The sequence below is a fragment of the Plecotus auritus genome (assembly GCF_963455305.1).
Source record: "Plecotus auritus genome assembly, chromosome: 7".
NCBI classification, from domain to species: Eukaryota; Metazoa; Chordata; class Mammalia; order Chiroptera; family Vespertilionidae; genus Plecotus; species Plecotus auritus.
Window position 1 is genome coordinate 174,543,335 of NC_137774.1, and position 52,245 is coordinate 174,595,579.

Sequence of the window (52,245 nt, forward strand, 5' to 3'; positions counted from 1 at the left end):
AAACAGGCTGGCAGGAGAGCAGTTAGGCATCAATCAGGCTGGCAAGGGAGTGGTTAGGGGGTGATCAGGCTGGCAGGCAGAAGCGGTTAGGGGCAGTCAGGCGAGCAGTTGGGAGCCAGCAGTCAAGGGGTCTCAGATTGGAGAGAGTGCAGGCTGGGCTGAGGGACCATCCCCCCACCCCGTGCACGAATTTCGTGCATCAGGCCTCTAGTTATATTATATAGTACATATTATATAACTCCTCCTCCTCCTACTCCACCTCTTCCTTTCCTCCTCCTCCCCACCTGCACCTCATTCAGTTCCTCCTCCTCCTCCTTCTCCTCCCCATCTGCACCTCATCTTATCCCTCTTCCTCCTCCTCCTCCCCTCACCTGCACCTCATCCAGTTCCCCTTCTCCTCCTCCCTCACCTGCACCTCATCCAGTTCCCCTTCTCCTCCTCCTCCCCACCTGCACTTCATCCAGTTCCTCCTCCTCCTCCCCCACCTGCACCTCATCTTATCCCTCATCCTCCTCCTCCTCCCCCACCTGCACCTCATCTTATCCCTCATCCTCCTCCTCCTCCCCCACCTGCACCTCATCTTATCCCTCCTCCTCCCTCACCTGCACCTCATCCAATTCCCCTTCTCCTCCTCCTCCCCCACCTGCACCTCATTTTATCCCTCCTTCTCCTCCTCCTCCCCCACCTGCACCTCATTTTATCCCTCCTCCGTGAGAGTGCTGGCATGAAGAGGAGGGGGTCTCCACAAGGAGACACTAGATGGGGTGTCAGGAAGCGTGAGAATGATCCCTCTGTGGAAAGGCAGCACAGCAAACAGGGACAGCACCCAAGGAGTAAGGACACGGGCAGCGGGGAGGGATGGCAGCGGAGGTGGTAGACTAGTTGCATACCAGGGGGGTGATCAAAGTAGTAAATAAGTAAAGATAATGGAGCCCGATTTCTCAGGCAGATGAGAAGACTGGAGAACTGGTGCACGGTGATGCGCAGAGGAAAGACTGTGCGAAGTGCCAGGTGACTAGAAAAGAATGGGCAGGAGTGTTGTGTTAAATTCCCAAATGGCAGTTACTCTTGAACTTGCCTGGAACATCTATAAGGCAGAAGGCTGGATCTGATGAGGTTGATTCTCATTATTTTGATACTCATTATTATTATAGTGAAGATAATTCTGTATTCATTATAAAAGCTTTATCTGGCATGTGTTTTCATCTAGTTCCAATGTCTGTGGCATAAGTTCCTGGGGGAGAAAAATTCTAGAACATGGATTGTACCCCACGAGTTCATGTTGAAATCATCCAACCAGAGAGAGTTGAAGTAAGAATTAGTGTTGGTGCAAACCCTCCTTCTCCCCTTTTCAAGTGGCATTTGTATGAAAGGAGAACAAGAGAATAAATTCTCACTGGCCATGCTGTTTAAAAAGACAAGGAGGCAAATTACTAATTACATGATAATTGAAGAGCTTGACGTTGGTGTGCTAAATCAATTTTTAGTTGGGGTGCGGTGTTGAAAAACTGTAACTCATTCATTGGCTCAATATGTAGTTTGATTTTGTAATGGGACTCTTTCTTTCTTTCTTTCTTTCTTTCTTTCTTTCTTTCTTTCTTTATTATTATTGATTTTTGGAGAGAGAGAGAAAGAGGGAAAAGCTGCCACCTACATACCGGCTACTAGGGATTGAGCCTGCAGGGCCGGGCAGTTGTCCCTACCTGGAATGGAACCAGCGACCTTTCAGTGCATGACATGACACTCAACCAACTGAGTAACACCAGCCAGGGACCTAATGGAACTATTTCAAATTTCTTTTTAACATGAAATTATAGAAAACAATTGCTTTTTAAAATCATCTAAATAACTACACTATGTCTTATGCTTAGATTTTTAAATTAATTACTGCTTTATTATTAAAATAGAGGCCTGGTGCATGAATTCGTGCACCAGTGGGGGTCCCTTGGCCTGGCTGCGGGATTGGGCCGAAACCAGCTCTCTGACACCCCCCCGAGGGGTCCCAGTTTGCAAAAGGTGCAGGCCAGGCCGAGGGAACCCCACCGGTGCACGATCGGGGCCAGGGAGGGGCTATGGGAGGGCTCCCGGACATGTCTGGCCCATCTAGCTCAGTCTCGATCAGCCGGCCCCAGCAGCAAGCTAAACTACCAGTCAGAGCATCTGCCCCCTGGTGGTCAGTGCATGTCAGAGCAAGCAGTTGAGTGGCCTTAGCATATCATTGGCATATTATGCTTTGATTGGTTGAACGGCCGACGACTCAACTGGACACTTAGCATATTAGGCTTTTATTATATAAGATATTTCAAAATATACATGGCTCCTACCATTTAGCTATAACAAATATTTCCATTTTCCCAAATCCACTTACATCTTTTTGTTGTTGTAAAAGTGAAATTCACCAATGTGCCTTCTGTCCTCTATGTGACCTTGTCCAGTGCTATCCCCATCCCTCTGGTCCAGAGGCTACTGTTCTGAGGCTGGAGCATCCCTCCCCAGCATATTCTTACACTTTTACATCCTATGTATATAAACAACATAAGTCTATTGTTTTCCCTTCATATTACAGTTTTAATATTTTTCCTTACTGATATGCATACTTCTAATTCATTCCTGGTGATTTCTGTAGGGTCTATCAGTAGTTTACCTATCCATTCTGCTCCGGAAGGAAATTTTAGTTGTTAGCAATTTTGCACCATTACAAACAAGACTGTGATGAATGTTCTGCATTTTTCCTGGAGCACAAGGGATGCAAGATTTTCCAGAGAGACCTATCCATCCCATTTGCCTTTCCATAGTCTGCCTTGGAGGGAATGTATATGGCTGTAGCGAGGGCCCCGAGGTGGCTGCGTAATTCTTCCCCTCAAGGAGGAGAACGTAAAGGTTGGCAGGGCTCTCTGGATGACTCAGGCCTCCGGTCCGTGCCACAGCTCTTACAGAAGCCGCCTCGCTGGGGGAACAGCATGTACCTCCCAGCCCATCCTCCACAATGAGAGCTAATACATCCGGGGCACGCCGCTGGAGGTCCCCAGGCAGGTGCTTACAAAATCTGGAACCGACCAATGCAAGCAATGATGTGTGCATGGGACACACAGCCAAAGCTGTTGGGAGGTTCAAAGGTGAACATGACAGTAACGGGGGGCTGATAAACAGTCCCCCAAAGGTCCCACATCTAATCCTCGTGCATGTGTTTCCTCACGTGGCAGCAGGGGCTTGGCAGGTGGGACCAAGTCCAGGACCTGAGAAGAGGAGAGTGTCCTGGATGATCTGGAAGGGCAGTGGGGTCCAAGCTAATCACAAGGGCCCTTATCAAACAAAACGCAGGAGGAGGGTTGGGGAGGTGCTGTGAGATGCTGGGCTGCCCCCTGGGAGAGGAGAAATGCAGGTGGCTCCAGAAGCTGAGAAGGGGAAGGAGAGGGGTCCTCCCTTAGGCCTCCAGAAAGATTGCAGCCTCCCCAACACCTTGATTTGGGCCCAGTGAGACCTGTTTTTTTAATGTTTTTATTGACTTTTTAGAGAAAGGAAGGGAGAGGGAGAGAGAGATAGAAACATCAATGAGAGAGAAACATCATTGATCGGCTGCTTCCTGCACACCCCCTACTAGGATCGAGCCTACCACCCAGGCATGTGCCCTGACTGGGAATCAAACTGGTGGCCTCTTGGTTCTGGGTCAACGCTCAACCGTTGAGCTACACTGGCCAGGCCTGAGACCCATTTTTCACTTCTGACCTCCAGAACTGTGGGAGAATACATCCGTGTCCTAAGCCACGGAGTCTCTGGTAATTATTATAGTAGCAATGTGGAATTAACAACAGCAAAGGTGGTGAGGGCCCCCCTGGTGCCATCACAAAAGAGGAGGCTCACCACGCATGTGGTCCTGAGAGCAAGGCTGGCGGACGTGCGGACTGACCCGAAGGAGCCGCAGTCAGGACGGGAGCCGTTGGCATGCCAGGGCCCCACAGCACGCCACTGCTTGGGATGTGACCACCAGTCCCTGCAAATAGCCAGACATCGGCCTTTAGAATCTGTGGGTCGAGTTGGTTGAAGGAAGTCCGTGTGTTGTTCTGTTGACTTTCCTGTCTAGGAATTGGAGGAAGTTCTCTCTGACATCACTTGGCTCCGGGGCCAACCCCTGGATTTGGAATCCGAGGCGTTGTTTCCTGTCTCCCTGTTCTGTGTCTGAGGGCTGCTCCCTGACCTCACCCCACAGGGAGCCTGCGCTCCAGCCCCAGGGGTCCGTCCAGACCTCGCCGCGGCTGCACCTGCGGCCTGCTTGGACCTCTGCCTCTGCCCTCTCACTCAGATGGGACCTCGATGCTGGCTCCCGGCCTGGTCTATCTGAGCAGGTCTGCGCTTTCTGACGATGCTGGATTTTACTGTTCATTCCCTGGGCTTCTGACCTGGTTGGACTTGTCCTGACCGCGGAGACCTAGACCTTGCCTGCCGGTCACGTCTTGTTCTCGCTCTGTGGTTTTTACAGAAGGCTCGCTTCCTGGCTAGTTCTCCCACCGGCTTAGTGTCGCACTGCTGTCAAAAGGAAGGTCTTTCTCTGCTGCAACCTGAATAAGAGAGTAGCCACGATGAATCCACTACCTACTCGGGTGTCAGGAGCCGTGCTCCTCCCTCCACACACATCCCACCCAATCCTAGAGGACCCAGGGCGTGCGGGGTTTGGAATCTCAGCGTCAAGGCCTCTTCTGGGGAACACACCTTCTTTCTTTCCCAGAACCGCTCCCATGAGCCCTGGAAGACCATGTTGACTCAGTGGGTGCAGCTAATCCTCATTCTCTACTCTCCTGGCCACGTAGTGCCATGTGAGCAGAGCTGATTCGAATGCCCCGCACACCTGCCCACCACGACTGGGCACATGCCCTCAAGTCAGGGCCGAAGCACTGGCTTCCTCCACACACTCTAACAGAGCCTTCCGGAGGAGGGGCCGGTCCTGGGAAGGAGGTGAGGGGGCAAACGCTGAGGCGGGAGCCAGGTCTCTGATCTCCTGGGGAAAGCTGACGGAGGAGAATGAAAGAGAGTCCCACGGAGAAAGTAAACTTGGACAGCACTTACGTCCCTGGAGACACAGTGCCTGGTGGTTCCAAGTGTGGCCTTCGAGTCAGGCCACGTAGGTCACCTTGGGACACAACCTCTCTGAACCCATTTCCACTTTTGTGAAAAGGGGGTAAGAAGAGCACTTACCTCGCGGGGCTGCTGTGATGACCGAAGGACTCGATGCCTGTGAAGCGCACCTAACGGGTGCGCACATGGCATCACACAATGAACACTGCCCGCACATGGCATCACACAATGAACACTGTTAGAAGCGGCTCCCGCGGCCGGGCCAGCGGGCCAGTGGAGCCGCTCCTGCCTTGGCCTTGATTACCTGAGCAAATGGTTTTCTCTTTTTGCCTAAACTACTGTTAGGTCCCTGTTGTAACCTGAGGAGTCCTGAGGAATACAGTGATTATCTTCCTAAATTCCTGAATTCCGGGAGATGCCCTAGACAGGGGTCCTCAGACTTTTTAAACAGGGGGCCAGTTCACTGTCCCTCAGACCGTTGGAGGGCCGGACTATAGTTTAAAAAAAAAAAACTATGAACAAATTCCTATGCGCACTGCGGGCCCGGGACGCGTCGGCTGCTAAGCAGGACAGGCAGCGGCACCCGGGGGGCCGGATCCATGTCCTCGGCGGGCCGCATGTGGCCCGCGGGCCGTAGTTTGAGGACCCCTGCGGGAGAACACAGTTTGTCTAGAGAAGCCTGGGCAGCCCTTGGGCATCCATTGTGCTTTGATTTGCGTATTTCTCCCCTCTTTGATAGCCTCCTTGTACTTCACTACATTAAAGGCTCGGGTGACCCTACAATTAAAACGCCAGTTGAACTTTATTCAACCTGGCACTTCCCATTCGTACTGAACTCCACTTCCCACTTTCTTTCCTGGGATTTTTCTCTCCTGGGCTACGAGATTAGTGCTCCACGGAGTGCACTTGGCTGTGACAAACAGAACGTAAAGCTGAGAAGGTTGACGACTCTGCTGGGTGACAGGTTGGAAACGCACACTCCTTCCACAGTTGTGCACATACACAAATGCCACCACGCATCGCTCATCCTTTGGGAAGGAAGTGTTAGGCACACTGGTTTCGAGGCTGCCTGTCTGTTTTAAGTGTTCGTTTCCCACAGAACAAAGTCTCAACTGCTTGCTCTCTTTTTTTATTTTTATTTTTTTATTGATTTCAGAGAGGAAAGGAGAGGAGAGAGGAAGATAGAAACATCAGTGATGAGAGAATCATTGATCAGCTGCCTCCTGCACGCCCCACACTGGGGATTGGGCCCGCAACCTGGGCACGTGCCCTTGACCGGAATTGAACCTGGGACCAGTCAGTCCTCGGGCTGACGCTCAATCCACAGAGCCAAACTGGCTAGGGCTCAACTGCTTGCTCTTGAAGATTCATCTAGAGCCAGGGGTGGGCAAACTTTTTGACTCGAGGGCCACCATGGGTTCTTAAACTGGACCGGAGGGCCGGAACAAAAGCATGGATGGAGTGTTTGTGTGAACTAATATAAATTCAAAGTAAAGGAGCGGAGGGGAGAGCAAGAGAACCGGATAGAACAGCCGGATCCGGCCCGCGGGCCGTAGTTTGCCCACAGCTGATCTAGACCATGCAAAATTAAGTAGAATTAAATCTTTTTAAGACAATTTGGGGGGGGGGGGAAATTACCTGAGGCGTGCAGCAGGCCTCTTCTTTGGAAAACTACAAGAAACGTGGCTTGGCCTTGCTGGTTGCCAGAGCCAGTTGTGGGAGAAAAACTGGGCTGAGAGATACCTGCGTTCTAATTCACGCTGTCACACAGCTTTGTCTTCATTTACGCGTCGGCCAAGTGTTTGCCCAAGCACTCCCACGTCCCTGGGGCCAACTTCTCGCTCTGATCATCCAAAGCTGTGTTTCTTGAACTGCAGGTCAAATCTGAGCAGTGGATAGCATCAGCATCATCATCATCATCATCATCATCATCGTCATCGGTTGATATTGATTGTTGGGCCCTCAGAATTGTCAGAGGGGGACTTCTGGCCCAAGGGCGAGACCCGGCTCCCTCTGGCAGCCTTCTAATCTAAATTAGACTGCGTTGTATAACAGCTTTAGGCATCTGATATGGGACTTGCCAAACGTTATGGCTTCAGGCACACGGAATGCACATCCCTGTTCCAGGGAGGCGAAATATTTTTCCGAATCAGTAGATAAAACAAACTCCCTGACCTCAACTTACTTCCTGGCGCCCGGAGTCCTGAGTCGCTGATGAAGAGTGTCTGTCTGCTATCAAGTGACAGGCACATTCAGACTGGCTCCTGCGCGCAGGACCGGTGGCACCTGATCCCGTCTCCATCTTCGGAGCTGCGACTTTGGCTGCAACTTACAGATCTGAGTCCAGAGGGCACTGGGCCAGGGTAGAGGCCATGAAATGCCACTGAGTCAGCCTTGAAGGGCAACTGTGGCTTCTTCGTACGTGAGGCAATGTGCTGTGGCCGCGGCTGCTGAGAGCCGGCCACCGGACCCCGCGCACAGCACGTCTCCAACGTCCTGTCTGAAACGGAGACGTGCCTGCAGCCCCGTCCGAGGCCAAGGCTACGCACAGATTTTAGACTTGACCCCGCCAACTGAGGACGGAGCAAACCCACCCCAGGGAGCCTGAGGCTTCTGACCTAATGGCTGAGCTAGGGGACCCCTGAGCTATGGGACAGTGACCTCTGCTGCCTGTGGTCGACACTGCCGCCTCCCAGCTAAAACAAGGCTTTGACGAGCTTGGAAGACTCAAAAGCAGGTTAAATGAGGGGGGACAGTCCCAGGGATGGTATAGAGAGAGAACAGTAGTAGAAGTGAGAGTGCAGAGATGAAAACACATTCTAGAGCGTCACAGACCCTCAAAGTTCATTTCATAAAATCACAAAGTCCTTCCAGTCTTTTCTGCAGAGGAGTGGTCACTGCCAGGGTAACCAGCGAGGGGGAGAAGGGAAATAGAGAAAAAGGGCTTAGGGCCCGACTGGCGTGGTTCAGTGGTTGAGCATCGACCTATGAACCAGGAGGTCATGGTTCGATTCCCGGTCAGGGCACATGCCCAGGTTGCTGGCTCGATCCCCAGTGTGGGGTGTGCAAGGGGCAGCTGGTCCATGATTCTCTCTCATCATTGAGGTTTCTCTCTCTCTCTCCCTCTCCCTTCCTCTCTGAAATCAATAAAAATATATTTTTTAAAAAGAGAGAGAGAGGCCTCCCCATAACCCCACCCTGCTGCACCATGTTCCCGAACGTCTGGCCTCCAGAACGGTGAGAAAATGCAATGCTGTTGTCCAAGCCCCTGGGTCGGGGTATTTGTCACAGCAGCCCACGCAGACGAACACGGACGGCCAGGCGCTGGCTCCTGGGACGGGAGCCCGTTGCGAAACTCAATGTAGTCACAGGCGAACGCAAGGTCTCCAAGGACGGGCCCCTCTGGGGAGAGGCCTGGCCACCAACTCGCTGCTCGTTTGTACAAATCCAGGTACACGCCCTGGGCTCCAGGGGAAAGGGACTCGGTGATCAAAAGACAACAGCACCTCCCTGACCGGTGTGGCTCCGTGGATAGAGCGTCTGCCTGCGGACTGAAGGGTCCCAGGTTTGATTCCAGTCAAGGGCATGTACCTTGGTTGCGGGCACATCCCCAGTGGGAAATGTGCAGGAGGCAGCTGATTGATGTTTCTCTCTCATCAATGTTTCTGACTCTCTATCCCACTCCCTTCTTTTCTCTAAAAAATCAATAAAATATATTTTTTTAAAAAAGACAATAGCCCCTTGTGGTTTAATAGCACTTCCTCTTCCAGAAAACACCCCCCTCCTCAGAGAACCTAGTCGGTGAGACTGTGAACACGGTGGCGGTTCTTCACGGTCTCCCTCAGTAAGCTATGTATTCCGGTTGGCCTCTCGTGGGGACGGTGCCCTGTTCAGCCTGTTGCCTGGAACACAGTGGGCCCTCAGCCATTATTTGTCAACTTCAGCTGAACTTCAGAAGAAAATACCAATGACCGTATTTCTGAATTTCAACCATTCTGAGGGCAAGAACGAGAATGCACCCTACATCCCAGCCCTAGGGGGTATGCCGAGGGTATGCAGCCAGTAGATGTTGGCTCACGCAATGGCATTCAACAGAACAAGAACCCAGCCGTTTGAAACATCTGCTGACAACTGGGATTCTTTCTCGTTGGCGTGATGTTTGCTCCTGTTTGCCTCAGTTTGACTAAGGTTTCTCAATCTGGTTTTCCTTTCAACATTCCTGGCGTCATGTCAGAAAAGCGTTATAAAACAGCAGTCTTGAGACAGTCAGCAGAACATCTGAGTATAACCAAGACAGAACCCAGGAATTTGAAATGCAAATAAACCATTTTTTTCTTGAAGTATCCGAACCAAAAATACATAGTAAATACAATCTAGAGCAGGGGTGGGCAAACTTTTTGACTCGAGGGCCACAATGGGTTCTTAAACTGGACCGGAGGGCCGGAACCAAAGCATGGATGGAGTGTTTGTGTGAACTAATATAAATTCAAAGTAAAGGAGCGGAGGGGAGAGCAAGAGAACCGGATAGAACAGCCGGATCCGGCCCGCGGGCCGTAGTTTGCCCAAGGCTGATCTAGAGATACAGATGAAGAGACTGGGACTTTCCGATACAACGACTTATTTATTTATTTTTTCAGCATTGGGTGAGTAAGACAGATACCTCCTGCCTGACGCTTCTTCCTTTTGGTCATTCGAAAGCTGTCTCTGGCCCATGCAGGTCGGGACAATGGGCTGGGTTGGATATGCAATAGCTTTCATTCCAGAACAGCAGCATGACTATTCAATAAGGTCATGGACAGCTCTATAAATAACCCTAACCGTTCCCCACATGGCCATGCGTTGGATTAAAACGCTCATATTGTTGATTTGAGGCACCACCCCAAGCTTTAACATTGCAGTTGTGCAGTGAAGTGTTGGGGGGCAGCTAGCAGTGCTCTGTGCCCTCGGATGCGAACACACTTCCGCTTCCTTGCCTGTGGATGAGTCGCAGCAGGTAGCAGAGGTTGACACAGGAAAACTTAAAAACTTGGGGGAAAATCATTGCCTCTACTTAGGGCTCTTCGCATGTGGGGGCCAATGGCCACCATTGTTCCCTAGCAGCCTGTGTGTATGTTAGAAGCTTCTCTGACTTTTGAGCCTTAAAGAAAAAGCAAAGACTTTGTTGTTGTTGTCATTGTATTACTCTTACCACAACCCTCTTTGTTCAGTCGGCCTGCTTCAGGGGCTCACACCAGGTTCTGCCCTCCCGCCGCCACATCCTCCAGCCCCCTCTCTGCACGCGGGAGTGACTCCTCAGAAGCTGTGGTGGATGCAGAATCTGAAATTTGGTGGTTTGTGGGTCACGTCACGGCTCCAATGTGATTAGATTTGGGGCAATTTTTGGCTTTTGTTGATTCTTAACCTATAAAACGCTGAGGGGTTTTTTAAATTTATTTTTAAATTTATTTTTATTGATTTCAGAGAAGAAGGGAGAGAAATAGAAACATCAATGATGAGAGAGAATCATTGATCGGCTGCCTCCTGCACGTCCCCTACTGGGGACCGAGCCCACAACCCAGGCATGTGCCCTTGACCGGGAATTGAACCATGACCTCCTGGTTCATAGATCGACGCTCATTTAATGTTGACTTTTTCAAAAATCATTATCGATGTTAAGTTACACAAACAGATCTGGCATTCCCGGGCCTACATTTCTAAACGAACACAACTGGCTGAGCCCAGTAGCAGCTGCTCTGGACAAGGGGCCCTCTCCTGGGTCTGGCCCATCCCCCCTCCCCAGCGCCCAGCCGCCCTTACTCACCTCCTTCCCCGGCTGGCTCCTCTCAAACCTTCCTCCTGGGGGTAATGAAGCAGACCCGGCCGCCCTGGGCTTGGAGGGCCAGCGCCGGGGCGTGTGGGAACAGGGCTGGCTGCACCACAGGATGAACCAGCTTGACCACGGCTCGTCCTCCTGCACTGTCCTAAGCTCCCCTTCAAACATGCCCACGGCTGCCCGACCCATCAACTGTGAACCAGGAGGTCACGGTTTGATTCCCGGTCAGGGCCCATGCTGACTCCATCCCCGGTGTGGGGCGTGCAGGAGGCAGCTGGTCAATGATGCTCTCTCATCATTGATGTTTCTCTCTCCCTTTCCCTTCCTCTCTGAAATCAATAAAAATCTATTTTAAAAAACAACACACACGTGCACATGCCAGCAGCCGGATGGAGAACTGGCGTCCCATGGGTCCACAGGCCCGGAGAGGCGTTCTTGGCTTCTTGGTTCTCTGCACCGCCCACTGCCCCGCACCCTGCAGGACCCGTGCCCTGCACCCATGCTCAGAAGTGAGCCATGGGTTCTAACACTTTGAGGTCTCCCCGAAACTCCCTGACTGTAAGGCCCGAGACATGGGAAGCCGAGGCTCTGTTGCCAGAGGAGTCTGTGGAATTTTGTTCTGCGGAAACAGAATTACAGAATTTTCAGGCTGAAGAGGCCTTCCAAGTCCCCTCCTGCCAAGGCCGGCGGAGTTCCCCTCCCCACCGCCGCTGGGACAAGCCCGGGCCGCCCTGGGCCCTCCCTCCCCCAGAGGTGTAAGAGGAAGATGCAGACGTGTTTTCCTAAGGCAATTCTCTCCTGCAGCTCTTCTCCTATCGTCCCCTTTCCTGTCTGAAACAGCAGCCATGCCACGATGCGTTCTCTCTTCCACCGGCTTCCCGTCGGAGAAAGTGCCGGGTGGTGTCAGATGGCCCGGCTGGCGCACCACTGTGCACCTTTCTAGATGCAGGGAGCTTGATCGCTTACAGCCCATTCACTTGTCGTTTCCGACCTCTAAAGTCAGGAGCAAGTAGAACTGACAGGGCAGAAATTTAGTTTCCGAAAGAGGCTTGGACTCCCAAAGAATTGCTTCATAATCGTCCATTTCACCAAACTTACAGAGTAACGATCGTATTTCTTGTATAGTTCTTTTCCTTTAATAATTCTGAGTTCGAAAAACAGGACTGTCAGAGAAACATGGAGAATTAAATAAGCAGGCGACATTTCACTGTCTTCCTGGGTGTGAGTGTGTGTTCTTTTTGGGGGTGGGGGGGTTGTTTTGTTTGGGTTTTTGTTGTTTGTGGTCATTCGGTGTTGGCACTGCCCGTTTTTACCCAGGGTCAGCCTGTCACTTTGCTACCACCTTCTGGCAAAATAATGAACATCTGATGGTTGTTTTTCACTAGACTGAGTTCCACAATTTTATTCGTTGCCTCCATCTATCGTGGCAAAAAGCGGACGCCGTTCGGAGGCAAACCCAGCGGAGGAGAGCCAGAACACAGCCCCTCCTCAAGCCGGGCAGGGAGACTGCTTTCACGTCTTTTAGCCCAGTGCCCGGCAGCACCCAGTGCCCGGCAGCACCCAGTGCCAGCGGCACCCAGTGCCCAGCACCCAGTGCCCAGCAGCGCCCAGTGCCCAGCAGCGCCCATTGCCCAGCAGCGCCCAGTGCCTGGCAGCGCCCAGTGCCCAGCACCCAGTGCCCAGCAGCGCCCAGTGCCCAGCAGCGCCCATTGCCCAGCAGCGCCCAGTGCCTGGCAGCGCCCAGTGCCAGCAGCACCCAGTGCCCAGCGCCCAGTGCCCAGCAGCGCCCAGTGCCCAGCAGCGCCCATTGCCCAGCAGCGCCCAGTGCCTGGCAGCGCCCAGTGCCCGGCAGCACCCAGTGCTCAGCACCCAGTGCCCAGCAGCACCCAGTGCCCGGGAGCACCCAGTGCCCAGCAGCACCCAGTGCCCGGGAGCACCCAGTGCCCAGCACCCAGTGCCCGGGAGCACCCAGTGCCCAGCACCCAGTGCCCGGCAGCACCCAGTGCCCAGCACCCAGTGCCCGGCAGCACCCAGTGCCCAGCACCCAGTGCCCGGCAGCACCCAGTGCCCAGCACCCAGTGCCCGGGAGCACCCAGTGCTCAGCAGCACCCAGTGCCCAGCACCCAGTGCCCGGGAGCACCCAGTGCCCAGCAGCGCCAAGTGCCCAGCGCCCAGTGCCCGGGAGCACCCAGTGCCTGGCAGCGCCCAGTGCTCAGCAGCACCCAGTGCCCAGCACCCAGTGCCCGGGAGCACCCAGTGCCCAGCAGCGCCCAGTGCCCAGCGCCCAGTGCCCGGGAGCACCCAGTGCCCGGCAGCGCCCAGTGCCCGGCAGCACCCAGTGCCCGGGAGCACCCAGTGCCCAGCACCCAGTGCCCGGCAGCACCCAGTGCTCGGCAGCACCCAGTGCTCGGCAGCGCCCAGTGCCCAGCAGCACCCAGTGCCCAGCACCCAGTGCTCAGCAGCGCCCAGTGCCCAGCACCCAGTGCTCGGCAGCGCCCAGTGCCCAGCAGCACCCAGTGCCCAGCACCCAGTGCTCAGCAGCGCCCAGTGCCCGGCAGCACCCAGTGCTCAGCGCCCAGTGCCCAGCAGCGCCCAGTGCCCAGCAGCACCCAGTGCTCAGCAGCGCCCAGTGCCCGGCAGCGCCCAGTGCTCAGCAGCGCCCAGTGCCCGGCAGCGCCCAGTGCCCAGCAGCGCCCAGTGCTCAGCAGCACCCAGTGCCCGGCAGCACCCAGTGCTCAGCGCCCAGTGCCCAGCAGCGCCCAGTGCTCAGCAGCGCCCAGTGCCCGGCAGCGCCCAGTGCCCAGCAGCACCCAGTGCTCAGCAGCACCCAGTGCCCGGCAGCACCCAGTGCCCAGCAGCGGCGAGGAAGGCACAAAACGGTGGCCAAGAAGAGAAGCAGGAAATCCCGGAGGGAAATCCCAAGTGAAAACCCTCAGCAGTACCCCCCCCCCTCAGCTTCCCCACGGGCAGGAAGTGTGGCCAAGGCCCGTCGGGCACTGGGTTCACTGGTGGCCGGGGAAACGGGCTTAATCCCCCCCGGAGGGCACATGCCCATGCCGTGTGAGCGAGCCCCAGACCGGCCATTTCTGTGGGTCAGAAGGGAGTCAAAGACCAGGACCCCCAGCAATGGCTTCAGGGGCCCCAAGAGAGCTGACCCTGCCCGCCACCCTCGGCCCCCCCGGGGGAACACGTCCCGTCGGTGCCCAGAGGAGGGAAGGGAAAGCACACCCAGGCGTCACGCTGTCGGCGAAAGGGAGCGAGACGAGTGGGTCCTCCCCCCGACGGGGGACCCAGGAGGTCCTGCCCACACCGCACATGGGGCACAGGCTCGAACAGAGGCCCACAGGGAACACAGACCAGATGCGGAGAAGTGGGGCGGGACGGGGTCCGAGGCGATGAGAGTGAGCCTCCAAGGAGCCGGTGCACAGGACCGCACGCTGCACCATCCACCCACCGGTCCCAACAGCCACCGGCAGAGCTGACTCCCCGCCCCAAGTCAGAACACGCGTCGCCGTGTTGGGGGCACCCAGGCATGTGTCTCTGGGGAAAAACTCCTCTCCCAGGCCCTGACCATCTCACCCAAGGTTTTGTGGCTTCTTACTGACATTAAGAGAAAAACATAAATAAAACATAAACAATGTATTCTAGAACATATCAATTATACATTATAATTATTTAAATAGAAAAATAATTAATATCATTATTATATAAATTATTATTATAATTATATAAAATGAACAATTTTTAAAAAATATATTTTATTGATTTTTTTTTTACAGAGTGGAAGGGAGAGGGATAGAGAGTTAGAAACATAACATTGATCAGATGCCTCCTGCACACCCCCTACTGGGGATGTGCCCTCAACCAAGGTACATGCCCTTGACCGGAATTAAACCTGGGACCCTTCAGTCCGCAGGCCGACACTCTATCCACTGAGCCAAACTGGCTAGGGCTAATTTGCTATTTTATATTTTTATGTATACATTTTATATTAAAAGTTCCCGATGCATATTAACTTTTACATATTGAAAAAATATAATATGGAATCGTTTTATTCACAATTCACTCACTCTAAAAAGACCTCACGGTATATCCGATAAACAGTATTGATTCAAGAAAGTCAGGTGTGGGGGCAGCTATAGTCGTGGCATTAGTCAGCTTGGGCCATTACAACAAAAGCCCATAGCCTGGGTGTTTAAACGGCAGACATTTTTGTTGTAGCTGTTGTTGTTAATCCTCAGTTGAGGATATTTTCCCATTGCTTTTTAAAGAGAGCGGAAGGGAGGGGGAGAGACAGACAGAGAGAGAGAAACATCAGTGTGAGAGACACATGAATTGGTTGCCTCCCACAAGCGCAGACCAGGGCCAGGGTCAGCAAATGAGGTACATGCCCTGGACCAGAGTTGAACTGGGGGCCCTTCAGTCCCGGGCCTGACACTCCATCTACTGGGCCAAACCGGCTGGGGCGACAACAGACATGTATTTCTGCTTGAACTCAGGATCAAACTCTTAGTTTAAAAGTTGGTTCCTACTTCTTGAAGATGTTACTTGAACAATGTTATTTATTATTTGCCTAATAACTTCAGTATTTTAAAGTATTTTAATACCTTCATGCATCATGTTCTCCAGTGCCAAATAAGAGTTGAGGGCAAAAAACAAAAGTTATAATTTGGAAAGGCAAAATTGATATAGACTGTAATAACATTTACCATAATTTAACAATTGCCAATACTTTAGACACTGGATAGAAAGTTTTAAATTTTATTTTCTATCAAAAGATGGTGCTGGATCTGAAATTCATTTCTTTTATCAAAAGATAATCCTATCTAATAAAGAGGGGATATGCAAATTGACTATCACACCATCACAAATATAGTGGGCCCAGTCCCCTCAGCCCCACCGGAGTCCCATAGTCCTGTCAGCCCAGCCGGGGTGGGGGGAGGGAGGGTGCGGCAGGTGCACAGTGTGGCGGGACCTGCCCTCAGCCCTCCAGCCACCCAGGGCCGGCCCGAGGTGCAGGCAAGCCTCGGATGGCAGCTGCCCAGCCACCCAGGGCCACCTAAGGCTCAGGTAACCAGGGCCGGCCGAGGCTTGTGCTGCCGAGGTGTGATGGGGGCGTCACCTTCCCCTGATGGCCGGGTCACCTCCCACCCCTGAGGGCTCCAGGACTGTGAGAGGGGACAGGCCAGGCTGAGGGAACCCCCCTCCAGTGCATGAATTTTCATGCACCGGGCCTCTAGTTTAACTATAAGAATACAAGATAAATTATTAGAATTAACTGCTTATGAAGGATCAAAAGTGAGTTTTGAAGCTATAACCTCACTTGCTTAGTTCTGTATAAAAATTAAATGAATATCCTGAGTGTGCTGAGGTTGCTTTGAAGCGTCTTCTCCCACTCCCATATGCCTCTGTGAGCTGGTTTCTCTACTGTGTATGTTATTAAAACATTTTCCCTTGAGAGTAACATTGTCATTAATTCAATCTACACTATGTGCTTTATCAAGCAAGATACAAGTTCGTTTATCACATCAGAAACTTATTTTTGCATAAATATTGGTATATATTTGTACACATATTTGGTACAAAACTTAAACTTTGGTACATATGGTGTTTGTTCAAAACGTGTTTAGGCCCTAGCCAGTTTGGCTCAGTGGATAGACTATCAGCTGCGGACCAAAGGATCCCGGGTTTGAGTCCGGTCAAGGGCACGTGCCTCGGTTGCAGGCTCCTCCCAGCCCGGGCCCTGGTTGGGGCTTATGCAGGAGGCAACCAATCGCTGTCATATCCATATTTCTCTTTGTCTTTCCCTCTCTCTTCTACTCTCTATAAAAATCAATGGAAAAATACCCTCGGGTGAGGATCAAAAGAACACACAAAACTGTTTAGGCATTTATTATGGGGAAATCGCTATTTCACTCTAACTTTTTCAGTTTTGTTTACACTTGCAATGAACAATGCAGTTTTTATTTTCCCCCACGTTTGTTCTGATTGTAGTTATTAAAATATTATTTTGTCTGTTGGTCCTAATAATAAAAATTGAGACTTGTATTTTGTGTTTGTTTATTACATAATTTTTCTAATAAGTTTTTGTGGACATGCCTTTGACAGATCATTTGAGCAGCACTGCTGCTCCCTAGATTGGCCACTAGGTGGTGCCCAAGGACCTTCTCCTGGACTTTGCATGACCTTCGGAATGGCACCTCCAATTGAGAACAAGGCACTTCCTACCCTACCACCTTTTCCGGAGAAGTCGGGCGGAACTGTCACACCGTTCCTATTTGCCAAGCCCACAGAGAAGGGAATTCCGTCTCCCTGGTATGAGACATTTGTGAAGGGGGAGGGAAGGTGTCTTTAAAATGGAGAGGCCTGGCAATCACCACCTTGGCTAACGTGATCAAGCAGGAGGAAGCCACCTGGCCTGGTGTGCTGATGGTGTGGTGTGATAGGAACTTCACCTCTGCGTGTTCCTGCAGAAGACATGTCATTCACCGGAACTGAGCCATGAGGAAACGGACAAGTCCAGAACGTGGGACATAGTACAGATCCTTGGCTTGGACTCTTCTAAACGTCAACGTTAATGAAAAACAATAGTAGTAGATCATTATTTTATTAAAAGAGACTAATAACCAACCAAAGGGCATGAACCTTGATGAGGTACTGTATCAGGGGGAAGAAACGAAGAGCATTTGGGGAGACACATGGGGGGGATTTAAATATAAGCTGTTTATTAGATAGAATGGCTGACTTGTTCTGAAGGGTGGTAATGGTGAGGTCAACAGACCGTCTCTGCTCTTGGGAGAGGCATGCTGGCGTTCAGTGGCTTCTCGAGGAACAGCACAGCGCCCGAACTGAGCTAGGTGCTCCGCCATGGAGGCCGCTCTTAGCCTCGGGATGACTGACAAATGACATGACTACGACGTGGATGTGACCGACATTTCTCAAAAAGGAACACACTGAGCCTCACTTCAAGGAAAACCCCTGACAGCTTTGTCGTCAGGGGTGGAATTCACCGTCAAGCCAAAATTACACAGTGCCACTGACCTTGAAGAAACTCTCCCTTGCTTGACCGGCAGGGCTCAGTGGCTGAGCGTGACCTCCACACTTCCCTGGACGTCCAGTGCCTGCAGGGGCAGGCCACACCCCCCCTACTGCACCGGTTCCCAACATTCCCTGTTCGATGGACAGGGCCTGCTCCAGGAAGAGCGCCTAGAAACAAAGCAATTTTAACACTTCTCCAACCTATGGGAGGAGCCCAGAGAGCACTGGTGGGAGTAACTCCTAAGGGTTAGACCAATGGGGTCACACGATGGGCGTGGCCCCTCTCACTCTCACACTAGTAACCACTTGAAGAATGTTTGCATTCCATCCCAGTGACCATGGACTTGATCCTCCCACCCCCCCCTCATACTATATTTTGAAAATTTTCAAATCTACAGAAAAGTTGAATGAATAGTAAAAGGAACATCCTTCTATCCCTCTCCTATTATTTCACAACACTCGAGGCCCGGTGCAATGCCGGCCAGGGAAGTGTGGAGGTTCCAGGTTCTCAGCCCGAATGCCCTCGTGTCTTCTCCTGACGAGTGCCCTTAGAGATCTAGCAAGATTGGCCGTGTCATCGGTGATACGACTGCGCAGCCCTCTCCACAAATCATGGGCTTGTCCCCGGGCCGCAGGGTGAGAGATCTGGGGGAGCCCCGGAAGGCAGTGACCTCGCTCGCCCTAGCGCAACCCTGTGCTGCGATGCCAGTGCCGACAGCAGCTCTTCTGGGTGCACGGGGGATGTGGTGACATGGCTTTAAGCAATTCTGAACAGGAGTCACTGGGTCAGGCCTGGCCCAGTGATGCCAGTGAGAATCAGGGTGAGGGTTACTCCAGTAGAGGAACCCCGAGTCAGTGAACCGGGAGAACTCGGCCAGGGTCCAAGGTCTGGAACAGAGGAACACAGTGAAGGTAAATATGGCCTCAGGTGTTGAGGTCGGCCAGATGTGGATTCAAGTTCTGCTCCTGCCACTTGTGCTGCTACAAGCAAGTGAACTACTCTCTGGAAATCCATTTCCACCTGTAAAATGTGAATAGTACGAGTACCCTCTCATGGATCTCACAGCACGGTGCTGCGGCCTTTCCTAAGATAAAACATTTCCAAAGATGAGTCTAACCCAGATTATTTTCAATACTTACAGGGAAGGAGTCCTACGTCCTTGCATTTTTTTCCCTTGCGGATTGCTAAAGTTGAAAATGTTGCAAAACTCAGGCCTCGATGCATTTTTAAATTTTTTAAAATATATATATATTTTTAAATTTTTTAAAGTTACAACACCCATCAGCGTTCCGGAGGCAGTTTTCTAATGGCTTGCTGCCAACACTGTTTTGAATACATTTTTTTTTAATATATTTTATTGATATTTTACAGAGAGGAAGGGAGAGGGATAGAAAGCCAGAAACATCGATGAGAGAGAAACATCGATCAGCTGCCTCCTGCACACCCCCTACTGGGGATGTGCCCACAACCCTGACGGAATCGAACCCGGGACCCTTCAGTCCGCAGGCCGACGCTCTATCCACTGAGCCACACCGGTTTCGGCTGTTTTGAATACATCTTACGTACAGCAAGCAATCGCTTCCCTTCTACTTAACCTAGCAAGAGCCAGTGTTACAGGACTTCACTGTTTTGAGAATGTTCTGTTGTTCTAAGGGCTCGCTCTGAAAAAGGCACTGATCAAACCAAGAGCTACTCGAGTGCCTGGATACGGAGACATTGCTTCCGAATAAAGAATTTCAGGAAAGCCTAGGACTTCTGCAATCATTTCTGTTAATAATATAAAGGGCTAGTCTTCAAACCCGAACACCAGGAGAGCCTCTTGATCCTGGATTGAGGCTACAATTCACATATTCCTCAAAGCTTCCGATTTCCACTACGTGCCTTTCACTACCCTTTCATCCTTTGGTATGACACACGCGTGAATGGAAGCGTTCTTTCTCCTTTTCATCTCCCAAGGACAACCGTGAACGGGGGAAACAAAGCTCACGCTTCAACGGACAGACCAGGCTCGTGACTGCCTCTTGCACCAAGCACGCAGGCTGCGCCAACACAGCTGGACAAGGCCAAGGTCTCCACTCCTCACTCAGACTCTGCCTCCCACCTCGTCAGCATCACCAGTGACCTACAAATCACACCTCAGAGATGTCAGGCTGGGAAAGGCAAGGGAACACTGAGGAACTGTCAGACGTAAGACTAGACAGACAGAGCCATCAAGTGGACTGGAAGCTTGTGCTATAGCTATTATTGGGACAACTGGCAAACCTGGTTGGGTTTCTGAGTGAAGGGATAGTGAGAGTTCCCTGCAATTCTTGCAACTAGTTATCTATAATAATAAGGCTAATTAGACCGGACTTCCGCACGACCTTCCGGACAAAGCCAGGGCCGCGAGAGCCCGAGGCAGCCACACATCTGCGAAGGCAGAGCCCCTTGCACGATTTCCATACATCAGGCCTCCAATTTGGAAAAAAAAAAAAGCCAGAGTGGGAGCTGTCAGGAGACTCGGGCTTCATGAGCAAGCAGCCAAAGTGGAACCTCTTTCCAAGACATGGGCTACTACACAGGCAATTCTAGCTAAGTTCTGACTTGGACCGCAGGGAAAGCACTTGTGTACCATGTTTTTCTTACCAAGGTGAGTTCTGGTATCCGACTGCTGAAATGCGGGGTAAGTGGCTTAGTCTCTGGCAGTCAGAGAATGGAAGTGGCCTAAATCATGTCCAACCTGAAGTTACAGCAGAAAGACAAACTAGTTAACTCTCAAAAGCCTGAGGATGAAATTAGAGGAGAAAGGCGTGTTCCGCTCTGGTGGGAACAGGTCCCTTGAACCCAGGACTGAAACAGCTCTAACAGCATGCCGGGAAGGTCTGAACTCTGCGATGGACTTCTATAAAAGGGGGGAGGGGAGATCTGGTGTAATAGTATCTTTTACTCAGATGGACACTAAGTCTGAGATGAACTATTATAAAGTAAATAATTCCATATTATTTTTTAAAATGTTTCATGCTTTTCAAACCCTTCTCACCCGATTACACCTTTGAGCCATACTACAGAATTGTCAAGGACTGTGTTGTTGTTTTTTTATATATATTTTTTAATAATTTCAGAGACGAAGGGAGAGGTAGAAACATCAGAGATGTGAGAGAATCCTTGATCGGCTGCCTCCTGCACACCCCCCACTGGGGATTGAGCCCGCAACCCGGGCATGTGCCTTTGACCAGAACCGAACCCGGGACCCTTTAGTCTACAGGCCGATGCTCTATCCACTGAGCAAAACTCCAGGGCATTGACTGGAGTTTTGAGTCCATGTGTTTTACGGTCGATCAGGTGGAGCAAAATTAGAGTCATATGTAATGTTCCACAGATCTTTCTATCCCTGTATGAGTTTCCCTAAACAGAAATTTATAAGAGATCTCAATATATAACTAAGCAAAATCACTAACCAAGATGGGAAAAGTAGACACTTGATAAATGAAAATGTAAATTTAGGTTACACGAAGAAGTGATTATACAGTTAAGTATACCAAGGAATAATCAGACTGCACAACACCCACAGGGCAAAGAGAAAAGGAGGCTGTGCACCTTAATTATATGCATTTCCCCTGGGATCAGGTAGCGGTCCACGCCACAGGCCTCCAAGGCTGAACGTGCCAAGGCTAATTCACATTCCAAAAGCACTCATGCAGAAAGGCACTCCATTCAATAAAACCCACTCGACAGGGAACAGCCATTCATGTTCAGGCGTGTGAAACTGGGATGACACATAGGGCACGTTTCTTATTTTTTATTTCAACATTTAAAATATTCACAGATGTAGTATATTCATTGACATCTCCACGGAAGATGTACCCAACAAAGCATACAGGTATTCCAGTTACAAAGCACATGTCTGTGACTACGTAAAGATTTTACTCCTAGAATTTATCTGGCAAACACCACTAAAAAACAAACACACACACACACCCCAAAAAAACTTTTGAGTGTTTCACTGGATTTCCATAAAAAGTGAATAGCAGACTATCAAGAGAAATCCCTAAATATTCGCCAGCACTTTTTTACTATTTCAGACTTTCATAGTACTCTTTCAACATACCCATGTCATCAATAATTCTCAATTATTTTTCTTTTCCCCTCAATAGCCAAGGCCAAGATGTATATGCTTTTTATTTTCATAATCTTTTTTCCAAAAATACTATGCAGAATAGAGTGATCATCACAGGATCTTGACTGGCTAATGAGGTAGGAACAGTCTTCAAAAGAAGTTCTTAAGCATTTATGAAACAAGAGAATAATCAAATTATATGCAGTTGGTTTTTTTTAGTGGTTGTTCTTTTAATAAAATGCCAAGAGCACTGGAAACTGGTCACATGCTACTTGTATGTAAAAGACGGAGAGTAAAACCCCACGAGAAAAGCCCTGCTGCCGAGCACATGCCAGGGCCGTGGTGGTGAAGTCCATGTTGGCATCACACGGCAAGAAACGGCTGCCCCAAAATGCCAAGCTTTCCTTCTGAGTGATCTTACCAAAAAGGTCAAGTTTAAACAGAAACAAAAGTCCCCTTTCTTTCAGTAGGAGTTAATTTGGCTCTTATTTTAACCCAGCTCTCATCCTTCCCTACACACACACCAAAAAAAAAAAAAAAAAGATTAATAATTTCTATATACTGCACATCCAGTAGCATTATTTAAATGAATTTAGCAGTCAACTTACCAAATTCTGCCAGAGAAGCACTCCTTATATGAAGGTTTAACAACGTACACTAAACAGCTGGAAAATGCCTGGGTAGTAACAGATTTCAGCACCATCTCTCTACTAGCAGGTTGTTTCACAATGCACACACCCTTAAATTCCTATAAGCCTAGGAAAGTCAGCAATTATCCCCTCTCCATCTATACCTAAATCAAAGTTCTGTGTTCTAACGACCCTTTCTGTATATATAAGGAATAGTTTTCAAATCTACCCAATCAAGTTCACAGGACATGTTTCCAAAAGAGGGGAAAGTTATCAATCAAGTATGAATTTTCTAAAATACATTATTTGAACACTTTGGGGAAAGTTATCAATCAAGTATGAATTTTCTAAAATACGTTATTTGAACACTTTGGTACCTATTATTTGATGAAGGCTAAAATACCAGAAAGAGAGTTTATTTCCCCAATTACATACTGATTAGGGTTACTGCTAAAAACACTAAAAAAAAAATCTAAAAATGTAAAAAAAAAAACTTAGAATAGCTGCCAGATAAATTGATAACTATATGTGGTTTGGAAGATGGTTTTGAATCAAGTCCTTGACAATTCTATAAAATGTTCTAGACATAGTTAGCAATCAAACTTGGTATAATAGTGCAACTCTCTATATGGCAATAACCAATTTTTATTTTACTTTAGCTATCAAAAATAACTTGTCAACAAGCATTTTTTACATCTTTAAACCTTTCTTTTGACTATTCTACCTAGAATCGTGTCCTATCTACAGGATCAAACTATCATTCGTTTGCAGAGAATTCTCCCGTCAGCACGGCCTTCTTTCACTTCAGGCACAGCTCCCTCACATTCTTTTCCTAAGGCACACCAGGCCGTTTACGGCCGCCAAGGCCCTGAAACCTCTACTTCAACCTATGTCTCTGTCATCGGTTCCGTGAAAACCCTATGGAGTACCTGCTAGATTAACTGCAAAAGAACAAAGCCTATTTCTGAAGCAAAGGCCAAAAAAACGAGCAGATGCTCTTTCCCTAAAAACCAACCACACTGCCTACATAACAGTAAAGCTCAGCTATATCCCTGGCTCTATATAATCCATACTCGATGTTCTAAAATAAAATGTTAGGCCAGTGAATTTTCACACTTTTTATTAAGTCCTAGTCTAATTTAACAATATCTGATTCTATAGACATCATCCTACGGTGAACATGTTTACTAAGTGAAAGCAAATCAGACTCTAAGTCATTATTTTCCGCAGACTAAGCAATAACTACTACACAGAACACTACAGGTCATGACATACACTTACTTGCTCAGAGTTTTCATACAAGCCATGTTATTTATCAAACTATATCTCCTAATATTTAATACAGTAGAATTAGTGATTGTAGTTCCCATATAATATTGTAGTTACAAGTACCTTATTGAGATAACTAACATTTCGACAGTTTCACTGACTTTCCAGATTAGCAGAATATATTCAAGAGAAAGTAAAAAGTGAAACGAAAACTGAACAGGACAAGTTATGGAAGGAAAATGAAGTGAAGATAAAGAGGGAAGTGAAGTATCAGTGGGGCTGAAAAGCAAAGCCTAGACATTTGTTTAGAAGAGATCAACTGTGGATTTCACAGATGAAGTTTATAAATTCAATACAATATATATCCTTTTAATGTAAAAGCAGAGTTGAAATTAAAAGGTCTGTAAACTGTTAACTTTTGGCCTTAAGTAGTACCAATTCTTCTGATCAAAGAAGGCCACAACAGTTCAGATTGTATTACGTGGTTTTATTTTACACTAGGTGGTGGGCACAAAGCAACCCCCTGAATAAAGTTGACAATTAGCTTCACTCAGAACATTTTTAATAATGCACATTAAAAAAAAAAAAAGTACTCTTACAAATTGTTCTGCAATCCAAATATACAACAGCCTGGAAAACAACATTTAAAAAAAAAGCCAATGTAAAAAGACAGGTTAAAACAACTAGAACAGGACAGGTTTACATGGCTCAGATTTCACAGTTTCCTCACTGCATCGTCAATGTCAGAAATCTGTTCCTTCAGCTGGCTCCACTGCTCAGGATTTAAGGAAATACCTGAAACAAAGTTTTAAAAATCAAAAGTTGAAAATGTATTTAAGCTTTCTTGAGGACTTTTAAACTTCCAAATAAAATACTGTTTTATCAAAACTGCCATTTTGAATGGCACAATGATATAATATTGAGAACAAGATATCTTGTTAATTCTAGATTCATCCTGATTGCCTGAGATGACGGATGTTCTATCTAGTTTTACTTCCCACACTGCATCCTGCAAGTCACTTACTAAACTCGGTGAGAACTAACGGTGACCGGCTCACGAAGCTTGCAAACTAGCCATTTCAGTGGCCAGGCCCAGCTTTGGTGTGGGACACCCATTCCTACATTGTTGGCTCCAACATTTGCTCAAAATTTCCACAGGAGCTCAGGTGAATGACTTGTATGGAGTTCTTCCAGAAGCATTCCCTTCACTTTGGAAAATCCCTGGGATGTGACTTCTTGGATGGTACATTCTAGAGACTGGATTCAAATCCCAGCCTCGTTATCACTAACAATATGACTTTAAAACAATTACAAGTACCTCTGAGCCTAAGTTTTCTTGCCATTAAAATGGTCCGTATACCTCACGGGTTGCTGTGGTGACTAAACTGGCTGATTGGAATTACAAGCTTGGCATATCACTGGGCATGTGTAAAACTTAGAGAACGTTAGCTAATGGCGTGTCTCAAGTATGAGCAGAAAGAACACTGTACTTTAAACTTCCCATAGTCTCATACCTGACCCATGCAAATGGAGAAATAAACTAGAACTGAAGAACTGATGGATTTCTCAGAAAACTGCTGGGAGGCCGTAAACGGAGAGGAAGAAGAATGTATTGGGACCCCACCTAGGAAGGGCTTTCAAGCTCATCTCACTGGTTGGTAACCACTGCAAGAAAAGAACTCACCCTGACCGGTTTGGCTCAGTGGACAGAGCATCGGCCAGCAGACTCAAGGGTCCCGGTTCGATTCCGGTCAAGGGCATGTACATTGGTTGCGGGCACATCCCCAGTAGGGAGTGTGCAGGAGGCAGCTGATCGATGTTTCTCTCTCATTGATGTTTCTAACTCTCTATCCCTCTCCCTTCCTCTCTGTAAAAAATCAACAAAATATATTTTAAAAAAAGAACTCTGACAATGGCCACAATGGAACAGCTGGACTGACCAATCCCAAAAGTGGGCTGAACAAGAAAATGTAAAAGGATATGAAAATATAGACATTGTTTACTAAACCTAAAAACTACAGGAAGGAAGGAAGTTATACCTTACGAGATGACATGCAGGCAGAAGAAAAGAGGCATTTTTTCATTAGCTTGGCACACAAACGTTCTCTAGCTACTTGGTGAATTAATAAAGAATGCTGTGCCCTGGCTGGTGTGGCCCAGTGGTCGAGCACCAGCCCATGCACTGAAGGCAGGGCTCGTGTGGTAGGCAATGAATCAATGTGCCTCTCACGTCAATGTCTCTCTCTCCCCCTTCCACTCTCTCTAAAGATCAATGGAAAAAATAACTCGTGAGGATAACTAATTTAGTATGCTTCCATGGTGCTGGATGGAGTACAAAAGGAAGACAAAACCCACTTAAAGGGCACCACTCAGAAGAACACCCAAAAGGAACACTGTGAACCAGGATTCCCATTCCTAATGGCACAGCTTCCCAGACAGTGCCTACTCTGAAATTAACATAAAGGTAATTCGTACGTGATATTCAAGTAAACCAGCAGCCTTGTAACTCCCGCGCAATCCAAGTGCTTTCTCACTTCACGGTATCTGCACAATCTCCTCTACTTTGAAAGTGATTCCCTCTCCCATACAATTCACACGACTAGCTCTTCCTTCATCTAAAGTGTCAAATGACACTTCCTTAGGAGATTCCCAGAGCACTTCCCCTCTCAAAATTATCTGCCCTTTTACTTCTCGCCCTTATCGTTTTAATTATATGTTTACCTGCATAACTTTTTTAATATATAGTTTTTCATTTATTTCAGAGAGGGAGAGGGAGAGACAGACAGAAACATCCATGATGAGAGAGAATCAATGATTGGCTGCCTCCTGCACACCCCCATTGAGGCTCGAGCTCACAACCCAGGCCCTGACCGGAAATCAAACAGAGACCTCCTGGTTCACAGGTCACCGCTCAACCACGGAGCCACGCTGGCTGGGCTCCGCCAGGATTTATCCTCATTGAAGTGTTGCCCTGCCGGGCAGCTCAGTTGGTTGGAGCATCGTCCCATACATCAAAAAAAGGGTGCGGGTTCGATCCCCGGTCAGGGTATGTTCAGGAAGCAACCCAACATCGATGTTCTCCCTCCCTCCCTCCCTCCCTCCCCCTCTCTCTTTTTCTCCCTCCCTCTCTCTCTAGAATTCACAGAAACATATCCTCAGGTGAGGATTAAAAAATAGTGTCATACCAAAAAGACTACAGAAGATAGTGAATCAACCAAATAAGGATCTTCCTAGTGCACTGCCAACATTATTTCAATTTTAAACTAGGTCACTTCGTTTTTTATTGAGTCCCAATATTATGACCAAATCCAAGAAATTAAATCTCACCTTTTCTTCCTGGTTTCATTTCACCTTCTGGATCCATCCAATATTCTCTAATATCAATTAGGACTTTTCCTTTGAAGTCCCTTACGCTGACGTACCTCATTTTCCCAATCTGCAAAAGAAACAGAACATAAAAAAGCATTAATTTATAAGTCCATGTTTATATTCACAACTTTCTGCTTACTCACTATTCTTTTACTCACAAAAATAACTACTACTATCAATACCAAAACCACAATCCAAAGGAAACGTCACTATTAAAAAGAAATCTTTGTAAATGATGGAACTAAACAAGTACAATCACATTTCTAATCATTTTACATTGAAAGAATCAATAGCAAAATAGTGCAACCGCTATGGAAAACAGTATGGAGATTCCTCAAAACATAGAACATATGATCCAGCAGCCCCACTTCTGGATAAGTATCTACAAGAAATAAAAGCGGGGTCTTGAAGAGGTATTATTTGTACACCCATAGTCACAGCAACATTACTCACAATAACATCTGGGATAGGCAACCCAAATGTCCATCTTCTGATAAAGGAATAAACAAAATGTGACATATACAAGCAATGGAATATTATTCAGCTTAAAAAGAAAGACGTTCAACATGGATGAGCTTGAGGCCATTATGCTAAGTGAAGTAACAAGTCACCAAAAGATATAGATTGTATGATTCCACTATAAGATGCCTAGAACTGTCAGATTCCTCTCTGAAATCAATAAAAATATATATGTACTAGAGGCCCGGTGCACGAAATTCGTGCACTGCGGGGGGGGGGGGTGTCCCCCCCTCAACCCAGCCTGCACCCTCTCCAATCTGGGATCCCTCTCACAATCCAGGACTGCTGGCTCCCAACTGCTCGCCTGACTGCCTTCCTGATTGCCCCTAACCACTTCTGCCTGCCAGCCTGATCACCCCCTAATCACTCCCCTGCCAGCCTGATTGATGCCTAACTGCTCCCCTGCCAGCCTGTTTTCCCCTAACTGCCCTCCCCTGCCAGCCTGGTCACCCCTAACTGCCCTCCCCTGCAGGCCTGGTCACCCCTAACTGCCCTCCCCTGCAGGCCTGGGTCCCTCCCAACTGCCTTTCCCTGCAGGCCTGGCCACCCCCAACTTCTCTCCTCTGCCGGCTTGGTCACCCCTAACTGCCCTCCCCTGCAGGCTTGATCGCTCCCAACTGCCCTCCCTTGCAGGCCTGGTCCCTCCCAACTGCCCTCCCCTGCTGGCCTGATTGCCCACAACTGCCCTCCCCTGCTGGCCATCTTGTGTCCACATGGGGCCAGGATCTTTGACCACATGGGGGCAGCCATCTTGTGTGTTGGAATGATGGTCAATCTGCCTATTACTCTTTTATTAGATAGGATAGAGGCCTGGTGCATGGGTGGGGGCCAGCTGGTTTGCCCTGAAGGATGTCCCGGATCAGGGTGGGGGTTCCCTTGGGGCGTGGGGCGGCCTGGGCAAGGGGCCTGTGGTGGTTTGCAGGCCGGCCACGCCCCCTGGTGACCCAAGCGGAGGCCCTGGTATCTGGGGTTTATTTATCTTCTACAATTGAAACTTTGTAGCCTGGAGCGGAGCCAAGCCTTCTGCTTGCTCCGTGGCAGCAGCCATTTCTATTGGGATTTATGTATCTTCTATCATTGAAACTTTGTAGCCTTAAGCGGAGGCCTGGGCCGGCCAGGGTGTGCGGAAAGCTTGGCTTCCTCCATCACCGGGGGCAACCCTAGCCTCCTGCTCTTTCCAGCTCCGTGGCCGCCATTTCTGTTTGGGTTTATGTATCTTCTATCATTGAAACTTTGTAGCCTTGAGTGGAGGCCTAGGCCGGCAAGGGCAGGTGGAAAGCTTGGCTTCCTCCATTGCCGGGGAAACCCGAGCCTCCCTCCTGCTCTCTGTGGCCGTAGCCATCTTAGTTGGGTTTATTTGCATATTCGCTCCTGATTGGCTGGTGGGCGTGGCTGGTGGGTGTAGCAGAGTGATGGTTAATTTGCATATTACTTTTTATTAGATAGGATTTTTAAACGTAAGTATCTTAGGAGGCTATGGCACTGAACTAAACATTTTCATTTTGGTTTTACAATAAGCCTAAGAGTTTACTGAATAGGTAAAATTAAAATCTACTGAAAATCTACTAAAATAATTTTCATTATTAGATAAGTCAAATAAAAGTTCAATGTGGGCTTGAGCAAGTGGAAGAGACTTTAGGTGATAGGATTTGACCTTGAAAAATGATCAGCCATTAAATAAGTAAAAGGGAGAAAAAACTGACAAAGACATAGAAGGGAGAAAGCAGAAAGATACAATACTGATTTTCACGGGCAGGCTGACCACATTGACCTATATCGCAGAGGACTTGAAAACACAGGAAGAAAATTCTGAAGCCTGTATAGGTTCTTAGAGCAAGGACAAAAAAAAAAAAAAAGAAACAATCAGAAAAATACTACTACAGCTGCTTGTCTTCTGGAAGACTCGTCTCCCTGAGATACCAGAAACCTGCAGAGAATTAAAACTTTAAACTCTCACTAGAAAAAGTGAACCTCTTTTTCAAAAAGACAAACAATGATCACAAGTAATTGAAGAGGCAGAAAAACTGTCGTTGATTTGCAGTTTGGCCAGTGGCAGCGTTTCCGAGGCAGTGATGTGCGGAGAGTGGAGATGCTGCCAGCTGACCTCCTGAAAGGCACCTGGAACGAGTGCTGAGAGGGGTTCCTTTAAGGCTGGGGGTGGGAGGGGGGAGTGGGGGGAGGGTGGCCTCGATATATTAAGAAAGTGTTTGTTTATAGACTAACCAGTACATTAGACATGTACTGTACATAAGAAAGGCTAAAACAGGAATTCGTTTGGGGTCTGGAACAAATTAATTCAATTTACATTCTTTCTAATGGGGAAAAATGATTCGGTTTTCGAACAAATTGGGTCTCGAACAGCCTTCCAGAATGAATTAAGTTAGAGAACCGAGGTTCCACTGTACTTTCTAATGTGCAGTTCTCAATATCTTCTTTTGGATTTCTACAGCTTTTAAATGCACATTGTTTTAAATACAGCATCCCTACAGACTTTCAGGAGTTAGCAATAATCTAGCACCACAGAGTCTGCTCCCAAGCTGTCAATTTGGCTCAAATTAAACTCGTAAAAGAAATTTTTTCAGCATCATATAAATTCCTTTCATTTCTACTAACTTGTTCTTGCATTTCAATGACGATCCTTAGCCAAGAGCACTCTAATAGAAAGACTGTGCCCTCTTAGATGAAGGCGCTTTGATCGTTCTTCAGATCCAGCCAGATAGTAAGCCCGCTGGACCCAGTACGCAGCTTTACCTGGAACATGTTGTCATCCCTGCTGCTGCTGCTCTGTTTGGAAGATGACAGGGCTCTTGAAGTCTCACCAGTCTTTTGCTTCTTTACAGGCTTTTCTGAAGCAACTTGCTTTTTCCTCTTTAACTTGAAAGAAAAATATGAATATGGTTAAAACGTGCACACTTAAAACACTTCTCAGGTTTATGGACAGAAAAAGGGGGGGAGGGTTTAATACAAGTTCAGTGACCAACAGTAACCTCGCAGGAGGATCTGACCATAAATTCCTAACTGGGCAGGCCTGGAAGTTTTTAGTAAAGGGTTTCTCTTTGCATTAAGCCCTGCCCATTGTCTCTGAGCACCTAGGTTAACACACCTTTGAAATGCCCAGTTCTCAGACCCCTGGGAAGCTTCATCACCCTCGGGAGAACACAGGGTCTTGTTAACTAGCCTGTAGTCCAATCCCAGCCTCGCTTTCCATGTAATCTTCCTTGTTTCCTTCATAATTCCAAATGCACAAAACAAACTGCAAAACTGTCCTTCTCCAGAGCATTAGGTCTTGTTCCCAACAATGTCATCAGTTTGGCTTAATTAACTCTTATAAAAATTCCCTACAAGGTTAGACGTTCCTTACATGGACAGGTTCAAAAGATTCCAAAATTTTTTAAGACTTAAAGAATCAAAAGTCTACATTTACTTATTAAGTAAAAAGTATACACATAGTCAAGACCCACCTGACAATGAAACTTTGAAACTAACCTAACACTGGTATATAACAGTGTTTGCAAACAGTTCTGAGGAGCCCAAAGAATACTTTAGGCCTGAGAGTGGTATTAAGCAGAAAAAGTTATTTTGTAGATCAGAATCCCACAAAAAAAGATGAGGGGCCTACTGCTTTTGAATAAACTTCTGGACACCACAAGTCTGTTAAAGCTACAAAGGGGATGTGCCAACTAGGAAGAATACAACCAACTTATTCCATTTCTAGGATATGATTATGCTCTGCCTATTCCAAGAGACACTTACACGGGCTTAGGGAATCTGAGTAGGCAAAGCTAAGAAACCTATTTTGTACTTGGCACAAGTCAACTCAAAAACGTCCTCATCACACAAAAAAAAAATAACTAAAGATAGACAGCAATGTATTAGACTAGCATTCAAAAGCAAAACAATGTTTTAAAAGCAGCATCATTGCAAAAGCTTTTTATATAACCTGTCTCAAAATGAGCCCATGAAAACCAGTCAAGTTCCCAACCCAAACAGCAGAGGGCAGTCATGTTCCTTAGTGGAAAGCCTAAGCTAGTATGGGGTGGGCAAACGTAGGCTTACAGTTGTAATATCAATGAAAGCAACAAATAACAGCACAATAAACAGTTTCATGTATTCACAACTGGAAACCCTCTTTTGTCCACCCCTGTATATTCATTTACTAATTTAGATGAAGCTAGACATAATATAATGTAGACAAACAAAAAGAAATGGATGCATTTAACGTATGTCCTTAGGATTAATAGTACTATTTGGAACAAACAGCAAAAATTACTCTGCTCAATAAGCAAAAGCAATTATTCTTTACATCAGGGTCTGTCTCTCAGCCGTGGGCAAACTACTGCCCGCAGGCCGGATCCGGCTGTTCTATCCTGTTCTCTTGCTCTCCCCTCCGCTCCTTTACTTTGAATTTATATTAGTTCACACAAACACTCCATCCATGCTTTTGTTCCGGCCCTCCGGAACCCATGGTGGCCCTCGAGTCAAAAAGTTTGCCCACCCCTGGCTAGATAGTCCCTGCGGACTGGTACATGCCTGACACACAAAAGCTCAATAAAAATATGTTCAATGAACATATCCAAATGCTATCTATGCTGGTGTAACTGAGTTCCCACTACAGTATATATAGATTTTCTGAAGGCTTGTTTCGCTCTTCCAGATGACACTATGCTCTGTATTTCCCTATGAAGATCCATCTTCCCCAAACCCCCCCAGAAGCTCTCTCTTAAACTAACACTGCCAACTAGGCTCACAGACAACACTGCCGGCGCTTCCAGGAGGCAAAGGACAGTCTGCGGGGAGGCAGCCCTGAGGAAGGAAGTGCGAGGCGCCAGGCGAAGGAGAAGAATGCACCACGGACAGTGCAGCTGCCCGATGCAGAAAAAGCCTCCTCTGCCTGAACAGGCGATTTCAGGGCAGCTTCGCTGGGTGCTAAAAGGAGGGGACCAGAGTAAGTAACATCCTAACTTAAAATGCACCAAGCCTACACTTTAAGTCATACTTGTGGGCTGGATACACACCAATGACTGAGACAGTGGTCAAAACTGACTTATGCATTCAAGGAGTTCAGATAATTTGGATCAATTACTTCATACAATAGCTACAGATTAAGCCTATTTCTAAATAATGGCAAACAGTGACTTTGGCCTAATTCTAATGCTATTCCTCTAGGGCAGTGGTTCTCAACCTTTCTAATGCCGCGACCCTTTAACACAGTTCCTCATGTTGTGGGGACCCCCAACCATAAAATTATTTATTTTCGTTGCTACTTCCTAACTGTCATTTTGCTACTGTTATGAATCGTAACGTAAATATCTGTTTTCCAATGGTCTTAGGCTCTACAGCAGCGGTTCTCAACCTGTGGGTCGCGTCCCACAGGTTGAGAACCACTAGCAGGGTCGCCTAAGACCATCGGGAAACACAGATATTTACATTACGATTCATTAATAGTAGCAAAGTTACAGTTACGAAGTAGCAACAAAAATAATTCTATGGTTGGGGGTCACCACAACATGAGGAACTGTGTTAAAGGGTCGCGGCGTTATAAAGGTTGAGAACCACTGCTCTAGGGTCATGGCAGTGGTTCTGCAGGTTTAGGGTTCCTCAACAGAAGTTAGTGTGAGGCTGGCTGGAGTCTGAATTAGGGGAGAGGGATGTGCATGGAGCAGCACCCTAGGCATATGAGTGAAGTGAAGATCCAGGGCCTTCCACACTTTCACAGAAACACCCATCCTGGCTCTCATTTTAAGATTCCGACACACCTTGCTGTCCCTCAGAACTGGATCTGGGCAATACTGCGGAAGTAAGTACTACAGAAATGACCTGGTGCAGTAATAGTCACCTTTTTGTCAACTTCACTGTCGGAATCGCTGCCAGAAGAGCTTGAAGAAACAAGTTCCTTTGACTTAGGCATTCTGAAAGAAAAACGTATTATGTAAGTAATTTACAAATTGCTCTATTACATTCATTTTAACTCTCCCCCAACCAAAACTTTAAGAAGTTCCATGGCTCATGCTACCATTTTGTGGTACTGGAGTCGTTATACTGAGCGCAATGCTAGAAGTTATATTCTAATCTATGCCCTTCCAAGCTGAAAATAACATGCAAAGTGTCATACACATCTCACACTCTCACACCCCTTTCTCAAAGCCAATGTGTGTTTTTACACTTCATTTTAGCAGGGTTAGATGTTTGTGAGTAGGGTCCATTGCAAGAAGCAGCTGGCAGCAACCAGGAAAAGCCAGGGAGAGTAAGTCCTCTCAGTAAGGCTTTCCACTTCTCATTGATGAGACCTGACATAAAATTATTCACCACAGGAAATAACCACAACATCCACACAACACAGGGAATACTTGCACTACACAGATGTTGATATACAATTAATTTGCCATTACAATACTACTAAAGGCCTGGTGCACGAAATTCGTGCACTCAGAGTTCGCTCAGCCTGGCACCCTATCCGGTCCGGGAGCCCTCAGGTGATGTCCAACTGCTGCGAAGGCAGGAGAGGCTCCCACCACCACCGCACCACCACCGCCACCACACGGCTGGCAAACACCGCTTCTGGCTGAGCGGTGCACCCCCTGTGGGAACACACTGACCACCAGGGGGCAGCTCCTGCGTTGAGCGTCTGCCCCCTGGTGGTCAGTGAACCGCATAGCGACCGGTCATTAAGGTCATTGGGTCCTAAATAATAGATTTTTCATATTTTGTACATGTTCTTTTCTTTGGCTTTTTGACCATGCCATCAAATAACAGGGACTAATTCAGAGTTCACAAAGTGATACATAATTCACAATTCGCTACATTTTAACACTGATTTTCTACTCTGGAATGCACTAAAATCTGAAGAATCTGCTTGTGGCAGCGGCAAAACCTGTCCTCAAATTCCCACGGAGACCCTAGCTCCCCAGGTCCAGCCCCTTCCTTTCCAGCAGACGTTTCCTGGGTGCCTGAGCAGCAAGGCGAGAGCCCTGTGCATCTGCATGTGTTTAAAGCCTAGACCCCACATTTCAAGGAATTCCAAGACACCCCGAACCTCTTCTCAGGGCACTGATACCAGGTGGTAAAATGTTCTCTTCAGCTCTCTCCACCGCCCCTCTCAAGAGACTGAGTCATAGCTTTTCTATGCCCTAATGGGCCCCATATACACAACACACAGTCTTGACGTGTTTAAAAGAAAAAGACTTCATTTCCTCCTTGAAAAAATGATACATAACGTAGCATTCTAGACTGAACTTGCATTAGCAGTGGCCTTGACTGTGTCCCACAAGAGGAGGTCAAGGTAAAAGAGGGCCACCCCAATCCTGGACATGAAGTTCCAAAGCTCCCAGCGTGCCCAGGGGAATTGGGCGGGGAGGGGGGGGGGGGGGAGACCTGCATAAACACGCCTCACACACTATTCCTGCTCCTGCTCCATTTTACAACCGTATCTCCCAATCGATCCCGTTCTGCATGCTGGCTGCTAAGAACGCCAAGCAACATTTCCAACCCAGATCAAACATGGCCTGTGTTTCCCTTGGACACGTCGGCCATCTGCTAAAAGCTGCCTGGGGGGCCTAGGCTCGCTTCAAAGAGATACGCCCTCGCGTTCAACCCGAAGAAGTCCACTGACAAGCAGACAAGGTACCTAAAGCCGGCCTCTTAGAACCGATGGCAAAGATATTTATGTTTCCCACATGGGCCTTTATTGTTCAAAAAAAAAAAAAAGGGAGGCTCGTAAATGAGGCAAATGACACGAACATGGCTAAACGTTATACAAAACCCAACTAAAAACAAACAAAAACACGCGAAATCGCTGGTGCTGGCTGGCGGGGGGGAGGACTGGAGACGACGAGGTGGAAACCGATCAGCCAGGGCTGAAGGGCGCAGGAAGTCGGTGCAGCCCGCGGGGGTCACCCCCAGGACGGGGAGGCGGTCGCGGGGGGCAGGACGCCGGGGGCTGGAGGCGGCCGGGGCTGCGGGGGAGGGCGGCCGGGCCGGCGGAGGGGCGTGGGAGGCGGCGAGTGCGGCGGCGGCCGAGCGGGAAGAGGAGGGACTTGCACCCAGCGCCATTTTCTCCACTCGGAGCCCTCGCCACCCCCGGACGCAGCCGGCCGCCCCCCACCCCGCCCTCGGCCCCCCGTCCCCGCCCTCCTCCGACGGGGTCCGCGCGCCCCCGCCCCTAGAGCGCCCCCCACCCGGGAGGCAGGGGTGGGGGTCCCGGGGAGGCCTTGCGGAGGAGCGGCCCCGCACGCGCCCCCGCCCGGCCCGAGCGGCCGCCGCATTGTCCGGGGGCGTCCGGCCCCCTGCCCGCGGCTCCGCGTGCCCGGCCGCGCTCCGAAACCCCGGGCCGCCGCGCCCGTCGTCCCTGGGCCGTTCCCGGGGGGCAGCTCCCGGCGCCGAGGGGGCTGCAGCACCAGGGGCAGGGGATCCTAGACGGAGGAGGGGGTCGGGCCCGGAGGAGGGGTCCGTGGAGGCCGAGGCGGGGAAGGGGCAGGTCAGGAGCGCCGCCATTTCCCGCACGGTCACCCCCGAGGCGAGCGGAGGCCGCGGACGGCTCGCGGGCCGGGCGGGAGGGTGAGGGGGCGGCGGGACCCGGGGTCGCGGGGTCGCGGGGTGGGGGCGGGTCCCCCGAACTCACGCTGCGCTCCTGCCGCCGACCAGCCTCTGCTCGCTCGCTCCTCGCTACTGACAGAGAACCGGACGTGACGGAAGCCGGAGGCCCTGGTCCCGCCCCCGAGCACGTGACGGGGCGGGGCCTCGCCGGAGAAACCCGCACCGAGACCCTTTCCAGGGCCTTAAAGGAGCCGCCCCTGGTCCTAAACAGACGAATAAAACCTGAGCGATAAGCACAGATGAGAGAGACGCAGTGGAGTGGGAAAAGGAGACTTCGAGCTCAGCATGGCCGCACTGACAGGCTAGGTCACAGGGGTGGGCAAACTTTTTGACTCGGGGGCCACCATGGGTTCTTAAACTGGACCGGAGGGCCGGAACAAAAGCATGGATGGAGTGTTTGTGTGAACTAATATAAATTCAAAGTAAAGGAGCGGAGGGGAGAGCAAGAGAACCCTCCGCTCTTTCGGCTCCACGGGCCGGATAGAACAGCCGAACGGGCCGGATCCGGCCCGCGGGCCGTAGTTTGCCCACGGCTGGTAGGAGTAGTCAGTCCTAGGGGAGCGGAGAGTTGGCACAGAGAAAGAGTGGGGGAGTCATTGAAGCCAGATGGTGAAGTGCCTTAAATGACGTCCCAAGAGCTTGGACTTGATTCCACGTGAAAAAGAAGGCAGTGAGCCCTGGCCGGTTTGGCTCAGTGGGTAGAGCGTCAGCCTGCAAACCGAAGTGTCCTGGGTTCGATTCCAGTCAAGGGCACCTGCCCAGGTTGTGGGCTCCATCCCCAGTGTGGGGCATGCAGGAGGCAGCTGATCAATGATTCTCTCTCATCATTGATGTTTCTATCTCTCTCTCCTTCTCCCTTCCTCTCTGAAATCAATAAAAATGTATTTTTTAAAGAAGAAGAAGAAGGATGAGTCGTGAAAAGCTCTTGAGCCAGGGCAGTGAAATGTTTTCGGGATGTCTGGGGTGATAGGAAGACGGTTGAAGGAAGAAGAAGGAAGAGCTGGAAGCTGGGAACCACGTAGAGGAGGGTGCTCTAATAGCCAGTGTGAGAAGTGATCAGTTCCTGGAATATCAGAGTGACTGCCGTTTGGACTCGGCCCCAGAGGAGCTCTCTGTGCACAGGTCTGGTCCAACAGAGGGAGCATAAGGAGTAATAAGAAAAGATCTGTTCTAAACTTAAACCCCCTGGGTGCAAGCAACTCTGCTTTGAGACCCACTCGCCCGCACTGAAAGCGGCGGGGAGAGAGCCAGCCATCCTTCTCTGCCACTGATTATGGCACAGCTGTGGAATGGTGTCCACCAAAAATAAACTCCGAGGCCTGGATGTGCAGCAAGAGAGGAGGCCCTACCCAGGAGAGAGAGGAGACCATTGTAGGAAATAGGCCTCTGTGGTCCATCTCCAGCATAGTCAACTTTTTTTATATATATATATTTTATTGATTTTTTTACAGAGAGGAAGGGAAAGGGATTGAGAGTTAGAAACATCGATGAGAGAGAAACATCGATCAGCTGCCTCCTGCACACCCCCTACTGGGGATGTGCCCGCAACGAAGGTACATGCCCTTGACCGGAATCGAACCTGGGACCCTGCAGTCCGCAGGCCGACGCTCTATCCCAGTGGTTCTCAACCTTTCTAATGCCGCGACCCTTTCATACAGCTCCTCATGTTGTGGTGACCCCCAACCATAAAATTATTTTCGTTGCTACTTCGTAACTGTCATTTTGCTACTGTTATGAATCGTAATGTAAATATCTGTGTTTTCCGATGGTCTTAGGCAACAATGCTAGCAGTTCTCAACCTGTGGGTCCTAAGACCATCGGAAAACACAGATATTTACATTACGATTCATAACAATAGCAAAATGACAGTTACGAAGTAGCAACGAAAATAATTTTATGGTTGGGGGTCACCACAACATGAGGAGCTGTATGAAAGGGTCGCGGCAATAGAAAGGTTGAGAACCACTGCTCTATCCACTGAGCCAAACCGTGAACATAGTCAACTTTTAATGGAAACAGTTACTGAATTTGCCCGGGGCAAACAGTGTAGGAGGAGGGAAGAGGATATAAGAACAAAGAACTGTGGATGTGAGCCAGCATCATGGTGGAAACCCCCAGGTTCCTGCCTCAACTAGACAGGGGGAGCTGGACACAACTAGAAAAGGCCTAAGCCCAACTTTTTGTAATGGCCCAATGGGAGACAGTAAGACATAGGCTACCTGTGAGGAAACAGGTGACCCCATAGTACTCAGCCAATGAGGAGCGGGAGGAGGGACTGGGGGAAAGGCTGTGGTTGCTACTCCCTGTGTGCCTGTACCAGTGCAATGGGACAGACACTGCTCTTGAGAGCGCATTAAAAGTCTCCTTTTCGCCCTAACCGGTTTGGCTCAGTGCATAGAGCATCGGCCTGCGGACTGAAGGGTCCCGGGTTCGATTCCGGTCAAGGGCATGTACCTTGGTTGCGGGCACATCCCCAGTGGGAGGTGTACAGGAGGCAGCTGATCGATGTTTCTCTCTCATCGATGTTTCTAGCTCTCTATCGCTCTCCCTTCCTCTCTGTGAAATATCAATAAAATATAAAAAAAAATTGTTAGGTCTAAATCATAATGAAATGAAGGTAGCCAAGCCCGACCAGTGTGGCTCAGTGGTTGAGCCTTTGACCTATGAACCAGGAGATCACGGTTCCATTCCTGGTCAGGGCACATGCCCGGGTTGTGGGCTCGATCCCCAGTGTGGGACGTGCTGGAGGCAGCCTGTCCATCAGTGATTCTCTCTCAGCTTTGATGTTTATATCTCTGTCCCCCTCTCCGTTCCTCTCTGAAATCAATAAAAAAATTTCCTTTAAAGTAGCCAAGAATATACACACTGACACAGCCGCTGCTCAGCCCCCCTGCTCTCCTCCACCCTCACACACACCCACCTAAGGAAACAGTAGGAGAAGACGTTTCCCTCCACCTTCTCGGGGTCTTTGCTGGGCCTCCGAACAACTAGTAAATGACATCAGCCCGAAAAGCATACAGATGTACTTAACATAAGTTTCCTGTGACACAGGGGCCCTCATAAGGAAACGAAGAACAGAGAAGTGGCAAAACCTAAATGCTTTCATACGACATCAAACAAGAGGTATCTGGGAAAAAAAAGTGACTCAATTATGTAGGGAGACTAAAGGTGGATAAGAATTATTTGAACAAGATCCATTTGTATGGAATTCTCTCAGTCCCAACGTCCTGTCTTGATGATAAGAATGCTAATTTCCTGCCTGTATAGGAAAGGCATTTTCCATACAGTGGGTCTTATCTCCTGATTTTAGAGAGGAAACGGGAGGATCAGGAAGTCCTTCTCATACCATCTGCTTGGTGTGTGTTTTTAAGTGCCTTTCGCGCAAAAATAATCTATGTCAATTTTGAGGCCTATTATGGGGCGACATATTCTGGTCTCTGTCAGAATCATGCTCATCATTCGCGGTAAACTAACCACCCTTGGGTAAGTAGACCTTGGCCTGGCACCCTCCTCCCGTTAACAAAGGTGTCTTTCAGCTGCAGTGTCGCTGAAGGAACTGGGCGGGGCCTGCGGTCGGCTGGGTTCCGATTCTCTGGGCCTCCGGGGTGAACTGCTAAGGAAGTAGGAATTTTTAGAAGCAGGGAGAGACGGTGCTTTGCATGTAAATGCAGTTGGCTCAGTGTTCTTGGGTGGTGAAACTATTCGCAAACCCGTGATCCTAAGTGATTTTTCTTTTCTTTTCTTTTTTTTCCAGTAGATGTAATTCAAAAAATAAGAATAACATTTTACATTTGAGTGAAAGAGGGAGGAAAAGTTTTATTCGAAGCAAAAGAGGGCCACAGTTGCTTTTCAATAATGGTAGGGAACGCACGTTCACATTCCTTCACACAGCATGTACTGTGCTCACATGACTCCCGGCCGGCCAAGGTGTTCGGCTCCTGTGTGAGATGCTTCAACGTATGAATTATAGATCGGCTCTCTGTTCCAGCCAGCACCAGCTGGGTAGCCCAGCTCTCCTTACCGCGTGCACTTGAAATGAAACGCGTTTCTTTGGATGGTCTAGTACAGAAAGGCAAAAATACACGACATGCGCAAGCACACATAACAGGAGGGAGGTGTCATTCACGAGCATTGGTACTGGATGAGGTGGGGAACTGCTCCTTTTACGGGAAATTTCCAGAGGGAATCTTTGGATGTAAATGACTACGTACCTGCCGCCAGGCCTTGCTCTGGAAGAAATGGATGATTCCTCGAAGAAGCTTTCGTAAATAAATAAACTGCATTTGGAATTATCTGCAGGTAGACCAGAAAGGGAGGCCGGTTTGGGGAACAGGGAGAAGAGAAAACTGCTCAGTTACTGGGAAAGACCAAAGCTTGAGGACTAGCCAGCTTGTGAGAAACGCCTGGAGTCTGGGCGAGGTTGAGGGGACTTTTAAGTAGTTCCCTGCGATGCTACGCAGCGAACACCCTCCGTTACTCATTTCTTCCAAAACTTCAAAGAAAGAAGTATTCAAGCAGCAGGATATTATTTTGAAGTGTGACCCAACGTGGCCCCTGTTCCCAGCGCCTCTGCCTTCTCACCCTGACCCTTCCCCCGCTCCCCACTTTCTCAGCCACAGCATTCCACAAGGAGAAGAGGGTTACAGCAGAGCAAGGGGGTCAGATTCCTGGCTTTGGGCTTTTCAAGTCTCAGGATTTAAAAGAATCTGTCTTTAGTCAAATCCTGTTCTCTCTGCCCCTGTCCCACCACCCTCCAGATAGTCTCCAGACCAGGGGAAGGGGGAGTCAGAGAGAAAGGAGGTGAACCTTCTCTTTAGGGTCTTGGAGACCTCGCTCTGCTCCCTGTCCCCAGACCAGCCCTGGCAGAAGATCCCCAAGGAGACCGGGGACCTGAGAACAAAGCAAAGCTGCACCTTGCTTTCCAGGTGGGCAGCCCCCACAGGATGTGGGTAGAGGTGTCCGCCGCACATCGAGGATGGGGGGGTGGGGTGGGGGGCCTACAGCAGCTTTGCTGAGTCCCGGGGCCCCCCAGGTGCTGCAGGACTCGGCAGAATCCTTCCTCGCCGGCCACGGGCAGCACAGATGTGGCCCTGGCCACCGGCAGACGTGGGAGGCCTTGCAGTCGGGGAGGCCATCTCCCCAGCCACGATCTGAGCAGAGCGGACAGAACAAGCACATCTCAACAATGCCCGGTGAGGAAGGACGTAGGACAAGAACCAAACAAGATAAACACCGAAGCGCAGACCAACCTGGGGAAAGAGGCTGGATCCCGCACACGCTTGATGCTCTGACACAGGGGTGGGCAAACTTTTTGACTCAAGGGCCACCATGGGTTCTTAAACTGGACCGGAGGGCCGGAACAAAAGCATGGATGGAGTGTTTGTGTGAACTGATATAAATTCAAAGTAAAGGAGCGGAGGGGAGAGCAAGAGAACCCTCCGCTCTTTCGGCTCCGTGGGCCGGATAGAACAGCCGAACGGGCCGGATCCGGCCCGCGGGCCGTAGTTTGCCCACGGCTGACACCACATAAGCCCACCGGACGCCCGCCCAGAACTTAGATGGGGAGAAAGACGGCAGGGTTTGAGAAACATAACCTGAAATCGGCTAAGATGGCGTTTCTGCCACTAGACGCCCTGGCGATCATGAAAGGCAATCACAGAAAATCAAGACACTCGCCTTCCTCCTGGGCCTCCGTTCGCAGCACCAGAGCCCTCCCTGCGATGGACAAAGAGGAGGGAACAGGAAATAGGGGCGAAGGGGCCGTGCCATGTGCCAGGGGTGGGGTGGGCACACAGGGAGGTCAGTCACCCCTGGCTTAGCATCCAGGCTAAAACAGGGAAGCAGGCCACAGCTCGGATGAACTAGAACGAAACTCCTCCAGAAAGCGGAAGGCCGGAGGCCCTGCCGAAGCATCCATCTTATAGAAATACCGCTGTTTGAAATTTTAGCCCTGCTATTTGGCTTCGGTACATTCTTGCTTGCGAAGACCACTCCCACTTCAGAGAGGCCATGAAACCTTCCCCAGACAAGGTTATCAGTGCTGGTGCCAGGCCAGGCCTCTGGTTGAGGTCTCGAGGCCCCAGCACATACGGGCTCTTTAAGAACTTGCAAAAGGGGCCGGAAACACCCCATATTTGGGAGACAAAGAAGGTAAAAACATATAAATAGGGAAAATTCCTGCATGTGGGGGCCCAGAATTTGAGAGACATTCTCCTCTGGACCCGCGCGTAATAAATGTAACTCCATCTCTCTAAGTATTGCTTGGTTCTTCTCCGGTTTTCTGTAACACTGCGGCACCTGAAATGTTAGCAGCCGCCGTTCCCTTGGCCGTGGAAGGAGCGTTGGCTCTGGATGTCCAGGTGTCTTAGGGACACCTGGGATGGGGCCATTTGGATCATACATGCAGAAGGGAAGACAAGAGAAAGGGAGTTGGGAAGGGAGGGGATACATGTAAAGGGGGGGGCGGGTACACCCTCTTCCTAAGGAGAGACCAGGAAGCATCTAGCTTCACGGGGTATGAGTTAAACCCTCGGACACAGGGAATGAGGAAAAGCTAAGGGGAAACAAGTCATGTTTCACAGGCTTTGAAGAAGATGGTAAGAGTAGTTTTCTTTCTCCTTTCCCACCCTACAGTCTGGAGAATTAGGCCTAGAGACAGAGAGGGAAGGAACCAGCAAGATATCTTCCTGATGTTATATAGGCCTGCCTGTACAGGGACATAACACAGGTCAAAAAGTCACCAGCAATCAAAAGGAAAGAGCAAAACTCCTCTGTCGGTCGCTGTGGGTCTTGCTGGTCATCTGGGGACCAAAGCAGACAGATTGATACTAAGGGGAGGAGAGAAGGAAAGGCTGTATTTGCTCCGAAAAGGGCAGGGCTAGGCGCTCCCCGCTAAAAGTTTCTTCTATCAGACAAGCTACTTTAGGCCCTGTATTTATCTGCTGAAATCAACCTTCATAGCACAACATTAAAAAGTTAATGACTTGTAATTCCAAACGTGTAATGCTCCTTCTCACTCAAGTAATTACAAACGAACATGAATTATATGTAAGGTCATGTGCAGCGAGGAACAGGAATATATTTCAGAAAGCTATTTAAACACAAACTGTTAAGCATTTTTTTCCTAGGGTGACTTTGTTGAACTTGGGAGTAGAGCTATTCTTAGATCCAACTTCCTCAGATGTGCTATCTCACCTTTTATAGAAGAATGCATCTTATGATGGCAAAAGTCTATATTCCATCTTTACTGGGTGAATAGCATAACTCATCATACTATTTATACCCGACTTATTTAATGTTCTATAAAATAGTATAATTAGTTTCTAGTAAATATGCCATAACTTACATCCAAATGAGCGTTTTCCCCTTCAAAAGTCATCTTCTTCGAAGGTGTGTGTGATGATTGCAATGACTCTGACACTGGTCGAAGTTAACTTTTAGAACTCTCTCCTGAGAACGGTTGTCAGAGCTTGAGGCATGGTCTTCGTATGTCCCTCATGACAGGAAACCTTTAGCTTTTGAGGTCAATTTCTATTTGTAAAGAGCAAAAGAAATTCTCAAATCCTTGATGAGTAATATGAGTAATTAAGACATTCATAAAATAATATCCTTATATGGATCACTAATTGGGCCTGGTGACAATTATTTTTAAATGGTGAGTATAAATGTGGTATCACCGTTTGAACAAGTACATAGCATCCGAAGGAGACTACCGTAGAGGACAGTCCTTCCGGAGTTGTACTGCGTAGGTAAACTTTGCTGGAGTACTCAGCATTTAACATGCATCTTAGGTTGCTAGGCCTGTGATCGCAAATGAAACCAATATAAAAATTCAACCCAAAGAGTCTCCTCTTTAGCTGGGGCCTAATGCCAGGATCTGGCTGGCTGGTTGACCATCACACCCCTGGGGAGAGTGTCCAGTAGCAAGCATGAGCTGCATCAGCCAACAGATTAGGAAAAGTGACTAAACAGATACTCTATTACTGTCATGGTCTCTGCTGAAACAAGTTCTCAACCCCCCAACAGCCTGCAAAGCCACTTAACCAGAGACCACAGCGCTGAGCGATGCTGTGTTGGCAACCCAATCTGGCAATACCTCAGAATACTGGATTCAGGAGAGCTATGGAGGTAGGATACCGGACTCTGGACCAACCCAGAAACCAGCAGCTCAGCTCTGGGTCAAGATGGCCCTGCCAGCTTTATCTCATTCAGATCTGCGGTCTTTTCACATCACTGTATCTTTAGTAAATGCATGTTGTTCGAAAGCAATCCGCTTATTACTTTCCGTTTCAAAAATTTAACTGTGATTAACGGACCAAGACAGGTGTAGAGACTCTGGTATTTCTATTTTTTTTTTTTTAAGCCTACTTTTTAGTAACATCTGATGTGGACATTCTTGTCCCTCAGTGACTTCTGCTAGATCATCAGGCCTAGATGGCAGAAATGAAATAGATTTCTTCTTTCACAGTAGCACCTAGGTTACTGTGGACTTTATGTCCCCAGATATGACAATGCTGAATTGGGAAAGTCATGTGGAATTGCATCTACGTTAGACTGGGACATAGAACCAAATAAGGAAAACATGGACCTAAACTCAGAGGGACATAGCAGTGAATAAGCCAAACCATCATCTCTATTTTAATTATTTTTTTTATGAAAAACATGGATGAATAATTTTCCTCACCCTATGCAAAAGACATTTTTTAATTATTTAAAAATTGTTAGTCAATGATTTCTCCCCAGATTTTTTTCAATTTATTCTCTAAAAAAACTTCGTTAGGGAAGAAATAAAATAAATTTGTTAGAATTTAAGCAAATTCTTCAACAATTCTCCTTTCTTCTACCCTGCTGGTTTTCTTTTCTGCTTGTCTTGACTTTAGCTGTCGCTCAAAATATGCCTTTAAAAAAAGTTCTAGAGACACCTTACCACATTAGATTCTGCTAAAATATATTCTCAGTTTATTAATTTCTTTGATCTAAAGATCTAGATTTTTTAATCAACAAATGACAAGTGCTGGCAAGGATGTGGAGAAAAGGAAACCCTAGTACTCTGCTGGTGGGAATGCAGACTGGTGCAGCCACTATGGAAAATAGTATGGAGTCTCCTCAAAAAATTAAATATGGAACTGCCATTTGACCCAATGATCCCACCTCTAGGAATACATCCTAAGAAACCCAAAACACCAGTCAGAAAGGATGTATGCACCCCTCTGTTCAGAGCAGCACAATGTACAATACCTAAGATCTGGAAACAGCCTAGTGCCTAAAAAAGAAAAGAAGGAAATCTTACCCTTTGAGACAACATGGAGGGACCTGGAGAGTATCATGCTAAGTGAAATAAGTCAGAGAAAGGCAAGTATCACATGATCTCACTCATACGTGGAATCTAACGAACAAAATAAACTGATGAACAGAGTGGATCCAGAGACATGGGAGCATGGAATAGAGTGCGGAATATCGGAGGGAAGGCGGGGGAGGGTGGGTGGGTGAGAAATAATCAACCAAAAACCTTGTATGCATATATGCAGAACCCATGGACACAGACAATAGGGTGGTGAAGGTCTGGGGTGGGGGGTGGAGGTGGGCTGGAGGGGGTCAATGGGGGGGGGGGAGGGGACATATGTAATACTTTCAACAATAAAAATTTTTAAAAAATAAATTTAAAAAATAAACATCAAGATTTTTAAATATCTTCTATGAGTTTGAACAGTTCTTTCCAAGACAGTTTTCTAATAAAACGTGTCCGTTTATACAAATTCACATGTCTTAGGTTATTGAGAGAAACATCAGTGTGAAAGAGATACATCAGTCAGTTACCTCCCATACCCTCTGCAACTGGGGATCGAACCCACAACCTAGGTATGTGCCCTGAAAGGGAATTGAACCGTGACCTTTCCGTGCCCTGGGTGATGCTCCAACCAACTGGGCCACACCAGCCAGAGGTTGATGCAACTTCTAATAATTATTTAGTATTCTGACCCAAAGCTTACCTATAAAGCTAAATTAAGGAGCCCAAATTCAAAAGTGCAAATGTCTTGGTGTCAACGCTACATAGAAAGTGGTCGTTTATTCCTCATAAAAAATATCAGAGTTGCTGCTATATCCAAGTAGAAAACCCTCATTGTGCAGAAAAGGTTATATTCTTTGTGGTTTCAGGGAGGAAGGAGGGGGAACCAGAAAGTGCATCTCAGCAGTGATTTTTCAAGAGGGACTGGTCGTCATGCTTGTGAAGAGACACTCAAAGAATGAGTAGCTGGCCCTTCCTTAGACGGTCTGGGTCTCAATTGTCTCCACCATCAGAGACCAGACTGAATATTCCACGTGATTCCAGACAACTATAGAACCAATCGGCTGGACCCCACCATCGTGGGCTGTTTTTATTTTCACTTTTGTTTCTTTGTCTAGTCTGTAAGTTTTATTTTGAATGTTAATTTTTTTTTTTTAACGTTTTGCCTGTGTGTTGGTCGCATCCACATTTAAAGGTCTCTTTCTCGTATCTGCTCATCCTCAGGCATCTAATGGAACTATTTTTATGTCAATGCCGTGTACAGTATTTCTTGCCCCTTCTGAGCTGACAACAGCTCGCACTTGGAAGGAAGGACCCAAGCCAAGGACAGCAGGTGCAAAAGAGAGCTGGGCTGTTTCAAAATAGGAGCACCGAACCGTCTCCGAAATAAATAAGTTCTGGTATACAGAACTAACCTTTTGAAGCCATCAAGCGTGAAGAGTCATGTAAATATTAAATCGGGTTGTTTTCCGCGATGACCTTTCTGTAAGAATGCAAATAGGCCCAAATGTCTATGCCTCCCCAGCTGTGTCTCCCAACAGAATCAGGCAAACGCTCGGCCTGTCCGACCTGACCGCCGGGGAGGGCAGGCCCCCTCAGCCAGGAGGAACGAGGCGGCTTGCACTTCGACTTGGCCTTCTTTGAGTCACGAGCTATTTATAACACGGTCTGCACTCAACGGTGGATCCTGTTGAGGAGCTTTCGAGGCACCCTCCCACACACGGGCTCCGTTTTCTCTCTCGCAGCGACAGGTGCAGCGTGACTGCCCCTGGACAGAGCAAGCAGGTCCTTGCATGTGCGAAGCGTGGGGAAACCCGGCTCTTCGTGAATTCCCTCCCAGAGGAGGAGGTGGAGGTGGAGGAGGAGGTGGAGGTGGAGGTGGAGGAGGAGAGGCAGGGGTCCTCAAACTACGGCCCGCGGGCCACATGCGGCCCGCCGAGGACATGGATCCGGCCCGCCGGGTGCCGCTGCCTGTCCTGCTTAGCAGCCGACGCGTCCCGGGCCCGCAGTGCGCATAGGAATTTGTTCATAGTTTTTTTTAAAACTATAGTCCGGCCCTCCAACGGTCTGAGGGACAGTGAACTGGCCCCCTGTTTAAAAAGTTTGAGGACCCCTGGTCCACAGCCTCGCAGCATCACAGGAGTTTTCTTGTGTCTTTTCAAATGCACAGCGAGGATTGTTAAAGGTGTTGTTGATTATAGTTGTTATTGGTGTCTTTTTATTATTCTGGAGGGGGGAAATCTGATTTCCTGAGTTTAAATGTGGATGTCTGTGATTACACACACACACACACACACACACACACACACACATTAAAGAAGGTGACCAATTGTTATTGAATTAAAAAGGAGTGTCCCTTTAACTCTACAGGAGATGCCAATAAAATCACTAAGTACTGGGTGAGTCCTGGAAGGCAGATGCTCTCAGCCATTTTGAGCAAAGATGATTCATTCAAAAGATAATTAAAGTGACTGCTAAGTGGGTATGAAGTTTCTTTTGGGGAGAATAAAAATGTTCTGGGGCCCTAGCCGGTTTGGCTCAGTGGGTAGAGCATCGATCTGCAGACTGAAGGGTCCCCGGTTCTATTCCAGTCAAGGGCACATGCCCGGGTTGCGGTCTCGATATCCCAGTAGGGGGCGTGCAAGAGGTAGTCGATCAATGATTCCCTCTCATCATTGATGTTTCTATCTCTCTCTCCCCTTCCCTTCCTCTCTGAAATTAATAAAAATATATTTTAAAACAAAAAAACACACCTGTTTTTAAAAAGTATTCTGGAATTAGTGATGATTGCTGTACAACTTTGTGAAAAACACTGAATTGTACTTTAAAAGGGTGAGTCTTGTGGTATGTAAGTTATATCTCAATTTTTAAAAATATAATTAAAGAGCGGCTAGTCTATGCAGAGACCCTGCGCCAGGCACTGGGTAAAAAAACATCTAGCCCTTTTGAGCCTCCTACTATGTGTCGGATGCTATGCCACGTCCTTTGCATTCATTCTCTCATTAATCTTCATAACCTCCCCAGAGGGAGGGTTTAGGTGACCAATTGTGGTTGAATAAAAAAGGAGTCTACCCCATTACACAGCTGGAGTATATGGATTTAGAGAGTCTTTTGTTCAAAACCACATATGTGAAAATAGGTGGATTCCTATGAAACTGCCATTTTATAGGCTACCTTTGTATTCAAATGTGAGTTTCTTACAGCTCAGTCTGAGACTAGCTATACTTTTCAAGTTCTTAATTGCACTCAGCAGAGACCACTCCAGTGAGATTAGGCGGGAAAGAGGTACCGAACAGGCGGGGCCTCGTTCCCTGAATGGCACGGTGCACCAGAAACAACTTCATATGAACAAGCTATGAGCTTCTATTGTGTGAAGCCGCAGTAATTTGAGCTTCATGCGTTATAGGACCTCGCGCCACCTATCCTCACTAACATACGTGATCTACTGGACTTCAGAGCCTGTGATCCAACCCACCAGCAATTTGCCTTTTTCAGCTGTGGGGAACCCGGAGGTAGGTGCATGTACAATGTACTAGAATACTGAAATCAAAGACAGAAACAGATGAGTTCCACAGAGCGCAACAAATCGTAGGGCTAATGAAGCAGAGAACAGAAAAAGTAGTGGTTTAACCAAATAAGGTCAAATGAGAAATACTGCGCAGACCGTCAGAAAGAGGAGTATAAAGGATTTGGAAATGGGAAGATAATCCAGACATTTTAGGGAACCGAGTAAAATAATGCTGGACTAAGAACAGGCTGGGTCAGAGCTATGAGGAAGAATTTGAGCCTAAGAGAACTTAGGAGGGTTTACCTCCAAAACTGGACAAAAGGCAATTCGAGGTCATTCATGAGCCAGGGATATCTGCTCATAAGCATTGTGTACCTTCCTGTGTTTTTTTCAATGGCATCAGGCAACTCCAGCCCCTGGAGAAGGTTGGGTGTTGGATCATAAATCAGCGAGTGAGATTCAAGATGCCTTAATGAGCCAATTAATTAGGAGTCGTTTATTGTGTGTGGCCCAGGGGGAGGTGTTTCTTCCAAATCGCTGAGCGAAGTCACACAGCAAGTTTCCCATATTTATGCCTTTAGAGCTTCTGTGTCTGCAGGTTTTACAAAGGGCTCTGTGTGAGCTATTGTGACAGTTTGTCATCTTGGATACAGAAAGAACAAACATTTGGCATAAGAATATGGGAATTATTATCAGTATTAGTCCATTACACGTTAGAGGTCTAGTTTGCAAGGTCAGACAGTTAAGTTTTTATCTTTTTCTATTATTCAAACTAAAACAATTATTCTACAGAATAAGAGACTGTCTGAAAATGACAGAGTTTACAGAACGAGGGACTATCTAACGATAGCAGAGAATTTCAAACAGCAGTCTTTATACAAGATGGAGGTTTCCGTCCTTCAGGGGGAGCTCAGGGCCAGGATTAGGGTGAGACAAGAGAGGTACCTGGGACACTCTTGGGTTGGTGCCACACTGACCCTGAACTTGCAGAACCCCAAGAGTGAATCTGAATTTTGTGCCCTAAACACCTCACTTTTTCTCCTACCCTAACAAACCCCAGGCCTGGGGAGTCTCTAGATAAGCTTGCTTAGGCCTTGACCAATACACCACGCCTTAAACTAATGTTAAGAAAGGCATTTTTTTCTTTATTGATTAAAATATTACATATGTGTCCTTATCTCCCCATGTCCCCCCGCCCCCGCTCATGGCCTCACCCCCCAGTGTCTGTGTCCATTGGTTAGGCTTATATGCATGCATACAAGTCCTTTGGTTGATCTCTCCCTCTTCCCCCCACCCTTTCCTGCCTTCCCTCTGAGGTTTGATGGTCTGATTGATGCTTCTCTGTCTCTGGATCTGTTTTTATTCATCAGCTTATGTTGTTCATTATATTCCACAAATGAGTGAGATCATGTGATATTTATCTTTCTCTGACTGGCTTATTTCGCTTAGCATAATGCTCTCCAGGTCCATCCATGCTGTTGCAAATGCTAAGAGTTCCTTCTTTTTATAGCAGCATAGTATTCCATTGTGTAGATGTACCACAGTTTTCTAATCCACTCATCTGCTGATGGGCACTTAGGCTGTTTACAAATCTTAGCTATGGTGAATTGTGCTGCTATGAACATAGGGGTGCATATATCCTTTCTGATTGGTGTTTCTAGTTTCTTGGGATATATTCCTAGGAGTGGGATCACTGGGTCAAATGGGAGTTCCATTTTTAGTTTTTTGAGGAAACTCCATACTGTTCTCCACAGTGGCTGCACCAGTCTGCATTCCCACCAGCAGTGCACGAGGTTTCCTTTTTCTCCGCATCCTCGCCAGCACTTGTCGTTTGTTGATTTGTTGATGATAGCCATCTGACAGGTGTGAGATGGTACCTCATTGTCGTTTTGATTTGCATCTCTCGGATGATTAGGGACTTTGAGCATGGTTTCATATGCCTCTTGGCCTTCTGTATGTCCTCTTTCAAAAAGTACCTATTTAGGTCCGTTGCCCATTTTTTGATTGGGTTGCTTATCTTCCTTTTGTTAAGTTGTATGAGTTCCCTGTAAAAAGAAAGGCATTTTAAGGTACATAATTTATCAGCCTTTCTCCTTTTGTGACCCTTTGTAGACACCTTAATTTTTTTTAATTTTTATTTATTGTTTTGAGAGGGGGAGGGGGAGAAAGAGACATTGGTTTTGTTGTTCTGCTCATTTATGCATTCATTGGTTGATTCTCATCTCATATGTGCCCTGAGCAGGGATCAAACACACAACAGCTGTGAAGGGATTTGCCAGCCAGGCATATTGGGACGACCCTCTAACCCAGTGGTCGGCAAACTCATTAGTCACCAGATCCAAATATCAACAGTACAACGACTGAAATTTCTTTTGAGAGCCACATTTTTTAAACTTAAACTATATAGGTAGGTACATTGTTATTAACTTAATTAGGGTACTCCTAAGCTGGCCTTTGCTAAAAACTCAAGGGGCCAAAGAGCCTCATGTGGCTCGCGAGCCGCAGTTTGCCAACCACTGCTCTAACCAACTGAGCTACCCGACCAGAGCCAGACACTTAATTTCTGAGTCCAAACAATGGTGATGAAGCAAGACATCCCTCACCCAGGGGAGACCCCAGAGAAAAACTGAGTGTCCCCTGCCATTTGCTTTAGGTTAACTTTCCTCAAAGTTCAAGTGCCTTGAAAAAATCCTATCTAATAAAGAGGGAATATGCTAATTGACCATCACTCCGTCACAAAGATGGCTGCACCCACAGCTGAAGCCAAGTTCCCAAAAGGAGCCTTAACGAGCAATCAGCAGGAACCTGAAGCTACGCCCTCCCCCACCCCTGTGGGGCTTGACAGGGGACCTCAGGCCATGCCCTCTGCCCTGGCATCAGGCTGGGGGACCTCAGGCCACGCCCCCTGCCCGGCGGCGGGGCTTGACGGGGGACCTGAAGGTGCGCTTCCCGTCCTGGTGCTGGGCTAAAGGACCTCAGGCTGCTCCCCCCACCCCAGTGCCAGGTCGGGGACCTCAGGCCGCACCCCCCTGCCTGGCTGGGCTTGACAAGGGACC

At 48.2% G+C, this 52,245-nt stretch overlaps 1 protein-coding gene across 1 annotated transcript; it reads right to left on the minus strand.

Annotated features, from left to right (window-relative positions):
- Positions 1-21,684: 21,684 nt before the first annotated feature.
- Positions 21,685-36,517, minus strand: SUB1 (SUB1 regulator of transcription). Its single transcript, XM_080679925.1, has 5 exons — positions 36,421-36,517; positions 33,640-33,712; positions 30,555-30,677; positions 27,243-27,351; positions 21,685-24,710 (listed from the first exon to the last, which is right to left on the minus strand). The coding sequence occupies exons 2-5, from the start codon at positions 33,709-33,711 to the stop codon at positions 24,631-24,633; spliced, it is 384 nt and encodes a 127-aa protein (XP_080536051.1). The 5' UTR covers position 33,712; positions 36,421-36,517; the 3' UTR covers positions 21,685-24,630.
- Between the last annotated feature and the right edge of the window lie 15,728 nt (positions 36,518-52,245).

Bases quoted from the DNA above. Each gene is read 5' to 3' on its own strand.
- SUB1 (XM_080679925.1), bottom strand. From the start codon at position 33,711: ATGCCTAAGTCAAAGGAACTTGTTTCTTCAAGCTCTTCTGGCAGCGAT. The intron at 27,352-30,554 runs GTAAAGCTGCGT...TTTCTTTTGCAG, and splicing joins GGGATGACAACATGTTCCAG to ATTGGGAAAATGAGGTACGT. The intron at 24,711-27,242 runs GTGAGATTTAAT...ACTTTGTTTCAG, and splicing joins AATGAAACCAGGAAGAAAAG to GTATTTCCTTAAATCCTGAG.